Source organism: Eschrichtius robustus, chromosome 3 (genome assembly GCF_028021215.1).
Source record: "Eschrichtius robustus isolate mEscRob2 chromosome 3, mEscRob2.pri, whole genome shotgun sequence".
Taxonomy (NCBI): Eukaryota; Metazoa; Chordata; class Mammalia; order Artiodactyla; family Eschrichtiidae; genus Eschrichtius; species Eschrichtius robustus.
The window spans coordinates 102,281,843-102,349,936 of record NC_090826.1 but is presented as its reverse complement, the minus strand read 5'-3'; the positions used below and the strand labels follow the sequence as shown (position 1 = coordinate 102,349,936).

The 68,094-nt window shown below is 47.0% G+C and overlaps 1 protein-coding gene across 3 annotated transcripts; it reads right to left on the bottom strand.

Moving 5' to 3' along the window:
• Positions 1-7,766: 7,766 nt before the first annotated feature.
• VANGL1 (VANGL planar cell polarity protein 1) lies at positions 7,767-58,781 on the bottom strand. 3 transcript variants are annotated; one of them, XM_068540571.1, is made up of 10 exons: positions 58,667-58,781; positions 57,696-57,870; positions 51,348-51,476; positions 49,376-49,582; positions 40,976-41,108; positions 36,628-37,235; positions 17,833-17,966; positions 16,243-16,375; positions 14,822-15,056; positions 7,767-10,644 (listed from the first exon to the last, which is right to left on the bottom strand). In XM_068540571.1, the coding sequence occupies exons 4-10, from the start codon at positions 49,444-49,446 to the stop codon at positions 10,384-10,386; spliced, it is 1,575 nt and encodes a 524-aa protein (XP_068396672.1). In that variant the 5' UTR covers positions 49,447-49,582; positions 51,348-51,476; positions 57,696-57,870; positions 58,667-58,781; the 3' UTR covers positions 7,767-10,383. The 3 variants fall into 3 exon arrangements, with proteins under 3 accessions (XP_068396672.1, XP_068396671.1, XP_068396673.1); XM_068540570.1 differs by lacking the exon at positions 51,348-51,476; XM_068540572.1 differs by lacking the exons at positions 51,348-51,476; positions 57,696-57,870.
• Between the last annotated feature and the right edge of the window lie 9,313 nt (positions 58,782-68,094).

Genomic DNA, 68,094 nt, shown 5'->3' with positions numbered 1-68,094 from the left:
CTGCAGGATTGTAGTTCTTCTTGCTTCTGCTGTCTGCCCTCTGGTGGATGAGGTTATCTAAGAGGCTTGTGCAAGTTTCCTGATGGGAGGGACTGGTGGTGGGTAGAGCTGGCTGTTGCTTTGGTGGGCAGAGCTCAGTAAAACTTTAATCCATTTGTCTGCTGATGGGTGTGGCTGGGTTTCCTCCCTGTTGGTTGTTTGCCTGAGGCGACCCAGCACTGGAGGCTACCTGGCTCTTTGGTGAGGCTAATGGCAGATTCTGGGAGGGCTCATGCCAAGGAGTACTTCCCAGAACTTCTGCTGTCAGTGTCCTTGTTCCCACGGTGAGTCACAGCCACACCCTGCCTCTGCAGGAGACCCCCCAACACTAGCAGGTAGTTCTGGTTCAGTCTCCTATGGGGTCACTGCTCCTTCCCTTGGATCCCAATGCACACACTACTTTGTGTGTGTCCTCCAAGAGTGGAGTCTCTGTTTCCCCCAGTCCTGTCGAAGTCCTGCATACAAATCCCACTAGTCTTCAAAGTGTGATTCTCTAGGAATTCCTCCTCCCATTGCCGGACCTCCAGATTGGGAAGACTGACGTGGGGTCAGAACCTTCACTCCAGTGGGTGGACTTCTGTGGTATGTGTCCTCCAGTTTGTGAGTCACCCACCCAGCAGTTATGGGATTTGATTTTATTGTGACTGCGCCCCTCGTACCATCTCATTGTGGCTTCTCCTTTGTCTTTGGATATGGGGTATCATTTTGGTGAGTTCCAGTGTCTTCCTTTCAATGATTGTTCAGCAGTTAGTTGTGATTCTGGTGTTCTTGCAAGAAAGAGTGAGAGCGCGTCCTTCTATTCCGCCATCTTGAACCAATCTCAGTGATCTCGGTACTTAATCTTGTTTGACTAAATATTCTCTAAGCCCAAATGCAAAGCTAATTTAACAACTATTAGCACCATTAAGAATGTGCTATTGATTCTCGAAAGTCTGTCTTATCCCAAGAAGTTTTTGGCAACACGGTGTCATCTGTTCAGATTTGCTAAGGATAGCCAATTGCTGAAGAAATAGGAAGACTATCTCCTTGGCTCAGTAAGAAGGTTTCCAATGGGGGATGTTCTCTTTCCTCAGGTTAGCAAAGTCCCCCAGCAATATAGCCATCATGATGGGAAGCAAAGCAGCATGGGGATGATAGCAGAGGTCTCAGGCCCCATTCTCTGGGCATGGAATGACCACAGCCACCTAAGTGTCCATGCATTTATTTTAATGCACCTGCAGACCCAAATGGTTGCAAGGTGAATTAAGGACCTTTTTCAAATTAATGTGGTATTTCATCAATCAGAACTCTTTGGAGCAGTGATGACTAGAATTCTTAATGATCACCCTAGTCACAGATGATTAGGTTACACCCAGTAGTTTTAGCATTGAGTGCGCTGCCATGTTCTCATTCATTCATTCACTCATTCCAATATCCAGTCAATGGACCCATAAAGCTGGTTACCACATGTGGATCACAGAAGGCAAAACTGAGTGGGTAAGATGGGAGAGCTGAGCAAGGAGCTAGAAAAGGAAAAATGTTTAAAGCCCCCGTGTCAGTCCTACAAATGCATCATCATTTTGTCTGAGACATTATGAATTCTCAGAACTGCAGAAACACGTTCAGATGTAAGTATAGAGAACACATCCAGAAGGCAAATACAGTTTTGATTTTCCACGTCAGCATTAGCCTGCATAACTAGAAGATGCTGCATGACACCAATAGGGAATTACCAAGTCTCTCTTGTGCAGGGATACTGCCCATTCCCACACTACTACTGGTGGGTCTTGTCTCTGGCACTGGGCAAGCAGGCAGTGGCTGTAGCTGATGCCATCCTGATATCCCTCACTCCACTTCCATAATCTCATAGTTCATCATCTGACATTCTCAAAACTCTTCCAAAATTCTATATCTGTATTATGGGTAATTAATGAAAAAGAGAAGTCTTTGGTTTATGTTTGCATACACTTTTAATCTTTTCTCTAGTAGGTTTTGCTTGTGCAGGTGTAAATTGTGCCCATCTTGGCCCAGAGAAACAGAGTTTATCAGTAATCTATACAATGAATATCATCAAGTCAATTACTTTCTCTGATCTTTATCCATGCAACAGGTAAGAATCTTACTGTGTGCTACCAGCATTCAGTAAGGATAGCTGAGAGTAGCAGAAGGCAAGCTCCAATATTTCTTTGTCAAATAATCAAGTTCCCTTTAAATAGACCTATCGAAAATAAGTCAATAATTTAAACTGAATTAGCAAGCCATTTGCAAAAACAATCCAACATTCACCCTTCTCACAGTTCCAGGGTCTGACATTTTCCTCCCTCCTTACTTGACTCAAAGATCTTTTTTCACTTGCTAATTTACTCAAAAGGTCTGTTTCACATCCAAGTTTTAGAGCCTAAGAATTTAATTTTCAGTAATCTATTCATTTAAAACATTCTCTTGACCATAAAATGATTGCAACCTGTAGTTTTTCTTACAATGGCAATTCCACTTTCCCATTCAATCTATCATTACAATTATCTTGGTTTTCAGAGAAACTTGACAGGTTATATTTAAGAGGGTATCAAAATTATTTCAAGAGTGAAGATGTTCCTTAAAAAGTAGAAAACACTTATGATTACCAAAGGGGAAGGGGGGAGGGATAAATTAGGAGTTTGGGATTAACATATACACACTACTATATATGAAATATATAGATAGCCAACAAGGACCTACTGTATAGCACAGGGCACTATACTCAGTATTTTGTAATAACCTATAAGGGAAAATAACCTGAAAAAAATATGTATAACTGAATCACTTTGCTGTATACCTGAAACTAACACAACATTGTACATCAACTATAGCTCAATAAAAAAATAAATAAAATAAGAAGTAAAACTTTTTAGATTAAAGTAATCACATGAAAAAAAAGTAACAAAATGTAACTTGGGATTTCAGTTTATTTTCTGAGTTTTACAGTATAAAAAATGTAATATGTAAAATGTTTTACAATTAATTGGAATGGGGGACCCAAAAGAGAACAAAATAACTTGGATGCCAGGTACACTATGCCCCTCATAGACTCTAACATTGTTACTGATGTTACAATGAAAAGAGGCTTCACTTCATACATCTTATGAATATATGTAAATGTACTTGGGCAGATGGTTGCCGGTAGTGTAATTCATTCATTCACATGTTTGCAATGTCTCAATACAGCCCACCACCCAGTTTATGCAGGAAGTCACACTCAGACTTTGTCATACATATCTAGTGATTGTGCATTTTGCTAACCAGCAAAACTTCCCCTTCTGGTTACAAAGTGCAGTATTAACTAATAAGGGAAAATGCAAAAGACCCCTGGCCACATCTTTGCACAAACAGTTATGGCCCCATCAGATAGAGACAGATGGTTTTGTCACTGAAGTTGCTGGGTTGATACTGGATTCTAAATCTAGAAATGTAAAGTTCTTTCAACACAAAAGCGATGGTCAAATAAACTTCCCTTGAGTAAGACCTGGCCCCAGCCTCTCTGGTCTTCTCCCAAGCATCTTTGTTGAGGAAGTGGTCATCACAACACAAGTTAATTCACCACCCCAGTGAGTCAGTATCCACCACTGCCCTCATCCTGGCTGGTGTCCTGCACTCTATGCAATAGTTGTCATAAACAACTGCTTGGAAATCAAATTTTGTTAAACATGTCACAATTTAGGAGTCCCAGAGGACTTTGCTATTTAGTTAAAGCCTACTGTGAATCCATTATAAAAATAAGGACTTATCAGCAAAGTGTGGATTTTTTTTTTAGAATGATGATCAACACTAAGTGAATATTCCATTATTTCTATAACTGAGGGGCGCTGGCAAATGGAAAGCGACCGCCACCTCTCTCCACCTGGCCCCTGGAATGGTGATGGTGTATAACTGTTTAAATTCCCTACAACATGAATTGAACTAGACTTGACACCTGCAGATCAGATGCTCGTGTCCTACTACTAATTCCCTGAGCAAGAGTCTCTGGTCCTCAGACATGAAGCTTTCCCAAGGTGAGGGCTTTTGGGGGTTTAAAAACTCCTAAAGGATGACCTCCTTCAGAATGAAAGCTCATGTGCACAAGGGAAAGCTCAGATAAATACAAGCAAATACAAAACCAGACACTGCACATTCAAATATTTTTATCCAAGTATTATTTCACTGCCAAAAGAAGTGCCAAAGACACTCAAGATAAAAGCCTGGGAATTGGTCACGTTTGTCCCCAAGGCTTAAGAGTGTTTTTATCCCACTAAAACAAGGACAAAACACTGATGTTTTCAAGCTGAGAGACATATCAATTGTAGATTCCTGGCGCCATATTGGGAGTAACATTTCACTGTGCTGCTTTAGGTGTCAGAAATCTGTTGTTGTGTTGGGGAGACTCTAAAACAACCCAATGAAAACATTTATGTTACAGGTGAAACAAAACAAATTGGGTTATCTAAGTAGAAATGGGACAGGCCTGGTAAAAGGGACACAGAGTACTAAAACCTAATTTTATTCAGTAGTTATACATTCCCTATTTACCCTCTGAAAATGTGTCCTACTCATTCCTAACAAGCAGCAATGCTGAGAGGTGTGTCATCTTTCCTTTCCTATCCTCTACTGAAAGCAAACAGCAGGAGAGAAGGTAGTTTATGCACAACTAAACCAAAACCTCAAGACATTGGAATAGAGGAAAAGTGTGCCCAGAGTCCTGTTTTATGTCTGGTGATTAAAATTCTAGAGGGCAAATGTGGGGAAAACAGTGGGATGCAAAGTGCTTGGTGAGAACATGAAGTCAAGGATGGAGGCCAGGGGCTCCAGTCCCAAACCTCCCTAGGCTGGGCTGCAGGCTGTCCCTCTCCCACCCCAACCAGTGGAAGCTGTTGGGGCATAATGTTGACAGAGCACCAGGAAGAGGCCTCCTCAGGTCAGAAGGAGGCCAGGTCAGCCCCTGCACACCTCCCCAAGGTGCACACCTGCCCAAGCCAGCAGGGTGGGAGTGGAGGGGGAGAGGGGCAGAAGCAAAGGGAGGCTGCCAGAACAAACAGCACCTGAGTCCTACAGCAGGTGCAGCGCTAGCAGGGCTGGTTTTCCTAAGGGAAGGAGGATTCTCAAGTTCTTTCCATCAAAATTCCTGAGAAATCTGCCAGCACGGCGGAGCAGCTTTCCCTGGAGCCATAGCTCTGGTGCAAACCCGAGGTCAAAGAACAGATGTGATTCCACCTCCAACAAACCCCCAATCCCAGGTTTTGATTCAAGGTTAAGTATCCTCAGGTCTCTCCTCCACATCCAGAAAATACCAAATTATTTAGGTAACACTTCAAGGTACAGTGACTGAGGGATTGGAATCAAACATTAGATTTGAAATTTCATTTATTAGCCATGAGATTTTAAGCAAGTTCCTGCCTCTCTGATCATCCCTTTTCTTACCTGTAAAATTCAGATAACGCCTACCTTAAAGGAATTCACATTCTAAGACAACGCCTAACATACAATACCTGATAGATACATCTTATTACCCTTCTCTTCCTTCTTTGACCAAAATATATTTTGTCAAAAATGTGACCCCAAATCTAATTTTCTGGGCTTCCACTTGGTTAAAGCTCAATATGGAGATTTCAATGTAGTGTCTAAGGTACCTTATTCACTACTGCACTGAGTACCATTCAAAAACTGTGCTATGGGCTTAAGAATAACTCATATTTTTTTTTTTAATTATTTATTTATTTATGGCTGTGTTGGGTCGTCGTTTCTGTGCGAGGGCTTTATCTAATTGCAGCAAGTGGGGGTCACTCTTCATCGCGGTGCGCGGGCCTCTCACTATCGCGGCCTCTCTTGTTGCGGAGCACGGGCTCCAGACGCGCAGGCTCAGTAATTGTGGTTCACGGGCCTAGTTGCTCCGCAGCATGTGGGATCTTCCCAGACCAGGGCTCGAACCCGTGTCCCCTGCACTGGCAGGCAGACTCTCACCCACTGCGCCACCAGGGAAGCCCTCATATTTTATTTATAATGGATTATGACCACAAGGTTACATAGCAGTAAATTCACAGTAGTGATTCATTTTTTGTAAAACAAGACTCACAAAGCACAAACACTACCCAGAAATACTTACATCACTTTACAATTGCAGGGTCTCTGCTGGACTATTTGAATATTATGGCACCATTTCTGTGCTTTTAGTAATCAATCTTTTTTTTTAAAATGAAGCTCAATTTTTAAATTATATTGAGAAATCTACGGTAAGGCTTCCAGGGTAGTGAAGTTGGAGCAGTCGTTATCATGGAGCTTGACCTTTCTTTCTTTGTTTCTTGCTGTTTTCAGGTCATAAAGTCCTGAGGCAAGAAAGTCTAACGGACTTGCCTACAGGACAGCAGGCTCTCCAGAAGCCACTGCTGTGCTAAAGCCATTTACTCCTGGGGAGAAGCCAGTGTAACCTAGGGGAAGGAGTAAAGGAGGGGAGGGAGAAGTAACTGACTTTAGAGTAACCTCCTAGAAGATGGGTGCTGTTAGGGTATCTCTCAAACACAGGGCATATGTAGAAACACATGGACTTTCACACACTCATCTATATAAACACATCCACAAGTTATTTGCTGAGATACACACCCATCTGCTACAGATAACACAGATGTTCAGATGGCTAACATAAACATGCCGTCCATCTGGTAATTACGCTCAGAGAAATGCTCACATATATAGAAACACACACCCACAAACAAATATGCGTCCCAGTGTAGGGAGCCTTCCATAGCAGGGTTCATATAGACGAGAGTAAACCAAGGGCTTGATTTTGCTGATTTCACCAAGCGGCTGCTACACTCACTCTCCTGGGAGAAAGTGAGGAGGGGCAGGGTCATCAGTTCCTGTCAGCCCAACAGGCTCGTGGCTTCCCACAGGGTTACAGCCTTATCTATATACATGCACACCAAAGCGACCAGGAGACACAAGAAAGAGAGTACCCGACTACCACCAACTATGGTGAAGAGAGCGGAGCACCTCATGCCCACCCAACACACACCGGAACGGCCACAGTCTCCCCACTGCAAAGGAGGTCCTAGCTCTGGCAATGAGCCGCAGCACAGCACACACACACACACATACTACGGCCACTTTCCTCTATCCATTGGCTGTACAGAATTTGTCCTGTGCGTAGACAGAGGACAGAGAAGGAGGAAGGGAGATGATGGCGGCTGGGCAAAAAATGGTCAAGCATCTTCTCTAGGGCTTACTTTAAAAACTTTCGCAAAACTATCACACGTTTTGACTTAACTGATAATGCAAAGGATGGATCAATCACAAAACCTTAAAATCCCTTCTGGCTCTAAGAATGCAGACTTCAATGTTTAGTTCATGGACGATTAAAAAGTGTCATTAGGGCTTCCCTGGTGGCGCAGTGGTTGAGAATCTGCCTGCCAATGCAGGGGACACGGGTTCGGGCCCTGGTCTGGGAGGATCCCACATGCCATGGAGCAACTGGGCCCGTGGGCCACAATTGCTGAGCCTGCGCGTCTGGAGCCTGTGCTCCGCAACGGGAGAGGCCGCGATGGTGAGAGGCCTGCGCACCGCGATGAAGAGTGGTCCCCACTTGCTGCAACTAGAGAAAGCCCTCGCACAGAAACGAAGACAACACAGTCATAAAAAAAAAAAAAAAAAAGTGTCATTATCCTCAAAAGTACACATTTAAGAACAGAAACTATCTACTGGTTAAAACATCACCAGGGAAGAGAATGACCTCAGAGATATACTCCTCATTAAGTTTTTCTACTCCTTACTGTTTAATGTTCACATTTTAATAATAGGTTGAAAGTTATAGAAAATCTATAAACATTTCAGGCAAACAAAATCTTGTATCCTCTAATGTGAACTTATCTTCTAATTCTACTAGGCCAGGGCACAGTTTACCCCTTTTCAAAAGAAGAGCTTATTGACTGCAAGAACTGAAAAGGACTGTGTCCAATTGTATGATACAGCTTTTCTGAAAACTTACATTTTTTAAAAAATGCCATTTACATTGTTCCCACTGCACCAGTAACTCAAGCTATTAAGAGTTACAAAGATCCTGCATTTTATTACGTTGTTCTTTCGAAAAGGACTCAATACAAAGTCAGTGTAAAAAAATCAATATTCAATTTAAAACAGAAACAGTAATTTCACAAAGTCTGACATTCTCCTATGCAAAGACTGGGAGAGAGAGAAAAGAAATTCTTTAATTTAAACCTTTCTTCACCCTGCTGGGAAGGCAGGCACCAAAGCCATGAATCCAACTTAACCTCTTCTGGACTGGTAATTGAAGACAGGGTTGTAAGCACAGTTTTTTAGAAATGTTGATGGATAGTGTCATTATTAACCATATGAATATACACGTATGGCACTTCTATTGCTGGGTTTCTGATGCAGCAGCCTCTGATACATTTAGTCTGGGACAGTATAACCTTTATGCAGCCAAAGTCTCTTATACATTCACCCTCCCTTACCCAGTCTCCCAAAATATATTCCTGAGAAAGACATTATCAAAAGGAATGTCTGGCTTGAAGGGACCTAAAGGCAAAACTAAGAAGAACAAAAGCACCATGGTTACATGGTATGTTTTTCATAAACGGAAGCCATGTAGTTAAATAGTACGTCTTGGCTCCACCCCATACCGACTGGTTCCTCCTTCCTGCTTTTCCAACACATCTTCTTGTTGACCTGAAGGCTGTGGATTCAAGAACGCTGTTTACTTTTCCAGGTACAGGGGTGTGACAAATATCGAAAGCCAATTTTCGTTTAAGACAGTAATAACAAACACTGCACCACTTGTGGAATGCATAAACCAGAAAGGGTACATGCGAACACGTACACAAAGAGCATCTGACAGTGCCATCCTTGGCTATAGCAAGGTGACTGGTTACCCTAAACACTGGGGAAAAGCGAGAGTGAACACTTTGCAAAGGTTTGCTGTGGATACAGGAAGGCAGATGGAGGAACTGAAGGCCGCTGCAGGGCTCTGCCCGTTGGCGCCTCCGCTCGCCCGGCCCGGCTGCTCCCCTGGGCCCGGACCCAGGCAAGCCCACTGAAACCATCTAAGAAACAGACCAGGCCGGCATCATGCTGGATCACAAGCTCGGCTCCCTACTTTCCTTTCCCCAAATGCTGCAGCTTGCCCATTCCCTCTCCTCACTTCACTGCCAACTACAAGTGATTTAGCACCAGGACCTAAAGGAGCCCCTGCCCGGGTGGTAAGGGGCGGAGGTGATGAGTGCACAGTGACGGTGGTCAGAAGTCAGGGGCTGGACGCCGCAGCTGTCCCTTGGCAGGGCAGCTTGCTATGGAGCTTTGTGAGGACGTATCTCCCGGGAAATGGAGGCTCCGAGCTGAACTTGCCAGTCCCTGAGTCACAGCGTTGGTCTCCCCCCGGTGGGTGTGGGGCAGTGGGAGGAGGCTCCGCGGGGGGGAGGGGCTCCTGCCGCAGCCCGAAAGGGATATCCTAGCTGGCGTGCCCTCCCTGGGACCTACCTGGGGGGTACTTCACCCTTCCCTACGTAAACAAACAATCCGTGGGGCGGAACTGAGGCTGTGCATGGAGCCCGAGGGCACACGTGAAGAGCCAGGTCCTGGGTGGCTCTGAAGGCTGGGCTCCCTGGCCGGGGCTGCCAGCCAGGTAGGGTGTGGTGTGTTTTGGGGCGGTGGGGGTGGGATGGAGTGGGGACAGGTAGGCCATCACAGGGTTAGGAAAGGGCTGCCTGCTCAAGCTGGTAGGCAAGCAGGTCAAACCGGGGCAGGCAGATTCTCTCTTTGGGGAAAAAAATAAAATCATTAAGAGCTGTAAACTGACAGTACACGTTTGTCGTTGTGATCTTTCTCTGCAGAACCTAAGGCAACACAGAACAAAGATGAAGGCAGGCGTTTCGTGAACAGCCCGTGGCTCCCGTGGTGCCGGATGTTTACATATACAAACACGTGTGGACACGTCCTGTCTGGTTCCTTGAAACAGGACAAAGACATGTCCTCAGAGGCCCACGAGTGGGATGGCCTGAAGCCAGGGCAGGGCTGGGTGCTGGACGAAAGGCAGGGACGAGTTGTAAGGCGAGGTTCCCAAGACCCTCCAGCTCCGCTTTGGTTTGCAGCTGTCACAGAAACGCCAGGGAACGGCTTCTCGAGACGTCCCATCCCCAAGTCAGATGTCATCAGTCACTTTCTTCCAGGACGGACATCTTCTGCTTCCTTCCAAATAAAGTGCAGATGGTCAAAGGACCCTGGTCTCTCACCTGCCAGTTCAGTCAGCAATGAAGAATAATAAAAACAAAGATGCCCCTCTGGTATACATATATATCTCTCTATATATTCTTTTTTTTTTTTTTTAATAAAGCCACAAATATAGAACTTTTAAACCGACGTCTCAGACTGTAAGCGAAGGACAAATTTGTGAGACTTGGGGTCTATGAACTCTTCCGAGAGCATGATGAATGGGATTTTCTTCACATTGACTATGAGGCTGAAGTCCAAGCATTTGAGGACAAAAACGAGTCCATCCCGCAGCCCGCTGGTCACGGCCTCATCACTGACAAGCCGCCACTGCATGGCGAGCCAGCGCTCCCGGTCGTACTGCAGCGTGGGGCCCGTGCTGAGGTACCGCTCGAGGAAGGCCTGCAAGGACAAGCGGAGATGCTGTTAGGGAGGGAGCACGCGCTCCAGGCCGTGCTGCTGGGGGCTGCCTGCTCTCACTCCTGGGAAATCATGTCCTCCCAACAAACCAGGACGGCCCCGCAGATCACACCCAATTCCATCAGGCCTGCCCAACGGAGTCCTTGCTGGGGAGGGAAGGCTCCCCGACTTCCTCACTCTCCAACCAGAGGCTGCCAACGGTGGTAAGCACAGAGGCGAGGAAGGTGGGGTGGCTGGTACCCACGTCTGCCCAGAAGCCGTGGCTGAGGCACCAGCCGCCTCTAAGGGCCCGGGTCCCACGGCCCATGCCACAGCTTGTACCTGTTCATAGGTCGGCCTCCTCCCATCCCGAGAGCTCCTCGGGGCAAGTGCCAGGCACGGAGGAGCACTCTGGGAATGTGAGCAGGGATATATCCTGCACACACAAAAACACAGGGACACACAGGGATATACCTGCACACACAGGGATATACCTGCACACACAAAAACACAGGGACACACAGGGATATACCTGCACACACAGGGATATACCTGCATACACAAAAACGCATGCTCTGCCCTTACTGCTGTGTGCCTCTGGGTGAGCCGTTTAACCTCTCTGTGGATGGAGGGCATGACAGCGCTAATGCACAGGGCTGCCGTGAGGACGGAGTGGCTGACTCTAACCATCTCACGGTGCCAGGCTGTTTTATGGTGGATGGAGTGTGCGTGTGGCAAGTCCGGGGGATGGCCGGACCCCACGTCCACCTCCCTCTCTCTCGGCTCCAGCAGGGCTGAGCTCCGTGGGTTCCTCGACGTTCCCCTTGACGTGTGCTGTTCCTCCTGCTGAATGTTGGCCTTCAGCAAACTCCTCCTGGCCCTTTAAATCTTCTCACACCACTCCCTGAACCTCTCAGACAGGGGAACATGTCCTCCTTTAAGTGCCTATAATCATGGGCATGACTGCCGGGTGACATTTTGCTTTCTGAACAATTACTGCCAACTTGCTTGTCTGAGGCCTACACTAAACTATACTCTCCTGGAAGGCAGGAACTATTTTTTAAATTTGGATTTTCCACGTGCCTGGCATATGCTGGCGGGCTCAACAGCATGTGTATTGCATCAATAAATACATCCATTTAGCTTTGAGAAAGAAGAAGAAAAAACGAACCAGGGTTCCAGGTAGAAAATATTAGGATAAAACATTCTGGTCCTAAACACAGGTCACAGATGGTTTCTAAGTGGTATCCTCTTCCATCCACACCTCACTGCTGCTGCCAGGTACATTAGTTCTCATCTATAAGCATATATTCTAAGGCAGAAGGGAGAGTTGTGCCTCTACTACAACACACACGCATATAAAAATAACTCCTATGTGGGAATTTCCTGGCAGCCCAATGGTTAGGACTCAGCGCTTTCACTGCTGGGGCCCAGGTTCAATCCCTGTTCGGGGAATTAAGACCCTGCAAGCCACGTGGCACGACCAAAAAAAAAAAAAAAACCAACTCTTATGAATCATAAGGAAAAGAAACAGCTCAACAGTTAGAGAAATGAAATTAATAAGACAATTTATAAAATAGAAAATTAAGATATGAAAAGATGTTCTATCACATTAATAGTTAAAGAAATATGACTTCAAATAATAAAAATATATTTCCTTCCTCTTAGATGGGCAATGATCAAAAAGAATGATAACACCCAATGCTGGCAAGGGTAAGGGGGAAATAAACGGTCTCATATCCTAAAGGCAAAAGTGTAACACCCCTTAGAAGGACAATTAAGCAGGATCTGTACCTTTGATCCAGCTGTTCCTCTACTAGAAATTTATCCTTCAGAAATATTTGCATAAATGCACAGACATATGTAAAAAAGAGATATTCACTGCAACGCTGTTTAGACCAGGGGTTGGCAAACTTTTCTTTAAATGTAAATATTTTTGGTGTTGCAAAGACGCACACTGTCACAACTACTCAACTCTGCTGTAGTAGAGAGAAAGCAGCCATAGACAATCTGTAAACAAAAGGGTGTAGCTGTGTCCCAATAAAACTCGATTAACAAAAACCACCAACCCCTAGTTTAGACTAATGAAAGATCTTAATCCAAATGTGCATCAGTAGGCAATCCATTAAACAAACCATGGTATTCAGTGGAATAAGACGCAGCTATTACTGGGAATGAGTCAGATCTGTATGACGGAGATTGGGAAGTAATGACATGGAAAGATAGCCAAGACACAGCTTTAAGAGAAAAAAGGAAGTTTCCAAACTTTACCTATATGGTATGAGATCCCATTTCTGTTTTTTTTTTTTTTTTATCCATTTCTGCTTTAAAAACACACACACACAAACACCTGAAAGAATATACCCCTACTCTTTATATCAGTAAGAACCGTCTGGAGTAGGGGAATGAAAACATCGCTTTGTACATTATACTTTTCTTTAATGTTTGGATTTTTATACAAAGATTATTAGTTTTAATTCAGAAAAGTATACTTTTTTTTTAAAATAAATTTATTCACTTATTTATTTATCTATTTTTGGCTGTGTTGGGTCCTCGTTTCTGCGCGAGAGCCCTCCCCAGTTGCGGCAAGCGGGGGCCACTCCCCACCACGGTGCGCGGGCCTCTCACTATCGCGGCCTCTCCCGTTGCGGAGCACAGGCTCCAGACGCGCAGGCTCAGTAGTTGTGGCTCACGGGCCCAGTTGCTCCGCGGCATGTGGGATCTTCCCAGACCAGGGCTTGAACCCGTGTCCCCTGCATTGGCAGGCAGATTCTCAACCACTGCGCCACCAGGGAAGCCCAGTATACTTTTTTTAAATGAAAAAGAAAGCAACCAGGAAACTTAAAAAAAAAAAGAAAAAAACCTTGAAAAAAGGAAAACCACCACTTCCATTCTATGTGGTACGAGCTATCACTTTGCACATGCAGACATATTGTACTCACTTGCAACCACAGTGTTCAAAGCTTTTTGCATTCTGTTTTTTGTAACTTAATATTCTAACAAAGATTCTTCCATGTTTTAACAGGTGAAATACCATAATATGTAAGCCACCGTTCTATTTTTATTTCCAGTTTGGAGTTAATACAGATAATTTTGCAAAAATCACCTGCATATATATTCATGAGTATAGCTGACTGTGCTGAGTACTTTTTCTAGGAGAGGGATTAGTGAGTCAAAGAATATGGGAAATGTTATGGCTTCTTACTGAATATTTCCACATTGCTTTTCTAAGGATCGTTACTTGTTAGTGACAATGCAGCCAGCAGTTGTATATTACAAGGCAATGTATGAACACAGGTCCTTATACTAATAACATCACTACCAAGTGTTATGTGTGTACTATATGCAAGCTCATTTACTTTCTACCACATGATTTACATGTCATGCTGCCATATTTAATATAATTCTCATACAACAATCCTATCAGGTAGATACTATTATTATCCCCATTTTATAAAAGAGGAAACAAGTGAAGAGTAACTTAGGCAAAGTCACAAACCAATTAGGTGGTGGAGCCAGGATTTGAACCCACTTCTGTTTGAAGAGAGGTCCTTTGTTGAACCCTTCCTCTACTTTGCCTCCTTGGCCACAGCCCTCTATTAGATGCATGGTTGTTTCTTGTAACAGCCCCAAAAGTGTGCTCATGTCATAATCCAAAAGAGCATTCAGTAAAACTAACCCTCTAAGAGCCAAAACACCAAAGTGATGGCACGTTATTGTTGATAATAATGGCTATTTATTTGGTCCTTATATTATGACAGACACTGTTTTAAGCACTTCACAGGAATGGACTCTCTTAGTTCTCACGACAACCCAATGAGGTAGATATTAGTATTATCCCCAGTTTACAGACTGGCAAACTGAGGCACAGAGCCATTAGGCTCTTGGCCCAAGGTTTCCCACTAGTTGGTGGAGGTGCCAGGTTAGAGTGAGTCAACTTGACCCCAGAATCCACAGAGTAACCTGAACTACTACCTGGACTGTCTCTAAGTGAAAGCCTTTCCTCTGCTTGAATCTAGAGGCCTTCAAAGGCACATTTTAAAAACGACTGTACCGAAACAACATAAAATAAGTGAGAATCATTAATTCTTATTAGTTGGTGCTTTAGAGAAGCCTTTGATTTTATCATTCCTGGTAATACCCTAAAGTGGGACTTTCCAAGCTCGGTGACAAGTCGCACCTTTGGGGTCATGCTGTTGGTGATGCAGAAGGCCAGGTGCTGCAGAATGCTCTCCATGCTGTGGTAGTGCTGCTGCCGGGTGGTGCGCAGGTACTTCTGCAGAGCCCGGGCCATGGAGGGGAAGATGGCCTGGGCGGCCTCCCTGGGGTCCATCACCTCCCCTGGGGCTTTCTGCTGCTCCTCAGCCTGGAGACGCTGGATGTGGATGAAGGCCTCCTCCACTGCAACCACCAGCCTGCAGGCAATGCAACACAGCAATCAGGACCGTGGTGCAGGGCTTGAGAACAGAGTCACACTGAACGTGGGATGACTCCTCCCAGTCTGCCACCAGCTCAGCCAAGGCTCCAGTCCTTAGCTGTCACTCCAGATGGTTGGGAGAGGAGGGGAGGGGAAAGGAAGGCAAAGGCAAAAATAATATGTGGGATGGGGGCTCCAGGGTGAGGAGGAAGGAGGCTGGGAGTCGGAGATGACTTCTGTTCTCAATTCTGCCACTAATTTACTTGGGAGACTCACTTCAGTCCCTTTCATCTTTACAATGAAGGGTTAGATGAAAAGAGTTTTAAGGCCCCTCAAACTCTGGCTACAAAAGGCTCTGCTTGCACTGAGAGGTGGCTGGTGGTGCAAGAAGCAGCCTTACAGAGAGCCAGAGCTGTATCCGCGGATCCAGCCGCCCATGCCAGCAGCCCCTGGGAGAAAAGAAGGAAGGGGCCCAGCACACATGATGAAAACCATCTTTGTCCACTTCGGCTAACGTGATCAGATCTTGAAAATCAGCAAGAGCCTGGGGATATAGGGCGGGCCACTCAGGGCCAGCAGTTTCATCATCAGCTGGGAATTTTAAAGAAATGCAAATTCTTGGGTGGGCCCCACTCTAGACCTACTGAAAAAAGTTAAGTATCCGTTGCGGGTAGGGCCCAAGAACCTGAGATCTGTGTTTTAACAAGTCCTCCTGGTGATGCTTTTGAATGCTAAAGTTTGAGAAACACTGGAGCAAGATTCCCTCCAAAGGCCCAAGCAGGTCATGTTTATAAACTGAAATTTCATTCTGGTTAAAAAAAAAAAAGTCTTACAGAGAACAGACTGTGGGTTGCCAAGGGGGAGGGGGCTGGGGGAGGGAAGGACTGGGAGTTTGGGATTAGCAGATGCAAGCTGTTATACATAGGATGGATAAACAACAAGGTCTTACTGTATAGCACAGGGAACTGTATTCAATATCCTGTGATAAACCATAATGGAAAAGAATACGAAAAAGAATGTATGTATATGTGTAACTGAGTCACTTTGCTGTACAGTAGACATGAGCACAACACGGTAAATCAACTACACTTCAATAAAATAAATTTAAAAAAAAAAGAGAATTAGTATGCCATTCAAAAGAAAAGTGTTACAGGCATGCTAGTTTTGGGGGGTGGGCAGTGTACCTTGCTCTCCGCTTCTTCACCCGCCGTTCATGTTCCGCCTCCTCATAATACAGCTCGTTGTGGCTCGAGTCCCTGCGCCGAGCAGCTGCGGCGATCATTGCCCGGGACTGACCAGTGGCGTTGTTACTGGGGCCTTTGGGGGAAAGGACGATGGAGGAAGGACAGTTTTAATGCCTTGGGGCTGCGAAACAGAGCAGAAATCTAGTCCACACTCTGTCAGCACCGTCCGCCCATCCCCTGTGAAGCACATACACAAATCCCAAAAGTAACTTCCCAGAAGGGTGAACAGGACCCCTGCTCTGCATTCAAAATGCTCACAAGAAGAAGGAAATCTCCCAAAACCCCAACTTGATGAGTGGAAATGGAAAAAGAACTCCGAAGGAGATGAAGAATGCTTGACGATTAAAATGCTGGCCAAAAATAGCACAGACTGTGCTGAAGATGTTACTTACCATCTGTTACATAAAGTTCCATTTTGGCCATAAGGGCAGCTGGAACATGCATTTCAGCGACAAGACAATGGGAGAGAATGAGAGGGATAGGGGGAACAGGACAGAGGAAAAAGAGAGTCAATGGCCACAGAGACATTGACCACACATGTGCTGGAGTGTCATGGTAGCCACAACTTTTACAGAAAATACCCATGCTTGGGGTCTTGCAAAATGTCATGTTTACTAATACACACCTAGAACTCCTGGTCTCGTTCCCCTGACCACGGACTGTCTTAACTTTTCAGAAGGACGAGGCAGATCGTGTGCTTTCTTATGCAGCATCTACTTAATGGCCTGGCTTGCTAGTGGGATTCTGCGCTAGGTTTGTGAAATTTACCAATCCTTTAGGATTCACAAGCAAGTGCACATCTCATAGAGCCAAAAACAAAAAAAGGGGGAGGATATTGTCACTAAAACTGACACTGCCTATAAATCACTCGACTTGTTAACAACATGATCCTCTTCTAGGCTTTGCAAAGCTCTTGCCCTGACCCAGGGTACCTGGCAAGGAATGACACTGTGTCCTGTTTCTTGCACTTAACCATCTGATAGCCTGAAACACAGCTCTGATGGCTCCAGCCTGGCCTCCGGCCTCCAGCCACTCACTCAACTCTAGTTCTCAGCCAGGACTGACAAATGCCTGTAAGAATCTCGCCAGAGGCCTGAATTATAGTCTTCATGGATTGAGGTAGCTGAATCTTCGGTAATTTATCCAAATTTTGAAAAGCAGCCTTCTTTTCCTATGAGCTTTCAATGTAAGATGTTCACCACAGGAGGCAGGAAACCCACATCACTACTGTTTCATGTAGTTTTCATAAAATCCTCAAATGAATGAATCTCCCACATATGCAGACTATCAATCAACATTTCTCTAAACATATCTTTGTCAGGAAAAAAAAAAAAAAAAAAAAGGAAAGGAAAGAAAGGAAGAAAAGACAAAAGAAAAAGAAAAAAAGGAAAAATTGTTCTGAAATGAGAATGTACCATAAAGGCAGACCCTGAGATGGGTAGAACCAAATGGAGCATACAGTTTAGTCTAAGTACTGGGTTGGTCAACTGCTCCCTGCATCCACCAGAGACACCACTTCAAGGCACGTACCATCTACGTTGTAGACTTTCAGCCCGGCCATGTGCTTGGCTGCTCGGAATTTGGAGGCTGTTAGGAGGTTGGGGTTATAGATGGTGAAATCTTTATAGTAATTTTCCAGAACCACCAATGCTGCTCGCTGGATACTGAGAAAAGAAGGCAAAATTAATGCAGTTTTTCCAAGCAGGTCCTATGTGAAAAAAAAATCCTCTTTTGGGAGTCAGGTAAAATAACAGATCACCAAGGATAACCGCACATAGAAGGCTCCTGGGTTTCACCACATCTTTTGTCTCCAGGACAAGAATTTAAAGATGAAACTTAAGTCCCATCGTTCAGTGGCTTCTGTGCCTTCTCCCAGGCTACATCATGAGCCGCATCCCATCTAGCCAATAGGCGAGAAAGGAATGTTACACCTTCTCATTTAGATTTGCTTAGGCTACACAGAACGTTCCTCATTTTCTCAGTTTACAGAAGAGCAAACTGAGGACCCCCCAAAAGGTCAAGGACTTACAGATGGCTGCAGAGCTACTGAGTGAAACAACAAAGTGTAGATTCAAGTTTGTCAGGTCTTAGAGCAGTGTTTCTACCTACACCTCATTGCCCCTGATGGAAGGAATGTAGGGTTTTCAGTTTTCTGTAGGTCAAAACAACACCCACACAGGGCAGAGTGCACTGGAAAAATACTGGCTGCAAACACTGGTTAATCCTGATTCCTACTCTTCGTCCCATCCATCCCAGGCCAGCGAGAGCTCCCTCTTTCAGAGGAAACAAGACCCTTTTCCCTGAGCCCCCTGAGGCCTCAGCTGAGACCTCACTCTTTCTTGGTCTACAAGGCCTCCTGTTCCATGGGTTGCTGTCCCCAGTCCTCCGCAGGGGTGTGTGAAGAGGACTCCACTTGCCAGTGTCCTGCGATCTCTAACCTGTCGCCAGCCTGGCCCCTCTGAGAGCAGCAGAGGAGCAGAGAAGAGGTAGCAGGGTGGGTGGAGGGGGCACACATACTCAGTATCGGTCGCAAAAGAACATGTTCTTGGACACAGATACAGGGCGCTCACCACTTCAAAGAGTGACCTGTAATAATACCGCCAGGGATTTTACATACCTCATCTCATTTGACCCTCACAATCATTCAAGGGAAGAAAACCAAGGCTCAAAAACCTATGACCTGCAAACAGGACACATCTACCAAACAGCAGAGCTGCAACTCCAATCTGCGCCTTCTCCCAGATGTGTGGCCACTGTAGGACAGTGTACGTATGCACTGACCTCTCCAGGTCTCTTAGATGTTCACCAACCACCAGTGTGCTAATCTCCACACAGTTATTTGTATCTTGCCCTTTATATTTTTCTTCCTGTTTCCCTGCTAAGTAGGTGAGCTTGTAAGGATTATTTACAATAGCCTGGGCACCAGGATAGGGCTGCCTTCAATTCCTGGATGACCACACTGCCTTCTACAGCTCTCTGAGTGGCTCAGGGTTCCTCACACCAAGACAAGACAGCCCCTAACCTATCAGCTTGACACTCTGCCAACCCACTCAGCTCCCCTTGGGGCTGTGCCCCCAGCATTTAACATGGAGTCGAAAAACAATCTAGAAGTCAATCAGCTAATCTCCTTGAGAGCAGAGTCATGGCAATGCTTTCTTACTCATATCCCCACAGTGCCTCGATCCGTGATCTGCATTCAGTTGGGGCTTAGTATCAACCTAGATATGCACACTCATGCGGGGCTGGGGAAATCTGGGAAGACCAACTTCCAATTATAGAAGTATAAGATTCCTAAGAGCAAATCCACATTCAAAAGCCCTAGTCATTTAGTCTTCCAGTCGCCCACTCACCACTCTCGTATTTAAGAACCTATGTCAGCCAAGCTCTGGGAATGCAAAGATAGGGTGGGAGGAGCTTCTCCTTGCCGGCGGCGTATGTGGAACAGAAGCTCTGTGACCACCAACTGGAATACACAGGGGCTGAGGAAGCACAGAGGAGGGCTTCTAACCACCTAGGACTTGGGTAGGCATAAGAGCAACTTCTTCCTGAGGAAGTGAAGTGGCCCTTGAGTTGAGGTTTGTGTGTCACAGACCTTTGTGCAGAAGTCCCCTTGGCTTCCACAGACGCCCCTGCCCAGTGGATCCCCGGCTCAGCACGGCCAGCCTCCTCTCTGTCGCTCTTTCTGTGACATTCTCCCACGGGCGGAGCACGTGCCGCTTCTCTACCTCCTGCTCCATCCTGAGGCTGACGGCGGCCTCTGCCTGCTCACCGGTCACACACGAACACTCCCTCCTATGCACCTCTACCCGCCTGCCCAGGCACTGCTTTTCCGAAGTTTCTGGGCTTTTTGGAGATGAGGAGCCCCTTTACCCAGCAGTAGGTCTGTTCATGTGCACAGACTTGCCGCATGCAGGCTACTTCATCCCAGGCTCCTGTGCTGACGTGGACACATCTCAAGGGGCCTGGATTCCAGCAGAGAAGTATTTCCCTGATCAAGATTTAAAACTTAAAAAGGCAACTCAGAGGTTATTCTCAGGCCTGTCTTCAAAGCAAACCCTCTTGTGATTATGGGGTTTGGCTTTTCTGTTCAGCCAGCCCACAAGGAGGGGCCCAGGGCATCACACTACCTCAGCCGGGGCCTGCAAGGCAGAGAGGGAACGGCTGGACTGGAGCCTGGCGGCCCTGTTTCCCAACCTCTCTGCCCCCAAAACCACCGTGCTGCCCAGAGAAGGGGTGTCTGTCGACACCCAGCTCTGGCAGGGGCCTTGCTCTCCAAACTGGGCAAGTCCACAATCAGCATTACGCCAGAGCCCTGGGCGGCCTGGGGAGGGCTCAGGGACTGGACACGAGCCTCCCCAGGCTCAGGAGCCTTTGCTCAGACAACCAAACAAGGGGGAGAGCTCAGGTGATGTTTTCTTCCTCCAGCCCTGTCTCAACAGAGAGGCACCAGAAAGCCCCAGAATCAGCTGTGGACCTGCCCGCCTCCACAGGCTGACAAGCTAACACGGGAGCTAAAAAAAAAAAAAAAAAAAGTTGAGATTTGGATTGAAATCCAATCTGCCTTTCTTCACCTTTTTGAAGAGAGCAGACCATGTAATATACGATGTAAGTCATGTTGGTGAGTCAGGGTGATCACCAGCCTGAATTAAGTACTGGGCTGTGCCTCGTGTGTATCAGAGGGGAGGTGTCAGAGCCCTTAGGAGGCAGGGGCTCCTCCTGGTGCCCACGCTGCAGTCACCTTGAGTACTCACAGCCGTTTTTTTCTCATTCTTCACCATGTTCTCCCTCACTACTGGCTACCGAAGTCATTCCTAGCTGCTGTCAACCTAGCTGCCTCAGGCAATGATCCTCTGTTCTTGTACATCTTCAACCTTGGTATAAATAGAGAAAATGGGCTTTGCTGCACCGGAGTGAGGAGCTCTGCTCGGGCTAAGTGATATCCGCTCCAGGACGGCAGTCCGATGTCGATTTCAACCCCAAGTCTAAGGGCTTTCTCATTTCTGTTCTGGCTCCTGATTCATGCTCTGGACTGGTTGAGTTTGTTAGATAACTTCAGGATAAAAGAAATCTACGACTACTCTATCATTTGGCATCCACTGAGGGGACACCCTGCAGGGCACCCTAGCATCAGCCTAAGTTACGGTCCCACAATGCCAGGATGCAGGAGCAGCCCTATCCTCAGCCAGGGTTGGGGTTCAGAAGCCCCCTGCCTCTGCTCCTTGGCGTCTTCCAAATATGGCATCTCACAGGGCCAAAGCAGGGCTTATTTCTTTCAGGAAGCCTTTTCCAACCCTCCGGTTCCCACTGACCTGTCAGGGGAGTCACACGGGCGAGGCTCGCTCTCCAACAAGCCCCGGGAAAGTCCCCCACGCACAGGGACACCTGCGGTGGCTTCCCCACAGGGCACGGTACTCGTTGGCTCAACCTGCACATTTAGGAAACCCTAGTAACTGCCACAGGTATAGGATCAGTTCTGAGCATGTATAAAACCATGGAGTTTCAGAGGCAGAGGGGCCTCAGAGATGAACAAAAGCAAACCCTTCAACTAGCCCCAGTCTCCGGACCAGACTGCCTCTGGGGAAGGAGGGAGGCAAGAAAAACCGAGCTGGTGAGAAATTTGCTGCCTCTCTTATGACTACCACAGTCATAGACAAAAGACAGTAACCTGACTAAATGATCCTCACGCAGAAACCCCATATACAGGCAGGCAGAGCCTGATGTCCAGCCTGATTGTGGACATGCCCACACCAAAAACCCATGGCAAGGCACACTTTCCCAAGATACGGAACTCTGAGCTCAATAATTACTGTGTTCCAATACACCCTCCCAGGGAAATACCCCTTTTCACAGACCACATATATTTGTGGAGAACAGCGCATGGATACGCATAGCTTGTAACAGAAATTCACTTGAGACCTGCACATAAAAACACAAGTATAGGAATCCCAGATACACCTAGAAAAGGACAACATGGATGACGGACTAGCCATGATCAGGACCAGAAGAAGTTGATGCTGTTCCCAGTGGGAAAGTAACCCCCCCTCAACTCTACTTGGTCCGAACTTGAGCTCATGGATGAGACAGGGCAGCAATGGATCAGCACAAATGTCTGAGGGAATTCAACAGCCACGGCTGAATCTGAAACTCACCCTTGACCATGTTACCTTACGGGTCTATTTTCTTTTCAGGACAAAGAGGGTGCAATGTGAAATGCTATGTCTAATCAGCTACAAAACATCTTCCAGTGTCAGTGACAACTGTCATACAAAACTGCCATGGCAATGGAGGAGAGGGCTCACCCTTGTGCTACATTTCTAAAACACATTTGCAGAGAAGCACCTCCGAACACAGTTCAAATTTTAGTTCATAAAACTCTGAAAGACATGTTTTTGAAAAATAAATTCTGAAAAACAAAACCAAACTAATGCCCTACGTATCTGTACCTCCGCAGCCTCCCCACTCTCTCTGACAGTGGGTTTAGGATGCAGACTGTAAATGGTGCAGGCTCAGGGCCCAGAGAGCATGACCCTTGACTCTTCCATTTATTCTTTGACCTTGAACGAGTTAACTCATTTCTCCAAAGCTCAGATTCTTCATCTGTAAGATGAGAATATAACAACACAGAAAACCCCGCTATAACACGGTAAGTGGGCTCCAAAACAGTCAACTGTATAAATGTATTACTAAAAGGTTAATGAAGTGACTTGGGCCAGCCCGGTGCAGGTAGCTGGTCAGAAAAGCTAGTGACAGACTGCAAGACCCAAATATACAGGTTTGGGTTGAGGTCTGGAGTCACCCGTGGTAGTTGTCTCATAAGCTTAATGTCAATGGGGACAATTCCAAATTCAATGACTTTCTGAGACTTCAACAGTTGGCACTGAGGCCAGGAAAAATACTGGAGACTCAGGAGTCCACCCTTCACTTTCCTATTTCCCAAGGAGAAGCTGCCTGCTTGGTTTAGGTTTTTGTTAAAGATTAAATGAGATAATATATTTTAAAGTGCCTGACCCAAAGCAAATGGCTTATGAATGGTAGCACCGTGAGCTTACACATCCGTGTTTGGGGAGGCCAATCTGTCCCCTATGTGTACCTGCACTGCCCTCCCCACCAAGGGCCACCACGAGGGCACTACTACAGGAAATGAGCCAGGACCATTGCTTTCTTTAGGGACTTAGACCATAAAGTCATGCTGCTCTCTGTGTTTATGCAGTATTTGCTGCCAACTCTCAGCCTCCTGAAAAAACAAAACTTTAGCTACCGAGAGGCATCTGTGGTACAAAAAGTAGAAAAAGCACTGCCTTGGAGTCAGAAGGCCTGGATTCCAGATCTGATCCTGCTATTCTGTAAACCATATAAGTAACTTCCCCTTTCTGGGCCTGTCTCTTGGCTGGTGATAGAGAGGGAATACCAACTACTGCATTTGGTTGTTGAGAAGAACAAATGAAATACTGCCAGTGAAAACATTTATAAACTTACAGGATTATACAAATATAAAATAGTATCATATTACTAACGAGTCTGAGCATTTTGTAGCAAGGGATGGGGTTGGTTGTTGGCTAAACTATTCACACAGTTCCTGGACATAAAAGCATGACCCAATCTCCACTTATATATATATATATATATATATATATATATATATATATATATATATATATATATTTTAATTTATTTATTTTATTTTTGGCTGCGTTGGGTCTTCGTTGCTGCGCACGGGCTCTTCTCTGGTTGCGGCAAGCAGGGGCTACTCTTCGTTGCGGTGTGCAGGCTTCTCACTGGGTGGCTTCTCTTGTTGCAGAGCACGGGCTCTAGGTGCACGGGCTTCAGTAGTTGTGGCACACAGGCTCAGTAGTTGTGGCTCGTGGGCTCTAGAGCACAGGCTCAGTAGTTGTGGCGCACGGGCTTAGCTGCTCCGATGCATGTGGGATCTTCCCGGACCAGGGCTCGAACCCGAGTCCCCTGCATTGGCAGGCGGATTCTTAACCACTGCGCCACCACGGAAGTCCCTCCACTTATATAAATCAGAAAATTTTTGAAATGAAGAGAGTTTTAGCGTTCACCCAAGCAGAGACTCAAGAATTGAAGAAATCAGAGTCCATCCAGTCCCAACACGCAATCCAAGCACCAACTCTTTAAAACACCCCAGAAATCATTCAGCCTCTGCTTGAAAAGAAAATGTGCTCTCACTTTGTACTGAAATGACCTTATTTTAAGTTCTATCCATCGGTCCACCCACAGCTTCCTTCCGCACCCAAGCCCCTCCTTCTTGTGAAAGCCCATCATATACTTGAAGAAAACAACTGTGGACATAACCCTCCTCCCTTTTAACCTTCCCATTTTGCAGATAAGGGCCCTGAGGCCTAAAAAAGCATGTGCACACCACCCCACCCCCCCCCCCCCATACAGAGTTGTCTATTTCCTATTCATTCACTTTCCTCGGATTTGATTGTGGCTTCTGCAATTAAACTAGCACATGCTATTAAAATCAGAAATATTAAGGCTGTAAGAGCTCACCCCGTCAGAGGCCTCACACTCTGCAGCTTTAAGTTCTCCCAGAGCAGGGAGAAAAGGTGAGACAGGGCCAGGTGGGGAAGCCTTGCTCAGGTTTTAGCCACTTCTTTTCAAATGTTAATTGCTCCCTTGAGCTCTGTCAACAAAAACAGCTTTCCCACTGTGTGAAAAATGAGCAAGCATTTCCTACATGCCAAAGCCCCCACATAAACACTAGCTAGCTGCCTTTATTCTGACTGCCTGGGTATGTGCTGACAGGAAAGCTCTGGAGAGACAGTGTGCTGGTCATAGAGTGAAATCTGCAAAGGCCCCCCCCTTCAGGGTTAGTGTTCATTATCCTGCCAGTCAACTAAGGATGCTAACATTCAGAAAGATTCTAATGACCAGCCTTGACCACTCCATCCAAAGGCAAGTAGGAATTATGAGCACCTGCTAAGTCCTGCTAAGTCCCAAGTGCTGGGATGGATGTGAACGACACCTCAAGGGGCTCACACTCCCGTCGGTGACAACCACCCAAACAGGCAAGTACAGCTGAGTGACTTGGGGGCCAAGACAGAGCACTGGAGTGGGGGTGGGGAGTTTCAGGTGAAGATCCACAGAGGAGGCAAAGCTGAGTCTCAAAAGATGAATAATGGTCACACCACATGGACGACAGCCTATAAAGCCAATTCCAGGCAGAGGAAGCAACGTAGGCAGAAACAGGCTGGTGTTCAACAATCCACCTAAATGGCTACAACAAGAGCAATGGGGTCACAGTGCTGAGTCCTAGGACAGCTCTGAGAAACCTGATGGGGTGGGTTGAAGAGCATCTCCCCAAAATCCGCATCTACCCAGAAACTCAGAATGTGACCTTATTGGTCTTTGCAGATGTAATTACAATTAGTTAATAAGATGAGGTCATACTGGTGTCTGTATAAGAAGAAAATAGGACACACAGAGAAGGCCGTGTGATGACGGAGCTGAGATGGGAGGGATGCAGCTACAAGCCAAGGAGCACCAAGGATTGCTGGCAGTGGCCAGAAGCGAGGAGGAGCAAGGGAGGGCTCTTCCCTGGTGCAGAGGGAACACGGCCCTACCAACACCTACATTTCGGACTTCTAACCTTCAAAACTCAGAGAGAAAATTGGTTCAAGTCACTCAGTTTGTGGTCCTTTGCCAGCAGCTGTAGGAAGAGAATACACTTGTATTTAGGGAAAGCAGGATGGAGGCAGGTAGAGGGCAAGGCTGAGCTAAGGTTAGGTGGCCGAGGCACTGCATGAATGGCAAAGGGGAGAGGGTGAGGAGAGAGGACGAGGGAGGGAAAGGTCGGTGGGGGCATGGGGCGGGTAGCAGAGAGGGTGAGCCAGCTGAGAAGACCCAGAGGACAACGGCCGTAAAGGGGCCTGGGTACCACGGCTCTTTAAGGCATGCCTACCCGGTAGGTGAACTTTAGGCTGGAACCCAGGTCTTTGAGACAACTCTAAAATGCAGGCTCCAAAATGAAAGTTGACTCAGTTTCTTGGGAAAATTCCCACCCTGGGAGACAGCTTGATGCCCTCGGTTTCACCTGACTGCTACTTCTCCCCGGGACAGTCACCAAGGGTTACATCTTCCTGAATGTGTGGGCTTCATGCTCCCTGGACTTGGAGATAAACTGACTTTGTGACCGAGAGTCAGGAGCATTTGCAGTAACATCCGTGTGAGTCCCGGAGACGCACATATAATTAGCCCCTGAACGTTGCTGCCACGTCCTCTGCTGGGAACCGGACACACGAGTGTTCACACCTCCTGGCCCTCCTGTCCTTCAATTAAAATGTTTGTCTTACAGCTGCATTGGGGGCAGTAGCTTACACAAGTCCCACACAGACAACAGGCAGTGATCACCTGGGAACTTGAGAACAGGGAGCGGCAAAAACTGGAATCGGCACCTGTTTACCGACAGGTCTGGGTTAGGATGCAGGAAGATCTGGGAGAAAGGCAGGATGTTCTGGGAACTTCTCATGACAGAGCGGGGGGGGGACACACGTGGCTGCCTGAGATCTTGAGATGCGAGGCCCATCCTGAGAGGGGACAGTGGCCAGCGTCCCTGTCCTGATGGAGAGGCCCATGGAGGCCCTTCTCCAGGCCACATGGATCCTCCAGGGACCCAGGCGTGCCGGTTCCTCAGCTTCAGCGACCAAGTTCTCTGAATCGAGATTCGAAAACTGGCAGGTGTCCCTGGACGAGGCTTTGAACACCAGCTGCAGACAAGCGCTGCAGGGGATCCCCATTGAAAGATAGCAAACTGAGACCAGAAGCCGCATAGTCCTACGGGGGAAGGAGGTGAAATGTGCTGTCTAGCGGGGCACACAGGGCACTTCTCCCAGCCCTTTACTGTCCCGCTTTAAGCTCCTGCTAAGAAAGTGTAACCTGGGAAACACCCTCTCTAATAAAATAAGCAAAGTCACACTGGGAGGAGACAGTCTGTGAGCACAGAAGTGGCCAACAGCTACATGCAACGCCCTGGTCCTCCTGGTCGCAGCAACTAAACAACGAGACGTGTGTCATTCCTCTAGGCTGCAACACGGAGAGACCACCGGGTGGTTCTGAGTGTGCTGACGGCACTGATGAGAAAGCCCCCACCTAGGGGATGATCCAGTCAGAACTGGCTGTCCCGTAACAGAAAGATGCTGGCAGACCCCTTGCACTGGGGGGACCTACGAGATGTGCTTCCCCTCAAGTGGCAGGCTTGGCTACGGCCACATCTGCCCAGAGAGCTCGCAGCCCACTTCCAGGCCAGGGCACAGGCCCCTCCCACAGGATCCAACCTGGGCTGCACCTGCCAGGCCTGCCATGGGAAATCAGCCTTCCAAGCTTTAAATCACTGAGCTAAATCACACCAGATAAACATCGAAGACGACCACCTGTTCTGGGTGCCTTGAAAAGCAGATTTAGATCGGGACCAAGAGCAGCTCCAGACCCACCCAAGATGCTCGGCTGGCCTGCCCCTATCCAGCCTCACATCCTCCTGACACGGGTACCTCTGGCCCTGGGAAGAACCGCAGGCACCCAAATAGAAAGGTCTGGAGGCCAAGGGCAACCAGTCTAGCCAATGGATCTCTGCTCACAGAGACCAAGCGAGGCCAATACGGAGCAGGACAGGGAAAGGGGACCCTGTTCACTTGCCCTCTTGAGTGTTAGCGTACCACACACACTGAACCAAATCACACCCATCAATCTGTGGCGGAGCGTGCAGAAAGCCAGGCAGGCCGAGGGGCGAGTCCCTGGGAAAACGGACCACACACCACTCCAGTGCGGATCCACCACCCGCCGCCAGGGGCTGGGGGTGGGGATGGGACCATGGAAACCAGGTTCACGCCCAGGGCTCCGTCCCCTTACTCTCCGCCTCAGAGCGAGGATCTGTGGGCAGACGCCGTGCGAGGGCAGCCTTCCCAGCTGTGGCTGCTGCCAGTAGGCAGCTGAGCAAACACAGGCCCGCAGTGTCCGGCACCTTCCACTCTCGTTAAAGCCACTTTTAACAGGCACCACGGGGCCAAACCACAAACGGCAGCTCTGAGCCCGCCTTCGAAATTCTCCCACAGCAGAGCAGAGCGTGAGCAAAAATCTGCACACGCTACTCTTTAGCTCTTACTCGTTTTCATCCTTTGTTTCCTTAGGGAGTGGGGGTGGGGACTGCTAATATCTTTACTGAAAAGCAGCTACGCAAGAAGGCACATTTCCAAAACTGAGACTGCATGGGAAACCATGATCATAAAAAACATGAACCAAGACCTTTGGCGGTCATTTTAAAACACGCCCTCACTTCACAGGCGATGGAGCCAGGCCCGCGACAGTTGGTGCTGGTCCTGAACGTGGCGAGGGAGGGGCCCACAGCCCAGCGTGACGGCCAAGCCTCATCAGTGGGGTAATCACCAGCTTTGATATCATTTGACCCAGAATCACAGATGCAAGATCTCCAGTGGAGCTGGCTATATCCCGGCGTTACTGGAGTAACCTTAACCTCCCCAGGAGACTCTCCTTTTTTCACTTCTAACTAGAAAACCAAAGTGCCATCGAGAGAAACAAGGGCCCCACTCAAGCTGGGAAGATGCAGGCGTGAGCTGGAAGAGAGGACAATAGGAGCTCTGTTTCATGGGGTTAAGCTCTGCTCATTGATCCGTGGTTTCCTGGGGCTTTAGGGTCAAAGGTCACCAGGGTGCCTAACGTTCCTGTCTTAGCTCGGGCTGCCGTAACAAAATACCAGAGACCGAGTGGTTTAAACAACAGGAGCGTCTTTTCCTACAGTTCTGGAGCCTAGAAGTCCAAGCTCAAGGTCTGGCCAATTCAGTTTCTGCTGAGGACTCTCTCCCCTGGCTTGCAGATGGCTGCCTTCTCACTGTGCCCTCACATGGTATTTCCCCAGTCTGCGTGCACCAGGGGAGAGAGCGTGCAGGCAAGCTCTCTGGTGTCTCTCCTTCTAAGGCCACTAATTTTAGAAGATCTATGAACTCCCTTGACCTTAATTACTTCTTTAGAGGTCCTATATCCAAACATAGCCACACTGGGGGTTTAGAGCTTCAACCAATGAATTTGGGGGTAACATTCCACCTCTGGTTCCCCCAAAATTCATGTCCTTCCTGCAAAACACATTCATTCCATCTCCACAGCCCCCAGTCTCTTAACTCATTCCAGCATCAACTCTCAGCCTAAAGTCCAAAGTCTCATCTAAATATCATCTAAATCAGATATGGTGAGACCTGAGGCAAAATTCCTCTCCAGCTTCACAGTGAACCTGTGAAACCACACAAGTTATGTGCTTACAAAATTTCATGGTGGATCAGGCACAGGATAGACATTCCCATTCCAAAAGGGGGAGACTGGAAAGAAGGAGGGAGTAATGGGTCCGAAGCAAGTCCAAAACCTAGCAAGGCAAATTCCATCAGATTTTTTTTTTGGCTGCGTTGGGTCTTCGCTGCTGCGTGAGGGCTTTTCTCTAGTTGCAGCGAGCGGGGGCTACTCTTCAGTGTGGCGCACGGGCTTCTCATCGCGGTGGGTTCTCTTGTTGCGGAGCACGGGCTCTAGGTATTCGGGCTTCAGCAGTTGTGGTGCACAGGCTCAGTAGTTGTGGTACACGGGCTTAGTCACTCCACGGCATGTGGGATCCTCCCGGGCCAGGGATCAAACCCGTGTCCGCTGCGTCGGCAAGTGGATTCTTAACCACTGCGCCACCAGGGAAGTCCCTACATAGATCTTAACGCTTCAGAATAATCCTCTTTGATTCAACACTTTGCCCTTGGGGCTCACTGGGGTGGCAACATCACCCTCCTAAGGCTCTGTGGGGTGGCCCTGCCAATGGAGCTGTCTGCACTGGGCACCTGGCCCACTGAAATCCAGGCAGGGGACCATCCTCTGAAACCAATGGGGAAGCAGCCTTGCCCCTGGCCCTGTGGTAGGAGTGATGAATCCGAATCACCTTTGGAGTCATTCTTCTCTTTTCTTGAAGGATAATGCATGTTCATAGCATTCCCTCATTCCATCCCACTTTCTGTTTCCTTTAGTCCCAGCTGACAGTGTTTCTACGGGTATAATCCCATCTTTATTCCTGGCTTCTGCTGAGATGGCTGAGTCCATCCCTGATTCACACCCATATACTCATCTGCTTATCAAATGGCTGTCAGCCACCCCCTTGGTGTTCTCTTTAGTATATGCGTCGTCATTTTGTTTGCGACATGGATAGGCCGAGAATTTTCCAAATCTTCAAGTTCTGGTTGCCGTTGGCTTAACAATTCCTCCTTCAGTTCATCCCTTTCCTCCCATTTTACCACAAGCAATAAGGAGGATCCAAGCTGTACCTTCAATGCTTTGCTTAGAAATCTCCTCCGCTAAATATCCAATCTCATTGCTTCTAAGTTCTACCTCCCACGAAAACACTAAAACATGAACATAATCCCGCCAAGTTCTTTGCCATTTTATTACAAAGATCACCTTTTCTCCATCATCCAATAACACGTTCCTTGTTTCCTCATTTCTAGCTATGAATCTTTCAAGGAACACATTCAGTCTGTATTAGTTCCTTTTCAACACAATGCTACAGTCATACATGATCATAAATTTCCACTGTTTGAAAAGCAATCCAAGGATCATTTCTTCTAAAGCATGGGTGGTTCTGTGATCAGTAACCAGAACTTCGATTAAATGGTCCACAGTCAATGCCAATTCGTAAGATACTTTTAGTCTCAATGAATGAAGCATTGAGTTAAAAAACCTGCTGGCTGAATTAGGTACAACGGAGCTTCGGCAATATGAATATCTTACAGAATGGGTCACTGTGAACAGACAAGTTTCCCAGAGGACTGAGACGAGAGTTAAATCTGCTTTTGTGGTTTCTGTCCTTGCTGATGACTACCAGCGATCACCCTCCATTGATGTTCATGTACCTCCTTATAGCAGCTCTTTCCCTGACTTGAAATATGTTACTTCTGGATTCTTGGAGATCTCAAAGTCAATAATTAAATTTTTGAGAACTATAAGAATACGCAGGCTCTGAGAATGAGGGTCTGAGGTTGTTGTGGGAGCCTGCCACACAGTGAACCCCAGTGAACCAACGCTTCCAATATCCCCCACCTGGTGCAGTCTTTGCCCCTTAAATCTGGGCTGGGGCTCTGACTTGCTCTAAGAAGAGGATGCAGTGCAAGTAGTACTGGGCGAGTTCCAGGCCTAAGCCTTAAAAGAGAGCTTAGAGAGCTCTGCTTGTGTGTTCTTAGGAGCCCTGAGAAGCTGTCTAGCTACACTAATGAAGACACTACTCCCCCAGAGGGAAGGCCCTCTGGGGAAGGAGAGAACCACAGAATACCCTGGACAAGAAAGCAGCAAAATCCCAGTGGATTCACCACATGACTGCAATTACACAGGGACCACTGGCCAGAGCAGCCAAAGAACCTCCTAGCTGAGGCCAGCCCACAGAACTATGAGAGAAGATAATAATGTTGCCCTAACTACTAAGTTTTGGGGTGGTTTTAACAGCCATAGATAAAAGAGGTCTTCTTTGGCAGGGGTCCCCAACCCCCAGGCCACGGACCGGTAGCGGTCCTCGGCCTGTTAGGAACCGGGCCACACAGCAGGAGGTGAGCAGCGGACCAGCGAGCAAAGCTTCATCTGTCGCTCCCCAGCACTCCTATTACCGCCTGACCCGCCCCCCACCACCCCCCCACCCCGCTCATATCCGTGGAAAAATTGTCTTCCATGAAACCGGTCGCTGGTGCCAAAAAGGTTGGGGACTGCTATTCTTCAGGACATGTGACAAACAGAAAGTTAAAAATGTTTGACCAGGGGACTTCCCTGGTGGCACAGTGGTTAAGAATCCGCCTGCCAATGCAGGGGACACAGGTTCGAGCCCTGGTCCAGGAAGATCCCAAATGCCACAGGGCAACTCAGCCCGTGCGCCACAACTACTGAGCCTGCGCTCTAGAGCCCGCGAGCCACAACTACTGAGCCCACGCACCAAAACTACTGAAGCCTGTGTGCCTAGAGCCCGTGCTCCACAAGAGAAGCCACCGTAACGGGAAGCCCCTGCACCACAACAAAGAGTAGCCCCCGCTCACCGCAACTAGAGAAAGCCCACGTGCAGCAATGAAGACCCAACGCAGCCAAAAATAAATTAAAAAAAAAAAAAAAAGAAAAAAAAAGTTTGACCAGACAAAGCCTCAAACCTACTTACTACTGTGGTTATAAGGCAGAGGCTTTGTTTTGCTGAGCGACTGAATAAAAGAACCAATGGAGCTAAGGAATGACCGTAGAGTGGGAGCCAGCCATCTCTGACAATCCTCTTCACACCCTCCTTTCCAGCCCTGAAGCTATGATTTAAATGAGATAGAATAAGGTGTACACAAATATCTAGCACCCAGCCTGGTTCATGGTAAGCACTCAAAAAATGCTTACAAGTCCACTCATGCGTTCTTAAAGCAGTGACGTGAACATGAACACATCTGTTCAGGGGCACCACGGTGAAACGGTTAAGATCATTCTGGAACCAGCCTGGGCTCAGATCCTGGCTCCCACAATTACAAACTGTGTGGCCATAGACAACCTACATAACTCCTCCAAGCCTCAGTTTCCTCACCTGAAAATGAGGGTAACAGTGCCTACCTCACAGGATTGCTGTGACGATTCAATGAGTTACATGTTAAGAGCTTAGAAGGTACCTGGCACATGTTAAGGTCTATGTCAGTGTTAACTGGTAAGGTTTCCATTGTTGTTGCTTTGTTCTGCATCTTGGATCCAGTCAGTCAATTACACTGGCTGCTATGCTCCAATATTTACAGGATTTACCTTTAAAGATTTCAAAACTGAGAAATCATTAATGAGGATCATTAAAAGTCATTTTAAGTCTCTTTTTTCTTCTGGGTTTCTCCCCAGATACAGTCAGATCAAAACCTAGTGTTTGGTGAAATCCTGGAAAAGTTAGCAACTCATTGCGAGAACTTGGCCAAGAAAAGTGACACGTGAGGTATGTGTGGAGAATTACGAACCCAATGTGCCAAGACCCCAGGATGCTGCGGAGAACACGGGGACAGAGTGTGAGGCACAGGAAGGCGCTGGTTCCTTGCGGTCTCAAGCAGGTCCCTGAACCTATGGCTCGGGGCCCTCAATTGTAAAGGGGCGACACCACTACAGCACCTGCCCCCACCCCTGACAGCAGCGAGGAGGGGAAAGGGAGACATCCCGAAGAGCCCTGGTAATCCCTACGGCACTGGGCAAAGGTTAAGATGTATCTTAATCTACTTTGGGGTCTCACTTTGTACAACTGGAACCTTTTACATTTCTGAAAGTTTTCAAATAAGCCCAGACCCCCATTCCTGCCAACACGCAAGGCCCCTGCAAGTACTTTTATGAGAGCTAAGGAGAAGCATATTTTAAGACACTAAAGAATAGACATTTTTCTGACTATTCTCAAAAATAGCTCAGTTGACTTTATAAAATCACCTTTGAAAACCAAACAACAAAAGAACTCGCCATCGCTCTGCATCCCAGCCCAGTAGGTAGCTGCTCCGGGGAGGGCCTTACATAACGGGGGAGTAGACTGGCCTGATTCCGGGCGGGTCTGGAGGTGACCTGCTATTCTGATCCCCGGGACTTGCTTTGTGTCTATTCCGATTCCCCCTTCCCTCCTGTTTCGACACTTTACAAAAGGGCTTAGAAGTTCTATTTCTGGCCCAGTGACTCTTCCAGCCACCGATGGGTTTAGACCAGATTTAGCCCAAGGCTCGGCGGGTGACAGGCCCACGGGGGCCAGCAGGGAGAGACGGATGCCGAGCCCGCCCCAGATCTCGCAGCCTGGCTGTCACATGGGTGGCCGGCCCCGCCCGAGGGTTCTGGGAGTAAAGACACCTCTCCTTCCCTGGCCATCTTTCCACCCCACAGCCAGGGTCTCCATGTGAGGGGCAAGACGGGCCTTATGAAGGCAGGAGAGGAGGGAAACAAATGGCCCTGCAGAGGGGCTGGAAGGAAGATACGGGGCCACCCCCGGGCCGCCTTCCGTCTCCCTGGGGAGCTGGGGTGAGTGGCTTCAGGGATAGCAGGTAAGGACTAGGCAGCTGTTTGGTCATGGCGAGGACAACCCCGAGGGGTCCGCGGCAAGCCCTGGGCCACACGGCACCGTGGGCCCTGCGTCTCCTGCCCAGGTCTACCCCTGGCTGGCGCAGCCATGTGGTGAGGAACCGGCACCACCCACAATTTTCTGCACATACCGTGGCACACTGCCCTGGGGCTGTTTTGTGTGTCCCCTCCCCGCCTCCACCCTGATCCAGCACGCAGAGCAAGCAGTCCTAGAGGGAGGAGGGACATGGGAGCCCACGGAGGGAGTCAGCCCCACTGTCTGGACTACCTAAAGTGGGAAGGCTCCCTTCTCCTTTCCACCTCCGCAGGTGGGATTCACACAACTAGGGCTGAGCCAATACACAAAACCACGGCAGGCCTCACAACGGGCCAGGGTATTAGCTACTTACATTTACAGAGTCCCAAATGTCACTCATCTCTCTGTGACCAGAGCTGGATTTCTCTCCACCCTCCTGACCTTTAGCAAAACCTGTCCAGTCCTGAGATCGATGTGTGGCCGGGCTTTATCTCTGTCACTGCCTGAAGTCCCCCCACCGTCCTCCTGTGTTCCCGTCGCCCATTCCAAGGCCTGTGTCTGCAACTGTGCACTGCACAGTGTGGCACTGGTCCCCCTCCAAGGAATTCCGGGATAGAGCTTTGGAGGCAGGCACCCTGTGTCTCTGGAGCCCCCCAGGTCCGGGCTCTGTAGGCAGCAGACGTTTAATACAAGTCTGCTGGTCATTCTCCAATGTAAAATATGGGGAAAGAAAGCTGCCTGAGATGAATAAGCAGCAGAGACTTACTTGCCTTCAGAGCCCCTCTGGCATCTGCAAAGGACTCAATACACCTGATTTCGCTGCATAGAGCCTGGGCATCAGACACCGATTCCCTCCAAGGATCGGTCAAAGTGGCACAGGCCTGAAACCACCCCGTCCTCAGGCGGTACATCTGAGCCAGAGGAATGAAAGAAGATTCGTGCCAACACCGAGATGGTTTGGCAGTATCACGGACTCCAAACCGGGGTTGGGCCACCTCCCCGGGGCCCCAGCCAAAAATATGACAAAGCCCATTCATTGTTCTGATCTCCACTAAGGTGCCCTTGCCATCTTGGCCGCTTTGCAGTATCACAGCAGTAATAGCTACAACCAACAAAGTGCTTACCATACGCCAAGCAGGTTACACACGTCGACACACATGTTGATGCAGAGGAGGGAGGAGAGCCCTAGGAGAGGACAATGTCACACATCCCAGGTCATTCTCTCATCCGGTAACCATCTGAGTGCCAACCATGTGCTATGCTCTAGGCCAGGCACTGAGGATGCAAAGAAGAGTAAGACACAGCACCTGTCCTCAGGGAGCCCACAGTTTGTGGAAGAAAACATAGAAAAATAGGCCAATGATGCCACGTGAGAGATGCCATAATGGGGGCATTAACTTAGGTCTGGCTTCATGGCATCTAGTGGATCCTAAACAAAGCTAGTCATGTTCTTTTGTATAAATTACTTAAATTCCCTAAACCCCCATCTCCTCATCTGTAATATAGGGATTAATAGTACCCACACCAAAGAGTTCTGTGAAGACAATCTATACAAAGTGCTTACCTCAGGGTAAATAAAAACAAAATAAAATAAATAATGATGATCACTCTTGTAGTTAACGACAAAATAATTAGATTTTATGCACAGATTTAAAATATGACATCTTAATGTATTTCTAACTTCTTCTCACGCGCATACATTTTTAAAACACTCAACTCTTCCAAATTTGTACTTGATTCTTTACTGGAGGATCACTAAGGTGACCATATAATTTATTGGGACAATGGGGTAAACCAGATGTACCATTATGAACAAAATGGAACCGCTGATTACTCTATCGTTCACAGGCCAATTTCCTGAGCAAGGTCAGCAGCCATCACTAAGGCTTCCTTTCTCCATCATTTTTAAGAGCTGCCAACAACTTTGGAAATAGGCCCAACAAAACTCCAAGCTGGAAGAGAGCCAGTACCTGTGCCACACCATCTAGAAATCAGGAAAGTCAATGCACATGAACAACCCCACCTCCAGCCTGCCATACACACAGACACACACACACAGACACACACACACACACACACACACACACCTCCTCCCAAAACCTGAAAAAAAGAGTCAGAGCCCGGTCCTGGCTCTTGGCACCTGCCGTCACCCCTCACTTGTTGAAGACTAGCCGTCTTCTAGCAAGACATCAGTGGTCCTTCCGCCCCTAGACGATCCCCCTCACCTGAGGTGTCCAAAGCTGTAGAAGCGGGACTCGCCATCAGTGGAGCGGACCACCTGCAGCGTGAACATGGGCTGCAGCTGTCTGAGCTCCAGCAGGACAACGGCCAGGTAGTGGATGAAGAGGAGGGCGTCCACGAGGGAGACGGCGTATTGCACGATGCCCTGGTAATTTCGGTCCCGAGAGTCCAAAATGCGGACCCCGTAAAAAAGCCAATAGGAAACCACGAAGAGAAAGATGAGGACCAACAAGAGGGCACGGAACACGAAGATCCGCGGCACGTCAGCTCTCTGCTTACGGAAGAACAGCGCCCAGGTCCCAATGAGCAGGATGAGGAGCTTGAATGCCATGGAGATGAAGAGTCCCTCGCAGATGGTGCCGCAAGGCTCCAGCTCCTCCCGCCACAGGATGGGGGGCAGCAGGATGAAGGCGATAGGGGTGAGGAAGACCAGGAGTCCGAGCACCGTGGCGACGGTGAGGCCCAGGTAGCGCCTGCAGTCCAGCCCCACGCTGTCCTCCATGTCCTTGCTGATGCGGGCGATGTCCTCCTGCGAGATGCTGTGCTCCGACGTGCCCGTGATGGCCGTGGTGGTCTCCCCCCAGTTGTCATCCTGACAGGGAGAGGACAGTGAGGGTGAAGAGCCACATGGCAGGTCACGTGTAAAAGCCACAAAGCCCGCGGAGGCACGGGGGACAGGGAGGGCCCACCTCCTTCAACCAACCCACATGCGTGGGCTTCCTGGGAAATGGAGGCTTAGCTCTTTAAATAGAGGAAATTTTTTAACTTTAACAATTTTCATTGAAATTTTTCAAAATGTACTATACATTTACCTTTTCAAACAGAGAAAACATAATTTGACCTGTTTGTGTGTTTGGGTGATTCGTGACTACAACAGTGATTATCGTCCACTGTGTTGGCATCCCTGAGAGGCTCGGGGACAGACAATCCTGCTGTTAGACTAACGTGTGCGAGCTCACCTACCGCCTAAGGAGAGAACCCTCTGCATTTCCTTCTTGATTCATGGCTGGGCGATAAAGGCTTACTTTAAAGCCCAACCCCTGAGTGGGGAGTATTACTATGCCCTCCAGGAGCTCTGAGGAGGGAAGATCTTGCACAGGAGGGAAACTTACATGGCTACATACAAATCAAAAGCCACCTGTAGTTGGTACACACATCTTTTAAAACTCCATGATGTTTTCAATAAGTATCAAGCACTCTGACAACATTTCTCATTGAACAAGCTAAGCAGATGCAAGTATCTCTGGCCAGGACAGCTCAAAACTTCCTCCCTAAACACATGTTCTCAGGGCGAATTAAACATCAAGAGCATAAAAATACTGAGATTACTAAAATGTGTGCCTTTTACTTTCTTGCTTTCACTGTCTCACTTTCTCTTACTTTTTAAAGTCTGAGGTAGTTTGGAGTGATTGTCTCTTCATTTAACATGATCCAGTTGCCAGGGTTTTAAACAATTTCGCTACTTCTCTAGCAACTAGGATGTCATTCCAAAGCAACAACAGAGCAAGAAGACAATGAAAAGCCACATTGGGTCCAAAGAGGTTTTTGCCTCAGAAATTTGTGTATATGATTTAACTTGGAAAAAACAGTCAGCCATGGTGGTAAGTTGGGTGCAATTAATGCGTAAGATACCAATTTAGAAAAATCTAAGTTAATAGCTGAATCAGCAAGATAGAGATCTCACAGCCAAACAATAACCTCAAATCTAGTAACAATCAAAAAAATTATGATTCATGAAATGTATAAGTTATGGCAAGAAATAGTGGTGGCGGCAGGGAAGGTCTGGACCTGCGAACAATAGTTCTTCAACTTGGAAAGTTACAAGTATCAAGTACTATGAGGGAAGTTACTAGTTAAGATAACAGCCAGAAGCAACCGCTACTCTCTCACTGCAGGTGGAAGTTTAAAATGGTACAATCACTCTTGAAAACTGGTCCGGTAGTTTCATATAAATGTAGATTTACACTTAACCGTATGGCCCAGCAATTCTACTCCCAGATTTTTACCCCAAATAAATGAAAACATATGTCCACAAAAAGATTTGAACCAGAATGTTCTTAACATCTTTATTTTCATGCCAAAAACGATGCAACCCAAATGTCTATCCACCATGAGAATGGATAACAAATTGTGGTATATTCATACACTAGAACACTACTCAGCAAAAATAAAAAAGAATGAATTGCTGAAACACAGCAAAACATGGATGGATCTCAAAGTTATTATGCCGAGTGAAAAAAGTCCAAAACAAAAGAATATGATTCCAATTATATTAAATTCTAAAACAGGCAAAACTAATCTACAGTGATAGAAATCAAAGCAGGGCTTGCCTTAGAGGGGTTTGGGGGGCAGGGGTTGACTGGGAAGCATAAGAGAACTTTCAAGAGTGAAAGAAATATATCTCAATAGGAGTGTGGGTTATATGGGTTTATTCAGCTATTACAACTTTTCAAACTGTACACTTAAGATCTGTTTATTTCTCTGTGTGAATTTACTTCAATTTTGAAAAAGAAAAAAACACAAGCACAAGAAGAAACAGCCACACATCCAAAGATGGACAATTTGCTTTAACATAAGGTGAGTTTACAGATTAGTAAAGTTACTTTGTAACACTCTTAGTGAAGGCAAATATTGGATTCCATGTTTTGTATTGGGCCTAATATTCAGTTGATGACCGGTGTTGAAATAATGATCACTAGTATTGTGGTCATTTTGCTACGTAGCTGATTTAGCTACTCACACTTTTTCCTGCCAAAGAGTTGCTAACTAAATCCCCTGTCCATTTTAAGAATATGTGCACATCTGTGCCTAAAAAATGAAGATGTCCAAGAATCTTCCCAAGACTGAGGTTCTTAGAAGAGAAAGGATCTTAGATCTTCTATCTCAATCCCCTGGATTTTCAATGAAGAGACAGAGGCCCACAAAGGTTGTGAATGCCCAAAGTCAAGTCACATAGCTGCTGAGAAATACAGCCTCCAAATGCCCACTTCAATGCTTTTCCCTGGTGTAAACACCAACAGCTTCCTAATGTAGCTTCCTAGTGAGCTACAAGATGTAGAGAAGATGACAGACGAAAATGCCTTCACAGTGGGCCACCAGCACCTCTGAATTCACATCCAGGAGGAAACTGACCCCTGCAGCACTTAAGGGTGGTCCAGTCTTAGGACTGGCTCCATCCATCCAACCATTCCTCTGGCCCTCTGGCTCTGCATCCCTATGACTGTCCCAGAGCCAAGGCAGGCTGTGCAATAGTAAGGACTAAAGACATTTACTTACCACTGAACAAACCCCACATTCAACCACAACTGCAGCTCTGGCTTCTAAGAGCATGTTGCATGCTCTGAAGAATTCCAATTTCAGTCCATATATCTGCTTATAAATGCACATCTGTCTGTACCCATAGGTACACACAGATACATGCTTATCTATATCTTTACAGCTGTGTGGGCACACATCAGTTTATTTGGGGCCAAGGCTAGACATGCATATACTTCAAGGGGCTGTGCAAACATGTTTCTGAGTATAGCTCAGATGTTTATTCAAATCAAGTAGACTGTGAGACAGTTGGGACCCAGAGAGAAGAACGCACACAATGTTTTAAAAAAATTTATAAATAGTCCATATTTTAAAATTGGATGATTTCACACAAAATCCTAACTTCCAGCTTTTCTTAAATATTGCAAGACCCAGGAACACTGAATTCCTGCATTCCTGCTGCTTCCTTGACAGAGGAAATGCATTCTCCAGGTGCCAGATTCCATCACTCCACGCCACAGCCATGACACTGACATGCCACGCAGATTGCTATTTATTCCCAAGCTAGCCTGATATATTTTTGCCTCTTCTGTGTAACCCAGGGTCTATTTCACTCACCTATGTTTCCCTAGCAGGCATCTAAGTGTACAGCTCCAGGTTTAGTGAGGCTTCGTCTGGGCTGTCCTAACCTCTCAGCTCTTCTTCCTAACATGACTTAGGGTCTCTGGAGAGCGAGTTTCCTTCTCTCTTACACTGCTCTACTTTGGAGTGAGTCTCAGCCTGCAGCCTGCAACTTTCCCTTCTCTGCTCTGTCGTCAGCCTTGCTGGCTTCTTTTCAACACCATTCAAAGCAGGCCAACCAATCACACTTCAGAAGAATCCTCAAGCTAGCCAATGGTAGGTCAGGCTGTCCTTAGACCAACAAGAAACCACAGGATATAGATAAACTAATTAACATGCTAGAAAAATAAAGATAAAAACCCAAGAGAACCTATTACAACAAGACTTAGGAAAACATTTACAGAAAAGAGGCTTGATCAAGTGCCAGTGTACTTACAGACTGCCTTTGATCCTTACCTGAGCTTCTTCTGTCCGAGTAGAATCATTTGCCAACAGGGGCTCTCCGGTGGGCGCTTGAATGGTGACAGATTTTTCTGACCCTCTGCCATCTTTATTCCGGGGTGATTTGTGCCTCTCTCTATTTCTTTCCCTGAAAAAAAATAACACAAGATAATCAGCTAGCACATTTATGCCATGTTAATTAACCCTCGTCAAAACGTTATAGGACTTCCTTGGTGGTGCAGTGGTTAAGAATCCACCCACCAACGCAGGGGACACTGGTTCAAGCCCTGGTCCAGGAAGATCTCACATACCGCTGAGCAACTAAGCCTGTGCGCCACAACTACTGAGACTGCGTGCCACAACTACTGAAGCCCGCACACCTAGAGCCCGTGCTCTGCAACAAGAGAAGCCACCGCAATGAAAAGCCTGCACACTGCAACAAAGTGTAGCCCTGCTCGCTGCAACTAGAGAAAGCCCGTGAGCAGCAACAAAGACCCAATGCAGCCAAAAATAAATAAATTAATTAAATTTTAAAAATATATTGTTAAAAAAAAAGTTATAAATTTCATTTTGAATTTAAGAAACTTCTACACACACACACACAGTGCCAACACCCACCCATCCCACCCCCCGGCAAAGAGTAAGCTGATTTTTTTTTTTTTTAATTGAGTCTGCACTTTATTTATTTTTTTTATTTTTGGCTGCATTGGGTCTCCGTTGCTGCGTGCGGGCTTTCTCTAGTTGCGGCGAGCAGGGGCTACTCTTCGTTGCGGTGCACGGGCTTCTCATTGTGGTGGCTTCTCTTGTTGCGGAGCACGGGCTCTAGGCGCATGGGCTTCAGTAGTTGTGGCACGTGGGCTCGGTAGTTTTGGCTCTCGGGCTCTAGAGCACAGGCTCAGTAGTTGTGGCGCACGGGCTTAGTTGCTCCGTGGCATGTGGGGTCTTCCCGGACCAGGGCTCGAACCCGTGTCCCCTGCACTGGCAGGCGGATTCTTAACCACTGCACCACCAGGGAAGTCCGAGTAAGCTGATCTTTACTCCCTACTTACTATTTTCTTTCTGCCACTCCAAGACCCAAAAAAAGACTATCACTTCTTCTCTATCAACAGTGATCATATTTTTTCAAAGCCTAATACTGTGAACTTTAGAATTTCTGTAGGTAAGGCACATTTCATTGTAAAATTACTGACTTGATTTGATTATAATTTGCCTAAACTTATTTTCTAGGACTTTTTTTTATTGGGACAACACAGCAAAATACTTAAGCTTGGTCTGTCCAAAAAAATCTGGGACACACTGTCACCCTACACCTTTGGACAAGAAGAGAAGAAAGGAAACCCTAAACCAATACAGAGAATCAGTTACTTCTCATTCCTACAAATTCAAAACTAAAAGTCATTCCCATAGATTCTAGATGAACTTAAAGCACCCACAGAAACAGGCAAAATCTAGAGCAAATGACCCCAAGAGGTACACACACGGTTGTGTGTGTGTGTGTGTGTGTGTGTGTGTTTTCAGGCCCCCTAAGGAAAGCAGGCTGTTGCATCATTTTACCCCAGATGAACTTCCTAGGTGGTCTTCCAGGGTGACTATGAGCGCACCCTGCTGTGGGTCAATGCTGAAATTAGGAAAGGAATCAACCACTGTGCAAAGCCCAGGGGTCATGACCTGGGCATTACCCACGTATGGAGACTGGCACCCCTAGCCCCAACTGTGAAGAGTCAACCCAGGAGCCCCACCAAAGGAGCCCCTCAGTGGCCAAGAATAAGTTCCCTCAAACTCCGTCCCACAGGCCGCGCTGACATCAGTCCTCCTTCCTTCACCCATGCGCCCTCCTCCCCAAGGTCTCCCAGGCAGGACAGAAGCATTGCACACACACACTACAGAGACAGACGGTCAGATTTTGGTTCTGCCCCTACCTGATGTGTGAGCTTGCACAAGTTAGTGAACCTGCCAATTAAAGAATGTCACTCACCAGTGGCTCTAAAAGGATGAAGTCACTAGCCACTGCAGTTGCTGACCTTCAACACACCCTGAAAGGAGTTCAGGGCAGAGATCAGGAATGAGGCACTCTGTGCTCTGGGAAAACTGGCAGAACAGCCCTTTAGACAGTTAGACATTTTCAGGAGAAAATTTTATGAACCCAATTTCTCGCTTCTTCTCATACCTAGAAAAGCACTAAAATCATTAATGGAGACATCTGCTCCTCGTGACTAGCAGCAACCTTCTACCAAGATGTGTGCTTGCTTGCATGTACCCTTTGCGTCAAGTCATATATATGCTGACCTCCCCCACTACCTCTTCGGAGCAGTTCCTCAGAGCCAGCTGAGAGGCTGTCTCCCAGGCTTTAGTCCTCAGGAAGCCCCAAATAAAAGTGACCTCACAGCTCTCATGTTGTGTGTTTTATTTCAGTTGACAAGCCTCTGAAAAACCTCAGTTTCATCATCTATGCAATGGGGATAATGATCTCACCACACAGACACAGGGATGTGAAATAATACACTGTAGCTATTATTACTGCTATTACTATCCGCACATGGCAAAGAATGGTGACTTGACTTGGTGAAGCAGAGTATGTGTTCCTTGGAGATAGATGAAAAAGCAGCTTTTAACACACAATCAAACCCCCTCCCCCTGCACCGCATCCCTCCTATTAACCTACTACTTAGCCAACAAAGCCACATGCAGACTTTCTGTGGTCAAACTTCTGCTTTATCAGTATCTCCCTAGGATAAACCCTGGTTAATTCCTTCAAAGGGCAAGGAGGCTTCAGTTGTCCCAGAGACGCTTTCAGTGATACCACCTCTAATCCCTGTAGCGTAATTTATCACTACAATCTATTGCTAAATTAGAGTCCAGAAATAGATGTGTTCTGGTCAACTCTGGTGTTTTATTTTAACTGGGCAACTAAGGAAACAGCTAAGAGATTTTGTTTGTTTATCCAGGGGTGTGTCTCACTGCCAATCACTCCACTGCCCATCCCAATTTAAAGAGCACTTTACCAAGTGCTTTCTTATATTAATCTTGTTCAATCCTAACAATAACCCTATGTGGTATTACTGTCTGCGTTTTATAAATGAGGAAACGGAGGCTCACAGAGGCTAAGTGACTCCCCAAAGTCATAGTAAGTGGCAGAGCAGGATGTGAACCCGCTGCCTCGATTCAGACCCCCTATGCTGCACTGATTTGAGGAGCAACTGGAAGATTCTGTAGCGTAAGTATTCCTTACGCTCATTCTCACACCCTGAACTTGAGGAACTTACCAGAGCTATGGAATCTGCCTTTGAAGCCACTGCTAGAAGTCATGACTGGACCATGACCTTGGAGAACACAAAGCAGTGCACCCAACACTCTGGGCTGCCAAAGACAACCACTTCAAAAGGACTCACTGTGGGAAACAATAAGCAATTTGGGAAAGATTTCCCATGTGTCTGATCAGTCTTAGAATGAGCTGTTTAGACTAAGTCTGGAATCACTGTTCCCCAGGACCCCACCTTGGCCCGGCCAGACCGAGGCACTCCTCCTCTTACTCTGTTTCCACTTTCCCCAAGTGCTCTCACATCTATCACTGTCCTGCCATCTGCCAAGTCACTTGCTCCCCTAACCCATCAATCTCTTCACTAGTCCCATGGGTCAAACTCTGTGACAGCACAAATTCCACTGGAAATCAAAATTCTTTCACTGAGTGCCAATTCCTGCAGGCTGAACACTACCAGGGCCAGAAGCGGGTAGGGAACCACCCAGGGCTGGAAACAACCTCTCAGGGGCCAGCCATTCCTCGACCCGACCCCAACTGGCCCAGCCTGGCCCTTAAAGGGCCCAACAGTCCCCAGAGGAGAAGCGATCTCTACAGTTCCCCTGGTAACATCAGAGGTAAACCAGATAAAAGCCTATTACCTGACAACCCCAGGAAGGTTTCTCATCCTCCAAGCCCAAAACCCTAAACCAGTGCTTCTCAAACTTTTATGTGCAGACAAGCCACCTGGGGTGCAGATTAAGTACAGATTCACTGGCCCCATCCCCAGAGAAATAGTCCGGAGCAGAGAGACAACAGGAATCTGCCCTTTCCATCAGCACCCCAGGTGATTAGGAGGCAGGTGGTCCAGGAAACTTTGCCCAAGGCTCTCCCACCCGAATGCTCCTGCGGGACGAGGTTGCTGGAGCGACTACTCAGAAATTCCCCTGTTTGTAAAATGCCCTGTATACAGCGGGGGCTCAATAATGGGAGCTGTGAGTGCAGCGCTCAGCTATACAATGTTGCAATGTACAGTGTGGCTTCTATACTAAAACAGCATTAAGTGGAGGAGGCTGGGGGCAGGAATCAGGATAGTGCATCAGGCCCAGAGCCAAGAGCCTTCCATACACTGTCAAGTGAGGGGCCGATGGAAAGCTCACCCTATCAACTCAATGTGGGCTGCGTGTTGTGCTGGTCCTGGTCAAGGGAGAAAGACCTGTTGCACAGCTTTTATAAAAATCACTGGTCCTGAATTACTGCTCTGAATTACTGTCTGAGCCCGGACTACATAGAGAAGTCCAACAAAAAGGCTGCCTTCCAAGTGCTTTCCGGCATGCAGAGCTATAAGCCCAGTATGGCTGCTGCTTCACTGCAGCGGTACCCAAACGTTCATCCCCAGAGCTCCAACTGCCGTGATGCCAAGGACGTGCCAAGTACCCTCCAGAGAGGGCCCGCCAGTGGTGAAGACCATCATCAGTCCACGGTGTCTAAGAGAAATAGGAGACAGGGAGTAGGCTACCAAACCACTGAAAGGATTTTTCAAACACATGTGCACTTGGTGTTTTTCCAACTCCACCCGAGTTGTCTGGGTCACCTACGCATCTTTGCTGGGCAGGTGTGTCAGCCACAGGAATCCTTGTATCTTTATCTCTGAGCTGGTCTCCATGCATCATCTGCCCGTATAAGTAAAGATAAGTCAGGGGTGGGGGGCAAGCAATAACATGCTGGAGGCCTGGGCATGTGTCTGTACCTGCACGTGCGTGAGTGTGTAAATGCTTGTATTCAGGCGATTCTAGAGCTGAGCCCTGGGGGTGCTGCTGTAAATCCCGTCTCACTCCGACCAGAATCCCCGTCGATTCCTAGACCGTTCCCACTTACAGTCAGCATTTCCTGGGAAGATGATTTTGCCCTCTTTCTGTTGTTTGTCTATTTCTATTTGGGGAAAGCCAGCCCCACCGGTTACTCTTCCCTTTCCTTCTCTACCACCATCCACTACCTGTCCTTTCTCGCCACCAGCTGCCACTGACGGGGCCTGGCTGCTTCCTCTCGGCACTGCCTCGGGTGCGAGGGCTGGGCACAGCACAAACTGACTTGGAAGCGGCCTCGGAACAAAAGCACAGATCCCCCTACCGCTCAGGCAGCCTCTTTTGGACAATGCATTTTAGTACAATAGTCACATGGCTTACCCTCCACTCCCTTTTTTCCCTATCAGTTACTCCTGCCGCTCTCCACCCAGCACAGCCCAGGGAGGAAAGCATGGCTTCCAAAGGAGGACTAAATGCGGCCTTAAACCTGAGGGTCCCTACCAACCTCATAACTTCAGGCAAATAATGCTGTCTCTCTGCGTCTCAACTGTATCACCTGTTGAACGGGGGTCCCACCTCCCACCGTTCTGGGACTGCTGTGAGGATGGGGGATAATGATCAAGGGTCCTAACAGGCACTCTCAAACTGGTCATGAACGGTACTGGCAGCCGCTGTATTGAACTCGGGGAACTGGTGCTCCAAAACCCAAAGGTTAGGCGAGGTCAGCTGGAGTCTATGCCGTTTTCCCAGCAAGTTAACTGGATACCCTCTGGAGATGGCAGGTATCACAAAACCAGACCACTAACCTCTTTGTTAGAAAAGAGTCACTTGTCATCTGCTTAGAACCTAGCCAGTCCTCCAAAGATGATCTCGGTGTCATCAGGTGTATCAAGTTTGCTGCCCTTCATTATTCCCCTCTGACAGTTCTACTAAGATTCCCAAAGAGCAAGCTCCCTCTCCTTTCCTACTCTGCCATTCAAATTCCCAACAAATCCCTGAGCAAAGCAGCCCTCACAGGGACACTCCCGGGTGATAGAGACCCTCTGCTGGGTCCAGGGCACGCCTGTGGAAGGCTACTACTACTCCCCAATACCACCCTGACAAAGGACTCCTGGCACCTACTCTCTATGGATTACAACCTCTGCCCCACAGTCACTATGCCCTACAGGGCTGCCTGTCAGGGAATCCATCTCAGAGGCTGTTGCTTTTCTAAAGATGCCAGGAAGTTCACCTATAAATCTCGAATCTCTCACCCCGAGCTCTTCTGAGTAGGCATTCAGCAACACCCTTGATTAAATTATTAAAGGTCTCACCTTGTATTATCATTTGCCGAGTACTTTCCGCAGGGGTCCAAGAAGGCCCTCAGAGCTCTGCATGCTGTTTTCATTGAAAGTTATAGTCTCCTAAAGTTACCACAAGAGCACTGCAGTATCAATTTCTGGGGGCCCCAAGGGGCCTGAGGAAACAGCAGCGCAGAGCAATGACAGTGGGGACACGAGTCTAGATAAAGGAGGCCAGAGACGGTTCCTCCTCTGAACACTGCAAGGCGTCCCTCTCTACTCATCCCCAAGCACCAAGAGAACCCCACATTCCCACTCCACTCATCACAGTGCAGGACGGGGAAGCTTGGCACACTGACAAGGGAATTGCTTTTTCCAGTTAAGTTCAAAGATTAGACATTTTTACACAGCTGTTTCTAGTATTTTAGAACAAATCTGATATGTTTACCCACTGATGGAAATTTGTGATTAAATGTTTCTCACCAGAGGGTTCCTGACTTTCTCAGGATCTGGGCTCTGGCATGTTACTTTACGCCTCACTCAGCAGCCCTCCTTGCTGTTTCCCATGCTGACTAGAAAGCCTTGCCTGGGCTCCAGCACAAGCTCATTTACCTCTTTTCCCTAGATTGTTATGATTATAAGAGCCATACATGAAATTTAGAAAATAAGGAAAGTTAAAAAAACACACACACACAACTATAATCCCAATAGTTGCACACCTAGAGACAGGCATGGTCAATCTGTTACCATTCATTGTATCATAAGAATATATAACCATTATATGTACAGTTTTGAATCTTGTTTTTTAATAACATGGCATCATATATATTTTCTTATGTCATTAAATAATCTTTGAAAGTCCTTTTACACTCATTCCATTTCTACTTTTAATCACAAAATATACACTTGTAAAAGACTGAACAAGTGCAGAAAGATAAAGCATAAATGAGAGTTCCTATCAGTCACCATCCTGTATGGACCCCTCCCCTGTGGATGACCGCTCAGGGCAGCTCGGACACTATCCTTCCAGACCCCTTTCTGCGTGTGTACATCCATACATGCTCACAAACGAATAAATCAATTAGATATCCATATCTTACTGCTGTTTTACAAAACAAAATCCTGCTCTGCATTCAGCTGCTTGTATGGGGAACTGCTCAGTCAGGGAAACACCACTATAATCACCATTCCCAGCCATCGCAGGGCTGTGACCCCAGGTGGGCCTTTGAATGTGGTGCTGAAATGCCAAGGCCATTGATGGCATTAATACAGCCACTGGTTAGTGACCTACTATGTGCTGTGTTAAATGCTTCACAAGCATAATCTCATTTAACCCTCTCAACAGCCCTGCTATACCCATTTTACAGATGAGGGCTCTAAGTAAGAGGTAGCACTGCAATTTTATCAACTGCACTCTTCACCAGTACAGTACCACCTCTTCATTCATTCATTTCCTCGTTTCTCTCCTCACCATTCTGCAGGTCTGTAATACTGCAGGCCTTATGAGCACCAGTGCAGACCTGTTCGTTCCTCACAGAGGAGGGGAAATTTGGTCCCATCACCGAGGTCGGAGTTTTCAAAACCCAGGCCTGCTCACTGGGAAGACTAGTCAGAGAGAAATAAATAAGGCACCAGGCCAATCCCGCCACTTCAGTGGATAAGCCTCAGGCAAATGCATAAGGGACAATGAGTCAGCAGCTCTGGGTGAGAAGCAACAAATTAACACTTCTTTTTTTTTGAACTTTCACTTACATTCTTGGTAAAGCTTTGAGAGAACTGTCATCTGTGAAAAGTACTTAGAAATGAAAAACATTTCCACTGAAGGGAGAAACTTTAATTTAGAATCAATTGTGAGAAATTAAAGTCATCAACTGCAATGGTGGCTATAAAATGTGAACTGGTGGTGTAGCTCCTCCCAATGCCTGTTAAATGCCCTTAAAGCTCAGCTTCTCACGCACCAGTGGACTGAACCAGTGGACTGAACCTCCGGCGACAGCTGCCCTGCAGTGGGACTGTTTGAAAGGGAGCCCAGGCAGCCTGAGCAACCTGCAAGTTTCCCCCAAAGGAAAAGTGGAACAAGCAGTAGCTTACATACCCTTGTCTGTGAGATTTTTTCGAATGACTAGAATAGTAAGAATATCCAGAATACGTGGATTCGGTATCCATAGCAATGGAGAGCTTGCTCTTGCTGAAGGAGCAGGTACTGTTTCTCCTTAGAGGTAGAGAATCTCACCTACTGCACTCCTCCTCAGACCTCAAAGGGCCTGGGAATCAAGGACTTACTCTTCGGCAGGAACGAATTCTGGGAAACAGGAAAAAAAAAAGATATCAACCTTCAAAGCCAAACCCAAGGGGCCAGAAGATCAGTGACAGTAGTAACCTCCTCTCTGGGGTCTCTGTGATGGAACAAGTGAGCAAGGGTGAGGCTCCTGAGTGCTAAATGCGAGCAGCCAGCTTGCCCAGGTGTCTGGGAGGGAGACAGGTGGGTGCCGGGCAAGCCCAACCCCCACCCCGTGGCAGCGGGGAAACCGGAGGTGGGAGAGACCTGGCCCTTGGCCATCTCCCAGACACAGCCCGGCCTTCCTGGCATCCCAGCCCTAGACACCGTGCCCAGCTCCCACTGCCAGTGTGCTGGTTACAAAACAATACCCAGGGAAGCAGCTTTTAAGGGATTTGCTCAGAGTTTCCGAAAGCCATTGGGGAAAAAAAAAAAAAAAAAGGTTCTCAATCTCTTTAATCCAGGAATCCAAAGTCCTGAGAATTTATCTCAGGGAACTAATCTCTTTTTTTAAAAGAAAAACTATGATTAGCACATTGTCTAAAATAGTGAAAAGCTAGAAACACTCTCAACGCCCCCCAAACAGAGGACTAGGTCAGGGAAACATGATTCATTCACCCAAAGAAACATCATAGAGCTGTTTAAAATGATAATTATGAAGAACAGAAATTTGTATGATATAGTGATAAATTTAAAAAGCAGGCTACATACAGCATTGCAGATAGACACTGAAATCTACATTCCAGGTACAATCACATAAAATCACTTATGTAAGGACAAGGATGACAGAACATCAGAAAACGAAAGCAGGTGACTTATTAGCTGCAGGTTCCTGGGTCTTTTCCCACATTTTCATTAGATATTGCTATGCAATAAAAATAAATTGGAAACGTTTCCAAGTACATTCCTGAGCCCCATATGCTAAACCTTTACCTCCAGAGAAAGGAGTTCTGCACCCCTCACCCCAGAGCTGGTCTCCACCCCACAGGGCTCCTCCTTCCAGCGCCCCTGGAAGCTGACACTGCAAACAGAGCCAGTGAGATCAGTGTGAAGAAAAAACAAAGAAGCTGCAAATGCCATACCTCTACCCCCACTGGGAAGAGGCCAAGGCTTCTGAGCAATGACCTGCCAGTCTGGAGGGAATCACCCACAAGCCACCACTGGCCAACACAGTCCGAGCCTCAGTACCACCTAGGTTGGGTTTGCCCTTGTCATTCATTCCCTAGGGTCTGTCACCTAGGGCTAGCCTCCCTTGTCCTGATGTCCTGACTCATTATTTCATGTCTGTTCTCCTGCATGAGCCCAAGGTGAGCAGTGGGGAGACCCGGGGTCTAGCCAGGGCTCCTCACTGTCAAGTACAACGTGGGATAAGTCACCTGCCTTCTTGAGCCTCGGTTTCCTCATCTGTCAAATGGGAATAAACCCACCAGCCATGGACTTCACAGGGTTGATCTGGAGATATAAGCTGATACAGTATCGGGAGCTGGGTTCCAATCCCAGGCTTTACTCATCTGTTAGCTATACGACCTCAGTCAAATTATTAAATCTGTCTGAACCCACATCTGTAAAAGGTGAATAAAAGGGCTCATGCGAGAAACAAACAAGCTACAACTGTGACCACTCCCAGCACCGGCTCCGATACGCTGGATAAGGGACATTTGGGGTTATCAGGACTCCCATGACCAGTCCCCAACCTAGAGGCTCTCCTTGTCTCTCTCAGTAAGAGAAAGGCATGGAAAGGAGCAAGGCAGAGCGGGTGCCCATGCTCACCTTCCCACCTGAGGCTCACCTGTGGCCAGGCAGCGCTGGGCTTGCATCCCAGTGCAGTCCACGGCTTGCTAACTAGCTGCGTCCCCGTCGGAGCCTCAGGTCTCCTCATCCGTAAAGTGGAAATAAGGCAGCCTATTTTGTGGGGTGACTGTAAAGGATCAAATGTGGAAAAAAACCCCATTGTGGGCACTTTAAAAACATGTTAGTTTTGCTCTTGGACCTTCCCCCACTTTTCTAGAAGACTTTAAGAGGCGGCTCATCTTTTTTTTCTCCCTACTCTTCCTCCCAGCATGTTCACTAGCAATTTCAATGAGCTTTCAGCACCTTAGACTCTCACTGCCTTTCTGCTCTGGGCTATGCTGCTTGTTCTTCTCCATACCTGGCAGACGCCAGCCTCAGGAGGTGAGCCAAGATCTCCAGACCTGCCCTGAATGAGCCTCCTTCCCCAAAGGCCCTTCACCCCAGCTCTCTGCTGACCTGCAGGTTCCAACACCCGGCTGCCTGGCCCAGAAACCTGACTGCTGTCTTCTACATCCAGAATTGACCATCCACAACGTCTATACTTTTTTCTGCCCTCCAACCCATTAACTCTCGATTCTCTTTTCCATCCCAGCTTCTAGCTATTTCCGGCTAAATGCTGCTGGGGTGTCTCAGAGGCAGGTGGCCCAGGCCCCGAAGACCTGGGCTTATCCTATTCACGTTCCCTGGCCGTGACACCGTGGGGCAGACACTTACCTCTCTGAGCTTATCTCCCCACCCTCCCACCCCCCTGACCACCCCGGTAAAATGAGGCCATTTAAAATGATCTCTTCCTAGGGTTGCTGTTAAGCATTAAAGGAAGCTCCCAAAATAAAGCTTCTGGCACATGCTAATGCAAATTTCATTCCCCTACTGCAAGAGGACGTCATCCTTCGTCCTCATTAAAACCTCCGGCCATCCGTTAAGGCAACTCCAGGCATGTCCCTCGAAGGAAATCATGGGTTCCCAAGTGCTCTTTGGGGGAAAGCTTTACCTCCACTCTACCAGCTGCCCTTGTCTGGTTTCTCTCTCGCAATTCCTGCCTATACTTATCAAAGGGGTGGTTTGCATATGCTGCCATTCCCTCCCTCTTGTCACCCCAATCCTCCATCTTCGACACTCCATTGAAACAGCTCTAAGCTGGCCAGAGATTGCCAGGAGCCAAATCCAAAGGTCCCATCCTTGTCCTCCTTCCCCCCAGACCTTCTTAACCCATGTGTTCATTCATCCGCCTCCACGTTTAGTGGGGCTATGAGAGACCTGCTAGGCGATGCTAGGTTACAGCAATGACAATGGCACACAGCACACGGCTGCCCTCGCGGAGCTCCCTGCTGCCTCTCCTCGGATCTGATGGTGTTTATGCTACTATTCCTCCAACAGTCCTTCCCCTCTCCCCCATCAAGTTATCTTTTAAGACTCAAAACTCACCCATTATTCTCCTCCGTCCATGGATTTACTCTAGGATAAGCTCCATGGAGACAGGAGCTACTGTTTACCTACCCCAGGATACACTGAACAGAAGAGGTACCCAACAAATACTTACGAAAGGATAAATCCCCAACGCACATTTCCTACTCAGATGCCTCTTGATCCGCTTGGGATTATCATCACCCCCGCGATGCTCTCCGGTGCCCCGGACTGTTCTTTTCAATTTCCTCCACTGGTACCATACAAACATCCTACTGACCCTATAGAGCCAACCCAGCACCATTTTCACAACTCTCTCCCCGCTTCATCCCACACATTCTACTGTCACTAAGTGCCCTCTGTCCCCTGGGATCCACCCCTCACTCTCCCAGTTCTCAGGCCACCCACTTCCTCCAGGCTCCACAGACACAGGGCTAAACTATTACAAAGCCTGCAGGTTTCCTCACAGAATCCAGTCTCTAGAGAGTTCAGGCCCCTTCTGCGTCACACTGTCTCTATCAGAGCTATCAATTCTTGTCCAAGATCTCAGTGAGGATTAAGAAGCAGCAACCAGAGGCAGACGGACAAAATCCAGAGCGAACTCATCTCAAAAGCCAATGGAAGAGTTTCGACATAGTTAACAGAAAAACACATCCTGAAGCTTATCATTGCAGCAGTACCTTTACAAGATAGTTCCCTTGTATGCACAAGAAATTAGCAGAACTCAGATAAGGTCAGAGGGAGGCCTTATCAGGAAGATAATAAAGTAATGAAAAGGAATCAGGTTCTCTGGGTAATAAACTGATAGGCTGCTGCACTGGCTTGAATAGGATAGGGTCATATAAAGGTGTAAATGTGGATCCTGGAATCTGGAACTATCTGTCTATCACACTGACCCCTGACATGACCCAGACTGTGCCTGGCTCTGGCTGGGCAGCTGTCAGAGTGATCTTTCAAATCACAATGTGGACATCACTTCCCTGCTTAAAACCCCTCCACGGTGTTCCGCTGCGCTTCAGATAAAACTCAAAATCCTTCACTTGGTCTGCCAGGCCCTGCCCCCCTCTCCAGCTGGGCTTTCCTTCTCTACCCGAGGTTCTCTAAGGCACCCGGCTCTCTGCAGCCTCAGTATATCTGCTCTACTCACTCTTCACCCACCTCATTTTGCCCAATTCCTACTCCTCCCTCTCAGATGAAATACAGCTTCTTTCAAGGGCCTTTCTGGTCCTCCGGCCTCGCCTGGCCCTTTCCCAGTTCCCTGTACTTCTTGATATCCCAATCTCCAATTACGCAGGGACTGGCTCCTGTAGAGACAGTAAGCTCCACAAGGGCAGGGGCCTCTTTCATTACTCTCTCTCCAGCTCCTGGAGCACAACAGGCTCTCTGTAAAGGTGTGCTGAATGAAGGAAGGGTTTAGGTGGCAGATCTCGGGACGTGGAGCCCATAGGTTCACTGTGGAAGAAACCTTAGAGGTCGTCTATTTTAAATCCTCAGTTTTACAACCGAAGAAAAAGATGCAGAGATTACATTCCACAGTGATATCCGAACCACCAAGAGTGGAGCTGCTCTGCTGCTTGCACAAGTCTTAACTCAGCGGCAAAGGTTATATGCCAGACACAGTAAGAACTGGCATCAGTCTCTGCCTCCCCCTGTCTTCCTGTCATTTATCCCTTCCGGGCTGCAAGCAAACACCAGGATAGGGCTAGAGCTTGTCAAATCACATCTCATGAAGGTCAGAGGGCAGTGCTGAGACAGGTGCAAGAGCACTTTTGACTAAGTGGCAACATCTGAAATCTGGAATTCCCCGGCAAAAATGTCAGAGAACCTCCTTCACCCCCCCTTTATTAAAAGCAAAGTGGGGATCAGTGGCCTCGAAGAGAATCTGTCCCTAAAGTCACATTCACTCACATAAAATATACCTGACTCCTACTTAAAAGGAAAACACAGTGTTCAGAAAATCATATGAGGGAAATAATATGTTACGGTAATGACAGTGGTAAACATAAGCTAACCTTCTCAGAAAAGGAAATTATAAAAATGTCAACAGCTCTGCCTAGAGCTATTAAGTGAACTTGGGTTGGAGGGTAGAAAGTCACCTTTCAAGGGGTACAGAGACACGCGCTGAATTTAAAGAGCCATTCTGCTCCTTCTGCAGTGGATATATTTCCAAGGGAAGCAACTCTGTTTACATATACTGTGCACATCACTTTGAATATTTGATTTTTATCATATATATAATTCTAAAGGGTTTACACCATTTATTATTTTTATTGTTTTCAAGCTAACATGTTTCTCAAGGTACCCATTTTTAATTACATGGCACTCAAGGGGAAAAGGATAATTCAGATAATTTTGTTTAGTCAACTTTTCTTCTACAGGGGACAAGCAATGAGCACAGGTTTTGAAGTTAGACTGTCACTGTTCAAATCCTGGCTCTGTTACTTATCAGCTGTGTGACCTCAGATTAAGTGCTTAACCTTTCTGTGCCTGTTTCCCTAATTATAACAACAGAATTATATTTTACTTACCTTATAGGCTCAAGGTGGGTTAAATGAGATCATTCATAATCATTCAGACTAATGCCTAGCACACGGTAAGCACTCACAACTGGTAAGCATTATTACTACTTAGTAAAGTTAAATTCCTTCCATTGGAAAGAATACCTTTGTAAGGCACATGACTTATGTATCATTTTCATTAAACTTGTGTACTTTTTTTGGTCCATGGGAGTCTACCTTTAATGAATCTCATTAGCTAGAGTCAATTAATTTATTGATTTCCATTCTTTTCCTTGCAGGCCTTCTTTTACCATCCCCAGGTTAGAAGTGAGTATCAGAGAAAACTCTGTGTGTTTTATTGGGTTTATCTGGAGGACCTCAGCGCTGTAAGGGAGGACGGGAAGAAGTATTTTGCTGAACCTGTGGTCTATAAACCATAACACATCATCCAGGCCACTGATGTGGGGATCAGAAGGATTGTGGCATTTGCAACAAACCCAGTGATGCTTTCATTACAACAGTGCTCTTATAAATGAGTGATTCCGGGCCACTATTCACAAGGAAAGAAAATGTCAACCTCATTTTACCTGTCTTGCCAATGATTTCAACTCACCTTCCCAGAATATCTCCTCTTGGCTCCAGTCATCAATTACCTCTGAAACACCCTTAACAGCTGGGTATAGATTTCCAAAAGCTGTGAATGGTTAATGTGTCTGGAGTTCTTACGATGTATATTTGTTTTCAAGTGACCCCCTTGTCCCCTGCCAGAGTTTTAAGCTTCAGAAAAGTAAATTTCGTAAGTACTACCTCCCCTGTAAATTCCATGATGCCGGGTCCAATGACTGCTGTCCAATAAGTGGTATTCAGAAGGACACCGATGGAGACAGACCTCAGCTGAACATACATGCACCTTTTCATCAGGCTTCGGGTGAGACCAAAGCCACTACTACAAACATGGTCCAACCCCACGTCCACCTAATCCTGTCTTGTCCACCTTCTGGAAAATGGCACAGCACGATGCCCATACACAACTAGTCCCCTAGCCACAGCTAATTTACTATAAAGTGAGAGAGAAGGGCCATAATACTCTAATGGCTCACAGTTAATCGAGTGCTTCGTATGTATTAGGAACTGTTTTAAGTCATTTGCATATAATATCTCACTTAATCCTCAGAACAAGGCTTATATGGGAGAAAAAATATGAATTTCATGTTACAGTTAAGAAAACCAAGGTGGCATACCTGGTAAGTGCTGGAGCCGGGCCTTGAACTCTGAGAGTCCAATTCCAGAACCTGTGCTCTTGACTATGGAAACTATATAGCAATGTAGCAATTATCAGACTTGTTTATTTACAGAGAGGAGGGGAGGTAACAATCACAAATTGTCCCAAACCACACATAACCCACAAAGAATTCTGCAATTTCAACTCCTACTCACAGGTTCAGTGTCCCAAGCATTGTGGGGAGTCCAAAAGAAAAGAAATGAATCTGAAATAGTTCTAACTCCAAGGAGCTCACAGCCTAAAGGTAGAACCTGCCTATTAAAATACAATGTGATAAGTGCCCACTCAACCCAAATGCTGCTGAGGTCTGGGATAACAAACAGGGTGTGTGTTTGTGTGTGTTGGGGGATGGAGGGGAGAATAGCTTCCTCACTCAACATTTGTTTATTCTCCAGTGGACCAGGGTGACCTGGCATTGCTTCTTGGTCAGGAAACCTTCCTTTACGGTTTCATCCTTTTGCTCAAGTACACAAGGCAATGAAAATGTATTGCCTGGCAAGCAGTCCTTACAAATATGCTATTCTCAAAATTCTCCCATTTTACTTACAAATTAAGTTGCAACCAAGTCACACTGCCAACACTGTAACAGTGAAAATTTCACCCTAGCTGTTTCACTAATTATATTGAGAGACACCAAAGTCTAGGAATGCTAAATGCTTATGGATAGGTGAAGAGTGTTATTTCTTTGAACTGGAGAATAAACCGTTTCCTCCCACAAATCAAAGCCCCAACTATATCACATTGATTTAATTCAACTCTAAAAACTCTAATTAGTGGTTACATAAAATGACTAATTACATCTCCCTGGATTCAGACAGTTTCTGCCATCTCACTTAAAGAGCCTAGGAACTGTGTAATCAAACAACCCACCCACTGGAAGGAGAATGCTAATTAGCATTGTTGATTGGTGACACAAGTTATAATATTTTTCCAGCAACCCTGTAAAATTTATAAACACATTAGTGAAAATGCCAGATTCTTTACAGCTTGCTAGCTTTTGGAATAAATGTCTAAAAATACATGCATTTCCAATCACAGCCCCCCAAAAGGGGTTTAACAAAATGCACGTGCCAGCCACACAATCATCATAATAAAGAGCTCTAGCATCTCTTAACGAGCGGCTAAACGAGCTCACAACACCTTCGCGGGGTGGGCTTTATACCTGGTTTGAAGCTGTGAAAACTGAGCCACAGGTTTCTCGGCTCCAAGTCTCACTAGCTCATCTCCGGGACGCCAGGCCGCGGCTCCGCCCCACTCCTGCCTCCGCCACCGACGCGTATAAATTTTTATAAAGCTTCACACTTCTCCGGACACGTTTGCTTGGGGCAGTTTAAAGCCTGTAGGAGGAAATGAGGTCCTGCCCGTGGCGAAGGCTGCCCCGAGGCGGTGAGATTGTCTCCAACCCGGACGTCTCGGGCAGAGACTAGCCGGACGCCTCCTGCTCCACCCCGGCGTTTTTGAAAGTAAACTCCTACCTGCCTGTTGCGCTCTCCGATGCGCAACCGGACTCGCCCCCCGCCCGCCTCCAGGGCCAGCTCCCTTCTGTAAGCGAGGTGGGAACACAGGCCAGCTCTGTGCCGGTTTCTGGCCCAGGGTCGGACGGGCCCCCGGGCGCGGGCTGTTCCCGGGTCGAGCCCCGCGGCGGGATGGGAACCACGGAGCGCGCCCGGCTCCCGGGGTGCGCAGGGCGGTCCGGCCCCAGCCCCGCAGGGCCGGTGCCTCAGCGCGGGTGCCTGCAGGAACGCTCGGCCACTCCCTGCCGGCCGGGGCGCGCACCCCAAAGTGCAGCCAGGGTAGAAGCGAGCGTCCGAGGCGTGGGGAGGAAATGCCCGGACCGAGGAAGTGGGGTGCGCGGGGAGCGCGGCCCCGCGGCGGGAGGGGCGCACCTCGCGGGGATGGGAGAGGAGTGGGGTCCCGGGAAGCACGGCTCGGGCTATGGACCGCGGGAGGGAAGGAGGCTCCCGGCCAGAGGCGGGAGGAGGGCAGTGAACCGGGGTCTGAGTCCGGGGTGGGGCTGCGGGAGGAGGAATCAGGGGGTCGCGGGGTCGCGGGTCCGGGTGGGGGCGTCTCCCCGCGGGAGGTCTGCACCCCGCGCCCGCCGCCCCGCCGCGCCCGGCCTGCGGCGGGACTCACCTCCGCGCCGGCCGTGCGGGCTCCGCGGCCCGCGGTCTCGGCTCGCAGCGGCCCCGACTCTGCGGCCTGCACTGGGCTCCTGTAGAGGCAGAGCCCCGCCGCCGCCGCCGCTGCACTGCTGCTTTCCGCTTCCTGTCCCGGCGCCGCCCCGCAGCCCGAGCCCAGCCCTGCGAGCCCGGCGCGGCCGCGAGCCAAGAGCAGCGAGCGCGGCCGGTCCAGCCGAGGGCCCGGCCCACCTGCAGCGCAGGGCGGGGCCCGCCGGCGTCTGCCCGCAACCCCCAGGCTCTCCGCGCCCCGGACACACACACACTCACACTCAAACACACACACCGACTCACACACACACCCGCGCAGGCACACTCGTACCCACACAGACCCTAAGGGCTGACCACACACACACTCATCCACACATCACAAACACATGGTCAGGGATTGACCCCCCCAGCACCCCAACATACTTGCACGCTCAAGCTTACACACTCATGCACACACAGACTCTGCACACAATTCAAGTCTGTCTGCCCCCACTGGAGCCTCAAAACACATACATTTGCCCAGCAGCCCAGGGACTAACCCCCTCCACATACACACACACACACACACACACACACACATACACACACACACTCAAATACACATATTCCAAGAACCAGCCCACAAATATCCATATATACCCACACCTCAACCCACATACACACTCACACTTAAACTCACATGCGGCTCAGGAAATGACCTCACATATAACCAGGCACACCCAGACCCCCTATAGGCCCCCAAAGCCGACCCTACCCCCCCTCCTCCCTTTAACAGCGTGATCACTGCCCCCCAACCCCAGTATCCTAGAAGCTACTAGAAGAGCACACCTCTGAAGGCAGGCAGCCCCAGGTTCCAATCCTGATTCAACCAGGTCTGCTTCTAAGTCTTTGTTTCCCCGTCTGAAAAGCAGAGAGGAAGATAAAGCCAGCCTTTGCAGGATAGTGGTGAGGATTATGAAAAGTGGCTGGTGCCCAGTAGACACTGAACAGTTGCCAACTATTCATATGAATATTTACACTCTTCTTACTTAGTTGTCTTGTGTGGATGAATAGGGTTAGGGATCCATGTGGAGAGTCTGGAATCTGGCTGGGACCCAAAGCAGCTTACATGGCAGCGCTGCCTAGTAGAGGTGGTGTATAATGAAGTAGTATGGGCAGTGGGGTGGGGAAACATACCCACGCTGAACTAGCCTTAGTTACGGAACTTTAGCCCCCAAAGCCCTCACTCTTCCCTCACCACCTCTTCCCCATCCTCCCTAGTCCCCATTCTCTCTCCCATATATATTATATTTCTTGAGGACATTATATGTTCAATGTAGGTGATCTTCATGCAGCCCCATCTGGCCACCAGGCTTACTGCTCACTCTTGGCCGTGTAAGGCGTCTGACCCTCCCCCTCGCCAGCCTCTTACCTGTCTCCTGAGGGCAGCCAGCCTCCTAAGGGTAAAGCCCATTGTCTGTCCACCCGAATCAGTGCTCAGGTGCAGAAATGTAGAGTTTTATAAAAACATGTCTCTTTCATCTTTAAAGTGTAGACCCTTCAAAGTTATAACAGGCCAGGGATTTCCAATTGTAGTTATGACATTACTGAATAGCCCCCATGAGATCTACAGATCCTCAGTGGATTTCCATGAAAAGTGATTTTAGTACACTTTAGTGTATTATGTCTACCTTACCATGTGGTGCTTTTGTGGGAAAGAGAGGAGTGCAAAATAAACCCTTTTTTAAGATAATAAATTCACCTTTAAATGCCATCTACTGTTTGTTTTTATCTGACAATCTCAAGTATTCAAGTTTAAAAGATGAGTTGGAAAACTTCTCAGGAACTGAATGATTGTATAACCTGGCTCCCATTACCTGTCACAAAGTGGGTCAGCCTTAACCTAGGGTTCGGTTAGCAGGCTTAATGAACTCTTGCCTAGACTCTAGCTTAACCTTAATCAGTAAAAAAGGTAATATTGGGGGCTCCATCTGCCACTCCTTGGTCTTATCATTTGTGCCAAAGTCAGTTGGGGAAAGGGGGCACTATGTACTGGGTGCTCTCAAGACAACAGCGTGACTGTAATTCCACAAATTCATGCATGTATCTCTCTCCCTTCATGCCCATTCTTGCACATTTCCCAAACCCTAAAATGCTACCCACTAAAGTTCTTCCTGCTACCAAGGTCCAACACAAATGCTGTCTCTATAAAGCCTTCTCCAGTTCTCCCAACGAGAAAACGTTCTCTTCTCATTTGAATTCTCTGGATTTTTATGTTCACCTTCTACCATGTATTGGTTATTTTGTCTCACTCCTCAGTAATGTGTAAATGCTAAGTCTTTATCTCTTTTCTGTCACAGGTCTTTCCACATAGTAGTCATTTTGAAAACTACTTAGCAAATGAATGAATGGCTATAAAATACCACTTGCCCCGGGAAATTAATAATCTAATCAGGAAATAATCTAATTGGAAAGTAATCTAATTGGAAAGTTATGACATGTGCACATAAAGATAGTTAACAACAAAAGAATATATAAAATGCTAAATGCACTATTGGCACACTTTTTACGAAGTCACTTATCCAGCCTCAAGAATTCTGAATACACCTGAAAAAAAGGAGTTAAGTGAAAAAGGCCTCTGATCAACTGAATAGGTTGCATAAATTTATGCTTTAAAACCGATAGACTTTGGGACTTCCCTGGTGGTGCAGTGGTTAAGAATCCGCCTGCCAATGCAGGGCACACGGGTTCGAACCCGGGAAGATCCCACATGCCGCGGAACAACTAAGCCCGTGTGCCACATCTACTGAACCTGTGCTCTAGAGCCCGCGAACCACAGCTACTGAGCCCATGTGCCACAGCTACTGAAGCCTGAGCGCCTAGTGCCCCTGCTCTGCAACAAGAGAAGCCACTGCAATGAAAAGCCCACGCGCTGCAACGAAGAGTAACCCCCGCTCGCTGCAACTAGAGAAAGCCCGCACGCAGCAACGAAGACCCAACGCAGCCAAAAATAAATAAATAAAAATTTTAAAAAACCAAAACAAATAGACTTTATACATAGGAGAATCTCTCATGCCCTCACTTAAGACACTGTTTACATGTAGTTTACAAATATTTCTATAAACTTCGTCGTCTGATTCTTAAGCCCACTGTAGGTTAGAAACACATTAAAAGAGAGCAGGAGGTGACCTCAGGAGACCCCAGGGACCACAAAGGGGGGTCATTGCAAAGACTGTTTAACTCCAAAACTCATGCCCTTTCCTTTTACCAGTTCCTCCTCTTGGTACATTAACACATCACAGAATACTGATGACCCTGAGTTATAAAAGTTAGATGGATATTCTGTAGATAGTACTCTATTTAAGAAGACAGGGAAGGTGTTGGAAAAAAATTAGATTTCCATCCAAAATGTTTGAAATGTTAAGAAGTGCTGGTTCTTTAAAAGTCCATTTTCTGCAAAATGTACATATGTGTAATATCTGCTTATAGGTTAATAATGCCAGTGATGAGGTGCTAAAATATATGGGTTATTAGTGCCCACAGGGAGAGTCACACGGGTCTGAATGGTCAAGGTCAGCTTGTCCATGAGGACAAGAAAAGAAAAGAAGGAAAAGAGGAAAGAAAGAAGTGGAACGGGCACAGGTGGAGGACAGTGGCTGGAACAGTGACTGGCTCATCTCAAGTACTTGCTTAATCAATGTGAGTTGAATAAATGGGTAAATAGTATTTCTGTTTGGAGTCTGGGCAGGGGTGTGGAGAGCAGTGTCTAAGACAGAGTCAAGCGCAGTGAGCAGAGTGGTTAAGCTCAAGAAAAGGGCTCATGCTGAGACATAGAGGATTCAAAGTTGAGTGGCTAGGATTAGAAGATGGAGAACTTCGAATCCAATATCAGTGTCTGAACTTTTAAAAATGGGCTAGCGATGTGATCAAGTATTCATCCACCCATCCATTCATTCAAAAACACATACTTAGTACCTACTAGAGGCAGGCAATGTATGAGCTACGGAGAAACAAAAGTAGATAATGTAACAATGATCTGTGATTCGACAAGTTAGTCAACAAATATTTATTTATTTATTTATTTGTTTATTATTATTTATTTATTTATAAATTAATTTATTTATATTTGGCTGCGTTGGTTCTTCGTTGCTGCACGTGAGCTTTTCTCTAGTTGCAGCAAGAGGGAGCTACTCTGTTTTGGTGCGTGGGCTTCTGATTGTGGTGGCTTCTGTTGCGGAGCACGGGCTCTAGGCTCTCGGGCTTCAGTAGTTGTGGCACGTGGGCTCAGTAGTTGTGGCACATGGGCTTAGTTGCTCCGCGGCATGTGGGATCTTACCGGACCAGGGATGGAACCCGTGTCTCCTGCATTGGCAGGCGGATTCTTAACCGCTGCACCACCAGGGAAGTCCCTATTGAGCACTTATTACATGCCAGTCACTATTCTAGGCTCTGGGGGTAATATCAAAATAGACAAAAGCTTCTGCCCTCATGGAGTTTATATTCTAGTGAGGGGGAGATGGGCAAATGAGCAGCATGTCAGATGGTTTAACAAGTGCTCAGGCAAAAACAAAGCAGGATGGGAGACGGGTGGGGGTGGGGTGTGCCCCTCGCTGTCCTGGAGGATGTCTTACTGCAGCTTCAACAGAGCCTCACAGTGGAAGAGGAGAGCGCTGGGACTGGGACAAGAGCAGCACAGAGAAAGGGGCCAGCTTAGCCTGAAGAAGCGGCGTGGCTTCATCCGGCCATGACCCTGGGAGCAAAACTTGAAGGATGAGTATTTGACAGAGGAAACGGGAGGAAGCATTCTGGGTACAGGCACAGAAGCGTGGCAGAGTACGTCCAGGAAGCCATGTCTGACCGTGTGCCGCGCGGATGCGCCGCAGGAGAGTGGGGGCGGGGTGGCACAGGAGGCCGTGCAGAGCCGCAGGTCTGGAAGGATGAGGCACCGGAATGCCGCTGGTGTCCGGAAGGAGAGGAAGGAAGTTCTGAAGCAGCACGGCTCCTCGGGGGCCTGCCAGCAGTTTGGCCTGGGGAGAGCATACGGGAGGAAGCAGGGCTGGGATGGGTGGAAGCGGGCAGCACGACCTGGAGAAAGGGGGCAGAGTCCGGAGCTCGCAGGGCTCTATGTGGTGAGCTTAAAAGTGTGGGTTTTATCTGGTAGGCAATGGGGAGCCGTTGAAGATTTTTACGGAGAGGAATAAGATGAGCTGACTTTGTGGTTTGGAGAGTGGCTTCTTGAGGAAAGAATGAAGGCAGAGGGACCAAATAGGAGAGACATAGGGAGCCTGAAGTGATGAATGGGCCTGAGTTACTGCAGCCTTTGGAGGCAAATATCAATCACAAATGGGGAACAGAGAGGAAGAAGAAGTTCAAGGAGAAAAGCTAAGTTCAGATTTAGGTATGTTGAGTGTAAGTATCTTTGGGAGGTGCAGGTGCAAACAATAAGAGGTCACATTTATTGAGCATTTATTATATGCCAGCACTGTTCTGAGTATTTTATAGGTCTTATTCATCCTTCACAACAACCCATGTTTTAGGTATTATATCATCTATATCCATTTTACAGAGAAGGAAACTCAGGCATAGAAAGGTTAAATAAACGGCAGGAGATCATGCAGCTGCTGACAGGTGGTGCCAGGCTTTGACCCCAGTTTTGCTGACCACAGACTCCCCGCCTTTAATCCATCAGCTATACTGCTTCTTAGGTAAGATTAACAAAAGATTAGACATAGTAGGAACAAAGATCAGTGAACTTAAAAACATAGCAATAGAAACTATCCAAGTTTGTTAACCTCTTCTTATGCAATGTGTAATCCGTTGTTAATCCCATCCAGTGTACTTCTTCATTTTGTAGTTTTCATCCTAAAAGTTTGATTTGTGTCTCTTTTATATTGTCCATGTTTCTACTTAAATTTTTGAAGCTATGAAATGCAGTTATAACTATTTTAAAGTCCTTGTCAGCTAAATTTGACATCTGTATCAATTCTTTGTCATTTTCAAATGGCTGATTGATTTCTTCCCCCTCATTATGGTCATATTTTTCTGCTTCTTTGGATGTCTAATAATTTTTTATTGGATACTAGACATTGTGAATTTTTTTGTTGACTGTTAGTTTTGTATTCCTATAAATATTCCTGAGCTTTGCTCTGGGATGCAGCTAAGTTACTTGGAAGTCGTTTGATCCTTTTGGGTCCTCCTTTTAAGACCTGCTATGTGGGACCAGAGTCATGTTTACCCTAGGGCTAATTGCTTCCCAATACTGAGGAAGACATTTCTGAGTACTCTACCCAACACCCCATGGATTATGAGGTGGGAACAGGCACTATTCCTAGTTAGTGTGAGCACCAGGTACTTTTCCCTCTAATCCTTTTGAGTGGTTCTTTCCTCAGTCTCAATACTCTCCTCACATTAACACACTCATCAGTATTCTGTAGAAGTCGTTAAAGGGACTCTCTGAGAATCACTGAGGTTCTCTCTCTGTGCAGCTCTTTCCTCTCTGGTACTCTCTACTGGAAACTCTAGCTACCTTAGTTTCTCTGGACATTCAGGGAAATATCTCCTTATCTCATGCAGTCTTCTGGGCTTTTCCGGGTTTGCCTTTCCTAACCACAGTAGGATTTCTCCCTAGAGAGTAAGCCTGGGCAATCATAGGTCTCACCTTGTTTGTTCCCCGTCTGTCAAGGATCACTGTCCTCTGTTGCCTAATGTGAAATATCTCAAAACCACAGTTTTGTGAATTTTGTCCAGTTTAAAAGTTTTAGGCAGGAGGGTAAATCTGGTCACTGTTATTCCATCTTAGTTAAAAGTAGAACTCCTGGATGATGTACATGTAATTTAATTACTGACTTGGTTGGCTTTATATCTACTATGTTGCTCATGGTTTTCTGTTTGTTCGATTTGTTCTTTTCCATTATTTTTCTTTTCTTGCTCTCATTTGTATTAATTATTTATTCGTGATTTCATTTTATATCCATTATTCATTCATTCGTTACGTTTTTTAAAGACTTTTTTAGAGCAGTTTTAGGTTCACAGGAAAATAAAGAGGAAGGTACAGAGATGTCCCATGTACTCCATGTATGTACACCATACATGCACAGCTTTCCCTGTTATCAACATCCCCCACCAGAGTGGTCCATTTGTTACAGTTGATGAATCTACAATGACACATCATAATTACCCAAAGTCCATAGTTTACCTTAGGGTTCACTCTTGGTGTTGTAAATTTTATGGGTTTGGACAAGTGTATAATGACATGTATCTATTGTTATAATATCATAGAGTATTTTCACTGCCTTAACAATGCTTGGTGCACTGTGTATTCATCCTTCCCCCTCCCCAACCCTTGACTTCCACTAATCATTTTTCTGTCTATATTTTTGCCTTTTCCAGAATGTCATATAGTTGGAATCATACAGATATAACCTTTTCAGATTGGCCTATTTCACTTAGTAATATGCATTTATGGTTCCTACAGGTCTTTTCATGCTTGATAGCTCATTTCTTATTAGTGTGGAATAATTTTCCATTGTTTGGATGTACCACAGTTTATTTATCCATTCACCTACTGAAGAACATCTTGGTTGCTTCCAAGTTTTGGCAATTATGAATAACGCTGCTATAAACATCTGTGTTCAGGTTTTCATGTGGACATAAGTTTTTAACTCCTTTGGGTAAATATCTAGGAGCACAATTACTGGATCATATGGTAAGAGTATGTTTAGTTTTGTAAGGAACCGCCAAACTGTCTTCCAGAGTGGCTGTACCATTTTCCATTCCCGTGAGCAATGTAGGAGAGTTCCTGTTGCTCCACATCCTCACCAGCATTTGGTGTTGTCAGTGTTCTGGATTTTGGCCATTCTCATAGGTGCATGGTGGTATCTCGTTTCAATTTGCATTTCCTTGATGATATATGAGGTAGAGCATCTTCTCATACACTATTTGCCATCTGTATGGCAGTGCTGAAATGTCTTTTAAGGTCTTTGGCCAATTTTCTAACCGGGTTTTTTTTCTTTTTCTTATTGTTGACCTTTACTAGTTCTTTGTATATTTTGAGTAACAGTGCTTTATCAGATGTGTCTTTTGCAAATATTTCCCTCCAGTCTGTGGCTTGTATTTTCATTCTCTTGACATTATCTCTCACAGAGCAGAAGTTTTAAATTTTAATGAAGTCCAGATTTTCAATGATTTCTTTCTTGAATTGTACCTTTGTTGTTGTGTCTAAGTCATCACCATACCCAAGATCATCTAGGTTTTCACCTATGTTATCTTCTAGGAGTTTATAGTTTTATGTTTTACACTTAGGTCTTTAATCCATTTGAGTTAATTTTTGTGAAGGGTGGTCTGTGTCTAGATTCATCTTTTTTGCATGTGGATGTCCAGTTGTTTCAGCACCATTTGTTGAAGAGACTGTTTTTGCTCCAATATATTGCCTTTGATCCTTTGTCAAAGATCCGTTGACTCTATTCATACGGGTCTACTTCAGGGCTCTCTATTCTATTCCATTGATCTACCTTTTTCCCGGTCATGCTGTTTTCTTGACATCAGTGTAGAATCCTGGACCCAAGATCTTTCTTGCTGTCCCTGGGGGTAGAGGACTTTTACTTCTACTCTTCTTCTAGCAGCGATGGTTCTTTGCCTATTTCCTGGGGGAGAGTTTCCTACCCTCTCCCAAGAGAGGTGGATTTTACTCCTCCTCTCAGAAGCCATGCATCTATAAGGTACACTCTCTCTCCCTCAACAGCTTAAGGCTTTTGCTTCATAGGAGAAAAGGATCCAGGGAAGCAACAGGGCTTTGTGCCTGTCCCACTCAGCCATCACTACCTTCTTCCCTCCTGTGGCAGAGGAGACTCTCATCAATCTGCTGCCCTGCACCCAATCTCTCTTGTGAGCACCCAGTAGAGGTTCACGAAGAAGAGCTTACAAGTGAAGCAAGCTCTCCTGGTGCCTAGTGCCCCACTATTCCAAACTGATGTGCCGACCCTCTCTTGGCCTCCAAGAATTTGTTAAGTTTTTAGCTTACTTTTTACTTGTTTGTTAAGCAGCCTCATCTTTCTCCCAGGCTCTGCCAAAGGAGAGACACTGTGTGTGTCCCACCTTGCCTTTGAGGGTCTTGTTCCTCCTTGGAATCTGGTTACCTTAGTTGCCTTGTGAACTCAGATCACTCATGGGCTCTATAAAAGTTATAATTTTATAGCTTATCTAGCTTTTGCTCATTGTTAGGATGGGAATAACATTCTTTCCAGCTCTCTTCGTCCTGAGAGAAAGCCTCATTCTCCTAGCATCGAATTCACTCTTTTTAAAAAAAATTTTGTCTAATCTTTTCAAATTATTATTATTATTATTTTATTTTATTTTTTCGGCTGTGTTGGGTCTTCCTTGCTGCGCGTGGGATTTCTCTAGTTGCAGCGAGCGGGG

Bases quoted from the DNA above. Each gene is read 5' to 3' on its own strand.
- VANGL1 (XM_068540571.1), bottom strand. From the start codon at position 49,446: ATGGATACCGAATCCACGTATTCTGGATATTCTTACTATTCTAGTCAT. The intron at 41,109-49,375 runs GTATGTAAGCTA...ATTTTTTTTCAG, and splicing joins AAAAAATCTCACAGACAAGG to GGAAAGAAATAGAGAGAGGC. The intron at 16,376-17,832 runs GTACGTGCCTTG...TTTCCCCCAAAG, and splicing joins GAAAGTCTACAACGTAGATG to GCCCCAGTAACAACGCCACT.